This window comes from Nicotiana sylvestris, chromosome 7, assembly GCF_000393655.2.
Source record: "Nicotiana sylvestris chromosome 7, ASM39365v2, whole genome shotgun sequence".
Classification (NCBI taxonomy): Eukaryota; Viridiplantae; Streptophyta; class Magnoliopsida; order Solanales; family Solanaceae; genus Nicotiana; species Nicotiana sylvestris.
This window is the reverse complement of record NC_091063.1, coordinates 140,567,826-140,639,914: the sequence shown is the minus strand read 5'-3', so window position 1 is coordinate 140,639,914 and position 72,089 is coordinate 140,567,826. Positions and strand designations below refer to the sequence as shown.

At 39.7% G+C, this 72,089-nt stretch overlaps 2 protein-coding genes across 2 annotated transcripts; both read left to right on the top strand.

The window, feature by feature from the left end:
• Nucleotides 1-42,324: 42,324 nt before the first annotated feature.
• On the top strand, nucleotides 42,325-43,365 carry LOC138873852 (uncharacterized). The gene is made up of 2 exons (XM_070152336.1): nucleotides 42,325-42,874; nucleotides 43,001-43,365. The coding sequence occupies exons 1-2, from the start codon at nucleotides 42,325-42,327 to the stop codon at nucleotides 43,363-43,365; spliced, it is 915 nt and encodes a 304-aa protein (XP_070008437.1).
• A 128-nt stretch (nucleotides 43,366-43,493) lies between these two features.
• Nucleotides 43,494-47,575, top strand: LOC138873851 (uncharacterized). Its single transcript, XM_070152335.1, has 7 exons — nucleotides 43,494-43,646; nucleotides 43,758-44,523; nucleotides 44,710-44,790; nucleotides 45,266-45,997; nucleotides 46,275-46,828; nucleotides 46,918-47,232; nucleotides 47,312-47,575. The coding sequence occupies exons 1-7, from the start codon at nucleotides 43,494-43,496 to the stop codon at nucleotides 47,573-47,575; spliced, it is 2,865 nt and encodes a 954-aa protein (XP_070008436.1).
• Nucleotides 47,576-72,089: the final 24,514 nt, after the last annotated feature.

Below are 72,089 nucleotides of genomic sequence, written 5' to 3'. Positions count from 1 at the left end.
AGAAGAAAAAAAAGAGAGCTTTCAGACAGAAAGAAAAGAGAGATCAGAAGAGGGAAAAGTGAGATTTTGAGCAGATTTTTTAAGAAGAAATTTGAGAGAGAGAAATCAGTTCTCAGACAGAGATTTTAGAGTTCATTTTTCAGAGAATTTTAAGAGAGGCTGATTTCTAAAGCATAGAAAATACACACAGAAATACATATACATTTGAGAGAAACAGAAATCTGAGAAGAAGAAAGAAAAATAGCAAAAGAAACAGAAAATAGAACACTCACACACGCACACAATCTGACACAGATACAAATGCAGAAACAGAAAATCAGGAAGCTGAATTTGAAATAGGAAAGAAACTGAAATCTGAAAAATGTTGTTCTAGAATCTGTCCGTTGTTTGTTTGTGGATATTGTTCAGTTTGAATCTGAAATTTTTCCTCAAGTTTCTGTCACTGTTCATCTGGGTTAACGGGTCTTGGTCAGACTTGCTGTATACTGCTATTCTGCTGATTTGATTACTGTTGCTACTGCTGAAATCTACTTCTTCTACCTTCATTTCCAGGTACTTATCTTTTAAATTCTATGTTGGAAAGAGATTCAGCATGACAAATCAATGAAGCTTGAATTGCAATTTTATTTTTATTTTGTCTAAGTTCATTATTTTAAAAGTTCAGTCTTGTTTCATGTTTGGTTAATATAGTAGTATGTTTGACATGATAATTAGTAGTTGATCATTCTCTTTTAAAACTCATATAAGTGCTGTAATAGTATTATCTATACCAGAATTTCTCATTAGTATAGTTATATGTGAGTTGTCAAAACAGGGAGTATGACATAAAAATGGGCCATTGATTACATCCCATAATACCTTTAGCTAAATGTAAAGTAGAATGGAAGTATTAAGAAGTTACATTAGTAGTATATCTTGTAAAAAATATGATTTTGTTTAGATTGATATAAGTTATTATATGGCATGATGACAGGTATATTTATAATCATATGAGTAAGGTGAGTTGGTATAGCTCGTCATGATGTTAAGAATATTATGAATGTTTAGGCGCACAACTATGTTGTATGTAATACAATTCGAATTGAATCAATTCGAATAATAACTCCTTTCTCATCAATTTGATTATTTATCGTTATAAATAAACTAAGCAATTATAATTTTGGATTAAAAACAAGCATGTGAGAATGAGATGATATGTATAAGCACAAATTGCAACACTTTATATCAATGGTAATTAGAAATAGAATTTGTTAGTTTCATATACAATTCATTCTTTGGCATACATATATATGTTGTATTTGCTAAAAATCGAATTTTTATTCTTTTCTTTGAATTTGGATAGTTGGGATGAATATAATCTATACCCGAAAATTATAATCGACGGGCAACGTTTAATAATTTGTGAATTCTTTTAAAAGAATTTAAAGGCATCCTTAAAAATGTGAATTTCTCAGGATTTTCATATAAAATGTGTAGATGTAATAAACAATTTGTGGACAATCCATAATACCATTACAAATATTTCGCGTAATTAGGGATGCGTTTGCGTACCCTGATTATATTTTAAAAGCAAATTCGGATTATGCGTACGCGCAATTTCGAACGAATATTTTACTAAAAAGGATTTCTCCGACGATGTCAAAATAATTTCATGTAACCCGAGATGTGCAGTTCATTGTATAAATACAAAGGTGACGATGTTCTTAATTTTATTTTAAATTTTGAACATATGATTTTTAATAAAAAAAACTATAACATGGACAATTTTATTGTGTACACGTATGCGTGACACGATCCCTGTAATTATAAAAGGTATATAATACGAATATACGTACGCGTAATTCGTTTATATAATTGTAAAAAATAAGTAAAAGCGGTAGTAAAATCATGCAATAAAAACATATTTAGTAAAAATCAAGATAATTAAGCCAATAATAAAAACAGTTGAGCGACCGTGCTAGAACCACGGAATTCGGAAATGCCTAACACCTTCTTCCGGATTAACAGAATTCCTTACTCAGGATTTCTGGTTCGCAGAATAATAAACAGAGTCATATTCTCCTCGATTCAGGGATTAAAACCGGTGACTTGGGACGCCTTAAAATTCCCAGGTGGCGACTCTGAAATAATTAAATAAATCCCGTTTCGACTGTCCTTCAATTGGAGAAAACTCCCCACGCGCCCCGCGGGCGCGGTAGAAAGGAGGTGCGACAGCTCTGGCAACTCTGCTGGGGACAATATTGGTACTGTAACCCAGAACCACTGGTTCAGGGTTTAAAGAATTCAAGCTTAAAATAACTGTTATAATTGGCTTTATTTATTGTCTGATTTTTACATGATATATGCTCAATATGCTAAATGAAATTTTTACTGCTTTAATATTATTTGAATTATGCATATACAATTGCTACGAAACCTCCTTCTTTCTGAGTCTTCTGAATTTATGGTGCACACGTGCGCGTGGCCCACCTTTCTGTTAAAGTCATACCAAATAAGACGAAGTTGGGACAAGTAACTAGGCCGGGTAGACTTTCGTGCTCCCGGTACGTTGCCCCCACTTCGGCTCAAACTGTCCGTTTGGGTAAGCCAGGTTTAGAACAATCTGCCTCAGGTTTTACACTTAGAATAACTCAGCCATGTACCGGATCCCTAGTAGGAACGAATATTTGCATCATATGCATTTGGCCTTGGAGACTCAACACAGGGGTTGGGTCTGTCTAGGACAGGTGAACCCAAAATGAAAAGACCATCATGATGCATCCTACTTGCTACTTGTGCATTCATTTGCCTCGAACATGCTTGTTGACCAGCTTAAATGAAATCATGGTAAGAACCAAGGAATAAAATGGGTTGTTTTAAAAATTTCCAAAAAATAGTTTTAAATCTTGAAATAAAGGTTTTAATAAATAAAAAATTTTGAAAACGATTTTTTTAGTGTATATTTTCAAAATGAGTGTTGACTTTATTAAATTAAATTTCAGATACAAAATGAGCACCACGCAAAACCCCCCATCCACGAATACAGAAGAGTTTCTATTTCAGCTTCAAATGTGGTGGTATGATTTAGGCGAAGATGGTCAAAAATGGGTCGTCAAGCATTTGGGAAATCTCACGGATATTATGAAAGTTAAACCCCGTGATGATCTGATTGCGGCGTTAGTAACTTTTTGGGACCCTGTTCACAATGTCTTTCGTTTCTCTGACTTCGAGCTTACTCCTACATTAGAGGAGATAGCTGGATATGCTGGTTTTGACGGAAGTCTAAGAAATCAAAGCCTGATATTCACAAAGGCTCCTTCGGTACATCGATTCTTCGGTCTTCTGAACATCAGCAGTCAAATCAGGAAAAGCAATGTCATCAATGGATGTTGTTCCTTCAACTTTTTGTATTCAAGGTTCGGAAAGTCAGATGGGTTCGAAATTCATGAGAAAGGCCTTACTAACAAGCAAAACAAAGACACTTGGCAGATTCACCGTCGCTTTGCCTTCATGGTGGCTTTTCTAGGAATCATGATCTTCCCAAACAAAGAGCGAACAATTGATATTCGCACCGCGAAAGTTGTGCAAATCCTCACCACCAAAGAAAATCACACCCTTGTCCCCATCATTCTATCAGACATTTATCGGGCTTTGACTTTATGTAAATCAGGAGCAAAGGTCTTCGAAGGATGCAAAATTTTGTTGCAAATGTGGGTGATGGAACATCTCCAACAACAGCCCAAGATCATACAGTATGGGTCAAACAATGATAATTGCATCGAGAGCTATGAGGAAAGAACAAAAAATTATCAGGCTCCAGAAGGAATAGAAGCATGGGTATCTCATCTAAAGGCTTTAACGGCAAATCAGATTGAATGGACTTTGGGATGGCTCCCGATGAGGGAAGTAATACACATGTCAACCTCAAATAGTTATCTACTACTATTGGGATTGAGAAGCATTCAGCCGTATGCGCCACTAAGAGTCCTAAGACAACTAGGGAGATATCAAGTAGTTCCTGATGATGAAGATTTGAGTATGCAAGTAATCGAATTACACCCAGAAGCCACTATCCCCGAGGCTCTACTTCAGCAGATGTGGAATGGATGTCGATACTTGAAAAGTGATACTCAAGTCCCAGACACTACAAAGGGTGAGATAAATCCTGGATATGCAAGGTGGTTTGAAAAACGGTCTCGCGTGGATGATGTACCAGAGCCTGAGCTAAGAAGGCCAACAAAAAGACCCCATGTTCAAAACTTCAATGATAAAATCCAAGAGCGGTTGATCTGGGGAGAAAAGGAAAAAGGGTACAAAGCAACTATCCATGCCCTAAAAGAAAATCTGAGAAGCCTCAGTTTGGAGAAAGATTTGCAAGCACAAGAAGCCGAAGGCGAGAAGAAGAGTCTAGCTTGTGAGAATGAAAATCTTCATGCTCGATTCCAAAAAATGAAAAGAGTTTCTGAGACACCAAAGAGGAGCTGGAAGGATCAAAAAACCATCGCCAATCTTTTTGAAAGAATGCAAGATTATGATTCCATTCTTGCGGAAAACGAAAGGGCGTTGAGCAAAGCAAAAGAAAGGATCCAACAATTAAACGAAGAGGCCAGATCTAATAAGGAACGCCAAGTAAGGCAATCCGAAGAAGACAGGGCACAATTCAAGAAGGAAAAAGACCATTGGATACGATCAGAAGATCAGCTTCGTGCACAACTAGAAGAGGCAAGAAGATGCAACAGAGAACATCAACAAGCAGACATCGACAGGGAAAGAGCGCATGCAAGATTAGAGCAGGCCAGACTCCGAGCTCTATTAGAGTCAGCTCTAGATCGTGAAAACCGTGTCAGAGATATAGCCACCACTCGCCAGCAGCAATTGCAGGACCAAGACCAACGTCTCCAAGATTTCAGGGCACAAATCCACGACCTGGCGGTCTACACATCTCAAAGTTACGTAAACTGCCAAGGAATGGATTATGAAAGGTTTACAGAGCATGCACCCATTTTTGCCCGTCATCTAGAAATGGAGTTGGAAAGGATGTATCGTACGCTGGGAGGTCATCCAGGTCAAGCCCCACATTGAGCAAATAATCTATTAATTTACAACACAAGTGGAAAGTGGGGCACGTTGTGAGATGTTAAGAATTGTATCTTTTATTTTGATTTAAGTGTGTGTGTTTCAAGCCATTTTCTTACAAAGTTTTCAAATGTAATGTCTGTTCATCTTTGTATAATGAATAAAAGTGTTTGCCTCATGTCCGAACTACGCAAGGTCTGATTCATGCGGGGGAATGATACGTGGGCAATCTCTATAAGATTCGACCACCGCAATAAAAGATATATATAATAAATAAAATTAAAAGTGAGTGACAATAAAAATTTCAAGAAAGCTGGGACGACACAAGCAGCCAAGCAAATGCATAATAGAAAGGGATTATTTGTCTAGGAGCATTGCATCTCAACGTGTAATTATATATGTGTTAAACTCTCAAAACTAACAAGTTTGTTCATTTCCAGAATTCAAGCAGTTAGTTTCTCTAAAGAGTATACTGGCATATTATCATTATCACACGAGATCAAAAGGACCACTACCCGAAAGTATGTCTATCCCAGATGTTGACACAGGTATGGAGCTAGAGGAGATGGATGTCGGGAAAATGAAAGAAGAGATGTTTAAACTCAAGCAGCAAATGGCTGAGATGTACCAAGCCTGGTCTACAGGACAGTTACCCCCATCTTACCCAAATAACCCTGCTCCATCAATGACCCAAACTCAGGATAATATTACCACTGAATTATCCCCAAATTTCCCCATTTACCAGCACTACCGAGGCACCACCTCTCAGACACCGCAGTCTCCACCTCCGAAACCAGTTCCATATTTTCCTCCACCTATGACTCCTGTTTTCGTAGCACCTCCCCCTGCTACATTCCACAAATCTCCTAGTGAGCCTACATTCCAGGCCCAGGACAACCAATATTACCCCCCGGAGCCCACCCTCAAAGCCTCCGAAATCCATTCAACTGCTCCTCGTTTTGATCTCCCAACCGAAATTGACAAGCCAGCCAAAAATGCTGAACAAGAAGAGATGTTCAGGAAGGTCAAGAGTCTAGAACAATCGTTCAGAGACATGCGAGGATTAGGTGGGCAAGTCAGTGTAGCATACAAAGATTTGTGCTTATTCCCCAATGTACAATTACCAGTTGGCTTCAAGATGCCCAAATTTGACCTATACAACGGGCACGACGACCCAGTAGCCCACTTAAGGGGTTTCTGTAGCAAGATGCGAGGAGCTGGGGGAAAGGATGAATTATTGATGGCTTACTTCAGTCAAAGTTTAAGCGGATCAGCTTTGGAGTGGTATACACGCCAGGACCATGGGAGATGGTACACCTGGGATGACCTGGCACAGGCATTCGCATACCATTTCCAATACAATCTGGAAATCATCCCAGATCGATTATCTTTGACAAAATTTGAGAAGAAACACAATGAAAGTTTCAGAGAGTATGGCTTCCGGTGGAGAGAACAGGCAGCAAGAGTGGATCCTCCTATGAAAGAGAGTGAAATGGTAGACTACTTCCTCCAAGCCTTGGAACCGACTTACTATGCCCATTTGGTTTCAGCGGTGGGGAAATCATTCAACGAAGTGGTGAAGATGGGAGGTATGGTGGAAGAAGGCCTCAAGACAAATAAAATCATGAGCTATTCAGCGATTAAGGCGACTACTCAAGCTATTCAAGGCGGGGTAGGAGGAATTGGAAGAAAGAAGAGGGAGGAAGCAGCGGTAGTTGATTCAGGAATTTGGTCAGGACCCAGAAGTTCACCGCCTTACTATAATCAACAACGACCTCGCCAATCAGCTTACCACCACGATTCATCCCAACACTACTATCACCCTTCAGAGCCTCATTTTTTCCATTAACCATGCTCAAGCATACAATCAACCACCTGTTCACGCCAATTGGCGTGCTCCTGCCATACCAAGTACTTACCCACGAGCCTATCCCGGACCAGGTTTCAGGCCTAGGCCAGCATTCAGGGGAGAAAGGGAACAGAAAAAGAAAACTTACACTCCATTGGGAGAGTCTTACACTAGTCTGTTCCACAGGCTGAGACAGCTAGACATGCTAAGACCAATACAATCCAAGCTACCCAATCCTCCTCCAAAGAATCTGGATTACACCATTAGCTGTGAGTATTGCTCCGGTGCACCAGGCCATGATACGGAGAAATGCTGGCATTTGAAAAATGCAATACAAGAGCTGATTGATACTAATAAAATCGAGGTTCAAACCCCCGAAGCTCCCAATATCAATAGAAATCCAATGCCAGCCCATCAAGAGGCCAATATGATAGAAATCATACAAGCTGATGGGGAGACAAAGAAGCCGTCACAAACTGTCATGATGATCAAGTCTCATGAAGCCAAGCCAGATAAGCAGTTAACAGAGGAGAAGCCGGTACCTAAGCAGAACAGAAATGGTGATGAACCATCTATGATAATCGAGGAGGGATCATCGAGCAAAGTTGCCGCAAAACAAGAAAGGCCGAAAGTGATAGTACCAGGGGTTGCTAACAAACCCATTGTATTCGTGGAAGGAGCCCGTACAGATCGGGTTATTATCACACCTGTAACCCAGCTGCCAGTCATCAACAACAAAGCCATCCCATGGAACTATGAACGGGTGACTGTAATGTACAAGGGAAAAGAAGTCAAGGAAGAAGTGTGTGAGGTGCAAGGCTTGACTCGTTCGGGAAGATGTTTTACGCCCGAAGAGTTAAGAAAAACTAAAAATAATCCAACACCAATAAAGAGAGTTGTGACGGAAGAAGAGGTAGAAGAGTTTTTAAGAAAAATGAAACTCCATGATTATTCTGTTGTGGATCAATTGAAGAAGACGCCCGCTCAAATTTCATTGTTGTCATTACTGATCCATTCAGAGGAGCACCGTCTGGCTTTGATGAAAATCCTGAATGAGGCTCATGTTCCTGAAAAAATCTCTGTAAATCATTTGGGAAGAATAGCCAACAGAATCTTTGAGACAAACAGAATTACATTTGCTGATGATGAATTGCCTGTGGAAGGTACCGAGCACAACAGAGCTCTTTACCTCACCGTGAAATGTGAAAACTCCGTAGTAACCCGGGTATTGGTTGACAATGGGTCAAGTGCAAATATCTGCCCTCTCTCCACTTTAAGCAAATTAAAAATTAAAGAGGAGAGGATCCAGAAAAATAGTATTTGCGTACGGGGGTTTGACGGTGGAAGCAGAGATTCATGTGGCGACATAGTGTTGGAACTAGCAATAGGGCCAGTTGAATTCACAATGGAATTTCAAGTGTTGGACATAACTGTTTCTTACAACTTGTTGTTGGGTCGACCATGGATCCATGCTGCTAAAGCAGTCCCGTCAACACTACATCAGGCTGTCAAGTTTGAATGGGATCATCAAGAAATAGTTGTGCATGGGGAAGAAAGTTTAAATGCTCGCAGCAGTGCCATTGTACCGGTCGAGGGAATAGAAAATGACCAGGGACCATGGGTATACCAAGTGTCCGATACAGTGTCGGTAGAGAAAATTCTAGAAGGGAAGTACCTTCTGAATCCAAAGATAACCTCTGCTTCAGTCATGGTAGCTTATGAAATGTTAAAGAATGGTTTTATACCCGGCAAAGGTCTGGGCTTATCTTTGCAAGGAATTATACAACCAGTATCTCTCCCCGAGAACTGGGGAACATTTGGTTTGGGATTTATACCCACTATCACCGATGTGAAAAAGGCCAAAAAGCTGAAACATAAGGCATGGGATCTTCCAAAACCAGTCCCACCTCTATCAAAGTCTTTTGTCAAGACCGGTGCTAAAAATCGCCTGATAACAACAATTCCTAAATCCCGGGTCAATCCTGAGGAGGAATTAATTGAAAGATTCGAGAAATTGTTTGATGATGTGAATATGTTAGAAAGCGGAGAAGGGTGTAGCAACGCAGAAGTTCAATTCGTTGGGCCAGAAACAAAGCTTAATAATTGGAAAGCCACTCCTCTCCCAATTCGAAAGGAGTCTTGGTAGTTTATTTTGATTTTCTTTCAGTTTGTTTGGGTTACTTCAAGGTTGTAATCCCAAAGCTTATCTTACAGTTTGTTTGAAGTGTGCAAAACCTTGTTATCTTTCATCATCCAATAAAAAAACATTGTCCTTTTTATTATCATTCCTGATAGTTTTCTTTTCTTTTTCTTCTTTCCTGTACAGTTCTTTTTACGCTGGCTCTAGTGATATGGTATGCATGAGGAATCCTCAGCCCAGTCTTAAAAATCAATCTGGTTCCGAAATATTAATTCAAGAAATATATTGTGATTACGAATCAGAATATGATGAAGATGAAGTTTTTGAAGAGATTAGTAAAGAGTTAATTCACTTTGAGGAAAAAATCAAACCTAACTGGAGTGATACCGAGGACATCAATATAGGGGACACGAGTAATATCCGGGAAACTAAAATAAGTGTCTATCTCGAACCAAAGATCCGAGAAGAGTTAATTAAAGCACTCATAGAATTCAAAGATGTTTTTGCATGGTCGTATGACGACATGCCGGGCCTGAGCACTGATTTAGTGGTTCACAAATTGCCCACCGATCCAACGGTGCCTCCTGTCAAGCAGAGGCTGAGAAAATTCAAGCCTGACATGAGTGTGAGAATTAAGGAAGAAATCACCAAACAATTGGAAGCAAAGGTCATTCGAGTCACTCGATATCCTGTTTGGTTGGCTAATATCGTTCCTGTACCAAAGAAAGACGGCAAAATTAGAGTATGCGTCGACTACCGCAATCTCAACAAAGCAAGTCCAAAGGATAATTTCCCATTACCCAATATCCATATTTTGATCGACAATTGTGCCAAGCATGATATAGGATCTTTCGTGGATTGTTATGCCAGGTATCATCAAATTCTAATGGGTGAAGAAGACGCAGAAAAGATGGCATTCATCACACCATGGGGAACTTATTGCTACCGGGTAATGCCATTCGGTTTGAAGAACGCCGGAGCCACCTACATGAGAGCAATGACCACGGTGTTTCATGATATGATACACAAGGAGATTGAGGTATACGTGGACGATGTGATCATAAAATCAAAGCATCAGGCCGACCACATTGGGGACTTGAGGAAATTCTTCTTAAGGCTTCGCAGGTACAACCTCAAGCTTAACCCTGCCAAATGTGCATTTGGAGTTCCATCTGGAAAATTGCTGGGATTCATAGTCAGTTGACGAGGTATCGAGCTAGACCCATCAAAAATCAAAGCCATCCAAGAATTGCCACCTCCAAGAAACAAAACTGAAGTAATGAGTTTGTTGGGAAGGTTAAATTACATCAGCAGGTTTATTGCTCAGCTCACAACAACCTGTGAGCCAATTTTCAAATTGTTGAAAAAGGATGATGTGGTCAAATGGACCGATGAGTGTCAAGAAGCGTTCGATAAGATAAAAGGGTACTTGTCGAACCCACCCGTGTTGGTCCCGCCAGAGCCGGGAAGACCTTTGATTCTTTACTTGACGGTATTGGAAAACTCGTTTGGTTGTGTATTGGGGCAACATGACCTCACCGACAGAAAAGAACAGGCCATCTACTACCTTAGCAAAAAGTTCACAGCTTATGAGGTTAAGTATACTCATCTGGAAAAGACATGTTGCGCCCTAACATGGGTGGCTCAGAAGTTGAAACACTATTTGTCGTCCTACACTACTTACCTCATTTCGCGTTTGGATCCATTGAAATATATTTTTCAAAAGCCTATGCCAACGGGAAGACTTGCAAAGTGGCAAATTTTGCTCACAGAGTTTGACATCATCTATGTGACTCGGACTGCAATGAAAGCCCAAGCACTGGCCGATCATTTAGCTGAAAACCCGATCGATGAGGAATACGAGCCGTTGAAAACCTATTTTCCTGATGAAGAAATAATGCATATCGACGAGGTGGAGCGAATTGAAAAACCTGGCTGGAAACTTTTCTTTGATGGAGCCGCTAACATGAAAGGAGTCGGGATAGGAGCTGTAATCATTTCTGAAACAGGGCATCACTATCCTGTTACGGCTCAATTGCGATTTTATTGCACCAATAATATGGCTGAATATGAAGCTTGCATTTTGGGGTTAAGGCTAGCCGCAGACATGGGTATCCGAGAAATCTTAGTCATGGGAGATTCAGATCTTTTGGTACATCAAATTCAAGGAGAATGGGAAACCCGAGACTTGAAGCTCATACCATACCGACAATGTCTACATGATCTTTGTCAGCGGTTTCAATCAGTGGAGTTCCAACATATTCCAAGAATCCATAATGAGGTTGCCGATGCATTGGCTACCTTGGCATCAATGTTGCACCATCCGGACAAAGTTTATGTAGATCCAATACATATTCAAGTCCACGATCAGCACGCTTATTGCAATATGGTTAAAGAGGAATTGGACGGTGAACCGTGGTTCCACGACATCAAGGAGTATATCAGAATGGGGATATATCCCGCGCAAGCCACAAGAGATCAAAAGAGAACCATCAGGCGATTGTCAAATGGATTCTTCTTAAGCGGAGGAGTTTTGTATAAAAGAGCACCAGACCTTGGATTATTAAGATGCATAGATGCCAGACAAGCTACAGCTGTCATGTCGGAAGTACATTCGGGAGTTTGCGGACCCCACATGAGTGGATATGTATTGGCAAAGAAAATCCTCCGAGCTGGTTACTATTGGCTTACCATGGAGCGAGATTGTATCAGTTTTGTGCGCAAGTGTCATCAATGCCAAATACACGGAGATTTGATTCATTCTCCACCATCCGAGTTGCACACAATGTCGGCACCATGGCCCTTCGTTGCCTGGGGCATGGATGTGATTGGACCAATTGAGCCGGCAGCATCCAATGGGCACAGGTTCATTCTGGTAGCCATTGATTATTTTACCAAATGGGTTGAGGCCAAGACATTCAAATCGGTGACCAAGAAAGCTGTGGTCGATTTTGTCCACTCAAATATCATATGTCGATTCGGAATCCCAAAGGTGATCATCACAGATAACGGTGCTAATCTTAACAGCAACTTAATGAAGGAAGTATGTCAACAGTTTAAGATTACACATCGCAACTCTACCCCATATCGGCCCAAGGCGAATGGAGCAGTCGAGGCAACCAACAAAAACATAAAGAAGATACTTCGGAAAATGGTAGAAGGTTCAAGACAATGGCATGAAAAATTACCATTTGCATTATTGGGATATCGCACTACTGTTCGCACTTCAGTAGGAGCAACTCCTTATTTGTTGGTATATGGCACTGAAGCAGTAATTCCTGCAGAAGTTGAGATTCCTTCCCTTCGGATCATCGCCGAAGCAAAGATTGATGATGATGAATGGGTCAAAACCCGTCTGGAACAGTTAAACTTGATTGATGAAAAATGATTGGCCGTAGTATGTCATGGTCAATTATATCAAAGAAGAATAGCAAGAGCATACAACAAAAAAGTGCGTCCACGGAAGTTCGAAGTGGGTCAACATGTGCTGAAACGTATTCTTCCACATCAGGTTGAGGCAAAAGGCAAATTTGCCCCGAATTGGCAAGGACCATTCATTGTGACCAGAGTATTATCGAATGGTGCACTATGCTTAACAGATATTGAAGGCAAATGCATAGACATGGCGATCAATTCTGACGCGGTAAAGAGATATTATGCATAACTTTTTGAATGTTTGTATTTAGCATTATTTCGAAGATTGGAATGACAAAGGCAATTTATTCTGCTATCCAAACACTATACCCTTTGCTTCCCCTTTGAGCCATATTTGTTTCTTTCTTACCCTCTCTTGGAATCAATGAAAATCAAATATGAAAAAAAAAATCACTACTATTGGGTGAACTACGTTTGACCTGATTCCTCAAAGAAGGATACGTAGGCGCCTCACGGCTCGGTCATAGGGTGCACAATATACATAATGTGCACAAAAAGAAACATCAAGAGACCCCAAATCAAGAAACTGGGGCAAAGAATTGTATTGGAAATAAGAAAAGATTCCAAGAGTTGTAATTTTAAACCCATACCAAAACTGTTTAGCTTTTGATACCTTTCCATTTCCAACCACATACCAAAAAGACCTTTCGATCAATCTTAGAAAAATGCTGAGTCAAACAAATGAAGATGGTTCATAACACTCTGGTACAAACAAGAAAAGAGAAAGTAAAAATGAGAGAGTCTTATAGGTGAAAACCCACACGGGCACCATAAGGCGATGTAAGTTTAGAGAAAGTAAAATGAGAGAGTCTTATTGGTGAAAACCTTCGTAGGCACCATAAGGCGAAAAAGAAGTAAGAAATGAACAAATGAGGAAGGTTTATCGGTGAAAACTCTTTGAGATATTACAAGTCCAACAGGTCTGTAAGATGAAAAATGAAGTTGGATTACGGAAATTTTGGGGGAAAACAAAAATGAGACAATTAAAAGGAGATTGATTAAAAGACTGGGTTGATTAATCTAAAATGCATACCCTGATCATTGGTGCCAGTAACTCCAATCAGATAAGTTTTTATTCTTTCTCCAACAGTCATCCAAACTTGGATTTTTCTTTTCATTCTATAATTGTCGAAATCAGCGTGTTTCGTCACTAATAATCTTACTTTTCTAAAGCTTTGAGATAAGTTTTATTCCAAACAAATAAGAAGGAATGTCAAGGTATACTACCAAGATTCAAGGTTACATGATGCAAAATACGGCCATGAAAGGCGGGAGATAAAATAATAAGCTTTGGGTGTAAGAAAAGTGAAATCAAAAGTGGATCAGCAATGTCAGGAGGGACATATGATTACAGTTAAAAGGGTTTGAAGGAAAACATACGGAGGGGAATCCTATAGTCAAGGATCAATTACAAAGACAAAACAGTATTTTTTAACCATTCCAAGGCAATAAAACAGGACAAAGAATTAAAGAAGTCAGGCGTCCACCTGGAGAATGAGGACAAAGAATTAAAGAAGTCAGGCGTCCACCTGGAGAATGAGGATGAGAATTAAAGAAATCAGGCGTCCACTTGGAGAATGAGGATGAGAATTAAAGAAATCAGGCGTCCACCTGGAGATTGAGGATGAGAAAAGAAGAAGTCAGGCGTCCACTTGGAGAATGAGGATGAGAAAATAAGAAGTCAGGCGTCCACCTGGAGAATGAGGATGAGAATTGAAGAAGTGAGGCGTCCACCTGAAGAATGAGGATAAGAATTGAAGAAATCAGGCGTCCACCTGGAGAATGAGGATAATAATTGAAGAAATCAGGCGTCCACCTGGAGAATGAGGATGAGAATTGAAGAAATCAGGCGTCCACCTGGAGAATGAGGATGAGAATTGAAGAAATCAGGCGTCCACCTGGAGAATGAGGATGAGAATTAAAGAAGTCAGGCGTCCACCTGGAGAATGAGGACAAATAATTGCAGAAGTCAGGCGTCCACCTGGAGAATGAGGATGAGAATTAAAGAAGTCAGGCGTCCACCTGAAGAATGAGGATAAGAATTGAAGAAATCAGGCGTCCACCTGGAGAATGAGGATAATAATTGAAGAAATCAGGCGTCCACCTGGAGAATGGGGATGAGAATTGAAGAAATCAGGCGTCCACCTGGAGAATGAGGATGAGAATTGAAGAAATCAGGCGTCCACCTGGAGAATGAGGATGAGAATTAAAGAAGTCAGGCGTCCACCTGGAGAATGAGGAAAAATAATTGCAGAAGTCAGGCGTCCACCTGGAGAATGAGGATGAGAATTAAAGAAGTCAGGCGTCCACCTGAAGAATGAGGATAAGAATTGAAGAAATCAGGCGTCCACCTGGAGAATGAGGATAATAATTGAAGAAATCAGGCGTCCACCTGGAGAATGGGGATGAGAATTAAAGAAGTCAGGCGTCCACCTGAAGAATGAGGATAAGAATTGAAGAAATCAGGCGTCTACCTGGAGAATGAGGATAATAATTGAAGAAATCAGGTGTCCACCTGGAGAATGAGGATGAGAATTGAAGAAATCAGGCGTCCACCTGGAGAATGAGGATGAGAATTGAAGAAATCAGGCGTCCACCTGGAGAAATGAGGATGAGAATTAAAGAAGTCAGGCGTCCACCTGGAGAATGAGGACAAATAATTGCAGAAGTCAGGCGTCCACCAGGAGAATGAGGATGAGAATTAAAGAAGTCAGACGTCCACCTAGAGAATGAGGATGAGAAAAGAAGAAGTCAGGCGTCCACCTGGAGAATGAGGATGAGAATTGAAGAAGTCAGGCGTCCACCTGTAGAATGAGGATAAGAATTGAAGAAATCAGGCGTCCACCTGGAGAATGAGGATAATAATTGAAGAAATCAGACGTCCACCTGGAGAATGAGGATGAGAATTGAAGAAATCAGGCGTTCACCTGGAGAATGAGGATAATAATTGAAGAAATCAGGCGTCCACCTGGAGAATGAGGATGAGAATTGAAGAAATCAGGCGTCCACCTGGAGAATGAGGATGAGAATTGAAGAAGTCAGGCGTCCACCTGGAGAATGAGGACAAATAATTGCAGAAGTCAGGCGTCCACCTGGAGAATGAGGATGAGAATTAAAGAAGTCAGGCGTCCACCTGGAGAATGAGGATGAGAAAAGAAGAAGTCAGGCGTCCACCTGGAGAATGAGGATGAGAATTGAAGAAGTCAGGCGTCCACTTGAAGAATGAGGATAAGAATTGAAGAAATCAGGCGTCCACCTGGAGAATGAGGATAATAATTGAAGAAATCAGGCGTCCACCTAGAGAATGAGGATGAGAATTGAAGAAATCAGGCGTCCACCTGGAGAATGAGGATGAGAATTGAAGAAATCAGGCGTCCACCTGGAGAATGAGGATGAAGAATTTAAGAAGAAATCAGGCGTCCACCTGGAGAATAAGGATGAAAGAATTGAAGAAGTCAGGCGTCCACCTGGAGAACGAGGACAAAGAATTGAAGAAGTCAGGCGTCCACCTGGAGAATGAGGATGAATCCGCAGCCAGGCACCCACCTGGAGAACAAGGGAATACAATTGAAGTATTGAAGTCAAGAGCCCGCTCATATGAGAAAGGAGCACACTTAGAATCAATAAAGCAGAGTGAATCAACAAAGTCCCCAGCAGGAAACGACAAGAGTCCCAAACAGATGAAGAAAATACGGGACATAATGAAAAGGAATACGGAATAAGCCAAATGCCCAAGAGTCACCAAGATATCAAGACAACAAGAAACGCAAGGGCATGATCTAGATAAGATTTTTATAATTCATGTACCATAGTCTAGTTTAGCTTTTTGTATTACCTTTGAAGTAAGGTGTAATAAGGAGGTCAGCAAGCAGTAAAAACAGCACGAAGCAGCAGTAACATCACAGTCCCACGGTAGTCCCAGCTACCCAAAACTTCCCGAACTACATTGACCTGATTCCTTTATAGCCAAGGATATGTAGGAAACCTTTGAAGCAGAGGTTCGGTCAAATCTTTCAAAAAATGCTTCCCACGGAGTATTCGAACGGGCAAAAATCGCTCGTATCCGCTCACTTTATCTTTGCACGAAAACTCCTCGAGTTTCCGCACAAAGAGGGGCAGTTGTGAGAACGTGATTTTTGCCTTACGAAAACTACTCCAAAATAAATCAAAAAATAAAATAAATTTCTTTTACTGTGCAAATTTTGAATTTGCGTGATGTTTGTTAAATATTTGTCTTATATCCATAAATATTTACGTTGCCATAATAAAATGAAAAATAAAATAAAATACATGTTGCATGCATATCTAGGATTTAATTATGCATTGATTCAAAATAAAATCACAAAAATATGCATTTTTGTTCTATTTTAAATATTCCACTGTGTGATTAATGTTTTGTCCGTATGTTGAATAGTTGTTATAAAGTGATTAATATTGTTTAGAAGTTAAAATTGTTTTATAATTAAAATTAGAAATTTAATTTAGAAAAATGAAAAATAAATTGAAAAATAAAAAAAATATATATCGGACCTAGATTAAAATCCAGGCCCAAATCAAGTTACCCCCCACAGCCCAATCCAGGCAGCCCAGGTCCGGTCCAAGCCAGACGAGTCAAAACGACAGCGTTTGGTCGTAGTTTATCAGGGACCGTTGGATCAAACCCAACCAACGGATGAGATCTCATCACCCTAACCCATAATCCTTACCCGATCCAACACCCGGTTCAACCCGTCCCCCCAAACTTAAGCCAAACGACGTCGTTTGGTTAAGTGAGTATATCCTGGCCTTTCATTTTGATTGATCGGACGGTCAATACCAATCCACCATTCCCCTATATAAACCCATAATCCTTACCCCGGCCCCCTAACTAAACACCCCCCTCCTCTCCTGTTCATCGTCTTCCCAAACACACCCCTAACCCTAGCCGCCCTAGAATCCCACCGCCTGAAACCCAGCGGCAACAACGCCGCCGGTCACCAAAATAACACCCTAGACTCCTCACCACTTCCTCTACACAGATCTGACTTTAGTTTCCTTCGAATCAGACCCCAACTCTTCGAATATTAAATCGAAGGTTGGTCTGAAAACTCAAACCTTTCCAATGGCTCTCAAATTAACACCACAGCTTCCCCTAAATTCCCTCACCACGGATCTGTTAGTTGCATGGTTCGAATCATACTGGAACTACTCGAATCTTCATTTGAAGATTCGAGTAAAACCTGACCCTATCCCAACCTACCTCAAACTCACACCAGTTACCCCCTGACCTCCCTCGTGCCTAGAATACCGTTGGTTTGATTCGAATCTACCCAGAAGTGTTCGGATTTAAAATCCAAGATTTGAAACCCTAAATTTCCAATCCTGGCATCTGTTTCAAATTAAATAGAAGATTGAGGTTTAATCGACCTTAGTCGAAGTATTTTCAGTGGAAAATACTTCGATTAAGGTCTGTTTGATTTCAAACAAAGTCCAAATCCAAGTTGAGTTCGAGTCCGGTTGAATTTAAAGATTTAGAGGTACTTTCCTTATTTCTTTTGTGTTTCTTACATGAATAATTGTTTGTTTAATAACCTGTTAATTTTTCATGTTTTTATTTGATTAATTCTGTCATCTTTGTCTCATGCCCGTATGATTAATCAAATAAATGAATTGTTTCTGTTGGTTGTGATTAATTACAATGTGTGTGATCGACTCGATTAAGTTCGTCGATCAGTTGTGTTATAAATCTTGTTTCTGAAAATGCTGAATCTGAAAATGCTGATTGAAACAGTCTGTTTCTTTTGTTTTAGACTGATTATGGACAAATGTTGTAAATAGTCAACTGATTAATACTCGTCAATTAAATCATGTTTGTTTGCAAATCAGTAAATTCAAATGAATGTTGTGTATATATTGTTTTCTGAACAGGGCATTGTCAGTATATTGACAATGCTCCTGTGTGTGTTTGATCTTGGTTCAATGTTGAAGTCCAGTCTGAATTGTTATAATAATTTCAGTGATATGTTGTTATGATGTTAGTTCTGAATTCAAGTTTACAAAGGTTGGGTAAATACAATTGTATTAGGAGGTTAATCATTAGGAATTGGTTGTTAGCTGCTAGACAAGTTTAGATTCAGATAACTTGTTAAAATTTGAGACAGTAATTACAATAGGAAATTTGGGACATTTCCGGGAATGAAACAGTTAAAACAATGAGGATAATATGTTAATAGCATAATGGGCTGAAAGTGGAAAGTTATTGGCTATTGTTTAAAGTGATAATGGGAAACAAAGGGTAATGGGGCTGCTTAAAATCAGGATAAGATCACTTAAAATATTAAAAAACAGTTTGTAATGGAACTTTCTGATTTTAAAAGAAGAAAGGGGTCCAAGAAGCACAAAAAAGAGATAGGACAGACCTGTATAAGTACAGGGACTGGAAATTTGAAAGAGAGGGGATTTTTAAGAGAACAAGAAGAAAAAAAAGAGAGCTTTCAGACAGAAAGAAAAGAGAGATCAGAAGAGGGAAAAGTGAGATTTTGAGCAGATTTTTTAAGAAGAAATTTGAGAGAGAGAAATCAGTTCTCAGACAGAGATTTTAGAGTTCATTTTTCAGAGAATTTTAAGAGAGGCTGATTTCTAAAGCATAGAAAATACACACAGAAATACATATACATTTGAGAGAAACAGAAATCTGAGAAGAAGAAAGAAAAATAGCAAAAGAAACAGAAAATAGAACACTCACACACGCACACAATCTGACACAGATACAAATGCAGAAACAGAAAATCAGGAAGCTGAATTTGAAATAGGAAAGAAACTGAAATCTGAAAAATGTTGTTCTAGAATCTGTCCGTTGTTTGTTTGTGGATATTGTTCAGTTTGAATCTGAAATTTTTCCTCAAGTTTCTGTCACTGTTCATCTGGGTTAACGGGTCTTGGTCAGACTTGCTGTATACTGCTATTCTGCTGATTTGATTACTGTTGCTACTGCTGAAATCTACTTCTTCTACCTTCATTTCCAGGTACTTATCTTTTAAATTATATGTTGGAAAGAGATTCAGCATGACAAATCAATGAAGCTTGAATTGCAATTTTATTTTTATTTTGTCTAAGTTCATTATTTTAAAAGTTCAGTCTTGTTTTGTGTTTTGGTTAATATAGTAGTATGTTTGACATGATAATTAGTAGTTGATCATTCTCTTTTAAAACTCATATAAGTGCTGTAATAGTATTATCTATACCAGAATTTCTCATTAGTATAGTTATATGTGAGTTGTCAAAACAGGGAGTATGACATAAAAATGGGCCATTGATTACATCCCATAATACCTTTAGCTAAATGTAAAGTAGAATGGAAGTATTAAGAAGTTACATTAGTAGTATATCTTGTAAAAAATATGATTTTGTTTAGATTGATATAAGTTATTATATGGCATGATGACAGGTATATTTATAATCATATGAGTAAGGTGAGTTGGTATAGCTCGTCATGATGTTAAGAATATTATGAATGTTTAGGCGCACAACTATGTTGTATGTAATACAATTCGAATTGAATCAATTCGAATAATAACTCCTTTCTCATCAATTTGATTATTTATCGTTATAAATAAACTAAGCAATTATAATTTTGGATTAAAAACAAGCATGTGAGAATGAGATGATATGTATAAGCACAAATTGCAACACTTTATATCAATGGTAATTAGAAATAGAATTTGTTAGTTTCATATACAATTCATTCTTTGGCATACATATATATGTTGTATTTGCTAAAAATCGAATTTTTATTCTTTTCTTTGAATTTGGATAGTTGGGATGAATATAATCTATACCCGGAAATTATAATCGACGGGCAACGTTTAATAATTTGTGAATTCTTTTAAAAGAATTTAAAGGCATCCTTAAAAATGTGAATTTCTCAGGATTTTCATATAAAATGTGTAGATATAATAAACAATTTGTGGACAATCCATAATACCATTACAAATATTTCGCGTAATTAGGGATGCGTTTGCGTACCCTGATTATATTTTAAAAGCAAATTCGGATTATGCGTACGCGCAATTTCGAACGAATATTTTAATAAAAAGGATTTCTCCGACGATGTCAAAATAATTTCATGTAACCCGAGATGTGCAGTTCATTGTATAAATACAAAGGTGACGATGTTCTTAATTTTATTTTAAATTTTGAACATATGAATTTGTAATAAAGGATATAATATGATCAATTATATTGTGTACACGTATGCGTGACATGATCCCCGTAATTATGAAAGGTATATAATACGAATATACGTACGCGTAATTCGTTTATATAATTGTAAACAATAAGTAAAAGCGGTAGTAAAATCATGCAATAAAAACGTATTTAGTAAAAATCAAGATAATTAAGCCAATAATAAAAACAGTTGAGCGACCGTGCTAGAACCACGGAATTCGGAAATGCCTAACACCTTCTTCCGGATTAACAGAATTCCTTACTCAGGATTTCTGGTTCGCAGAATAATAAACAGAGTCATATTCTCCTCGATTCAGGGATTAAAACCGGTGACTTGGGACGCCTTAAAATTCCCAGGTGGCGACTCTGAAATAATTAAATAAATCCCGTTTCGACTGTCCTTCAATTGGAGAAAACTCCCCACGCGCCCCGCGGGCGCGGTAGAAAGGAGGTGCGACAATACCTATTCTGCGGTCGCATAATGCACCGCAGAACTGCCACTCGCAAAATTCCAAGGAGATTATGCGATGACTATGCGGCTCGTATATTGATTATGCGATCGCATAATTAGCCGCATAGTTGACCTCAAAATTAACCATCAAACTGCCTCACTCTACGGTGACTATACGGTCCGTATAGCTATTATGCAACCGCATAATGGACCGCAGAGACGCGCTTTTCTGAAAAATATTATTCCTTAACTTTTTAATGCACAGATCAATCTAAAGGGTCCGAACCGCGGCGAAACCACGGCGAGCAAATTTCTAACATATATTCCTAACTTTGCACTATGAGATCTCGGGTAAATATGTACTCCTATGTGTCATCTTATTTTGCACCGTATCTAGTCATGCCTAGTGATTCTTTGAATGCTCCTGTTTATGTGTCTACACCGATGGGTGATTCTATTGTGGTAGATCGAGTCCATCATTCATGTGTAGTTCTGATTGGGGGTCTTGAGACTCGTGTAGATTTGCTTCTTCTGGACATGGTTAATTTTGATGTCATATTAGGGATGGACTGGTTATCATGTTATCATGCTATCTTGGACTGTTATGCAAAGACTGTGGCCGTAGCCTTGCCGGGTTTACCTCGTTTAGAGTGGAGAGGGACTCTTGGTCATTCTACCCGTAGTGTTGTCTCATATATGAAGGTTCGACATATGGTCGAGAAGGGGTGTTTGGCCTATTTGGCCAATGTTCATGATTCTAGTGCTGAGGTTCCTTCTATTGATTCTGTGCCCGTTGTTCGTGAGTTTCCTGAGGTATTCCCTTTAGACCTGCCGAGTATGCCACCCGACAGGGATATTGACTTTTGCATTAATTTGGCTTTGGGCACTCAGCCCATTTCTATCCCACCGTATTGTATGGCCCTGCCTGAGTTGAAAGAGTTGAAGGAGCAGTTGCAAGACTTGCTTGAGAAAGGTTTCATTAGACCGAGTGTTTTGCCTTGGGGTGCGCTGATGTTGTTTATTAAGAAGAAGGACGGATTGATGAGAATGTGTATTGATTACCGGCAGTTGAACAAGGTTACAATCAAGAATAAATATCCATTGCCGAGGATTGATGATTTGTTTGATCAGTTTCAGGGTGCCAAGGTATTCTCAAAAATTGACTTGAGATATGGCTACCATCATTTGAGGATTAGGGCATTTGATGTCCCTAAGATAGCTTTCCGCACTCGGTACGGGCATTATGAGTTCTTCGTGATGTCATTCGGGTTGACAAATGCCCCAACAGCTTTTATGGATTTGATGAACCGAGTGTTCAGGACTTACTTAGATTCATTCGTGATAGTCTTCATTAATGATATTTTGATCTACTCCTGCAGCTGGGAGGAGCACGAGCAACATCTTAGAGTGGTTCTTCAGACTCTGAGGGATAGTCAGTTGTATGCCAAGTTTTTGAAGTGTGAGTTCTGGTTGAGTTCGGTTGCATTCCTGGGTCATGTTGTATCTGCAAAGGGTATTCAGGTTGATCCGAAGAAGATTGAGGCAGTCAAGAACTGGCCTAGACCAGCATCAACAACATATATTCAGAGTTTTTTTTGGGATTGGCAGGCTACTACCGTCGGTTTATGGAGGGGTTCTTGTCTATTGCATCCCCTATGACCAGGTTGACCCCGAAGGGTGCCCAGTTTAGATGGTCTGATGAGTGTGAGGCGAGCTTTCAGAAGCTCAAGACAGCTCTAACCATGACAGCTGTGTTGGTTTGGCCCACATGTTCAGGGCCTTATACAATTTATTGTGATGCATCTCATATTGGACTTGGTGCGGTGTTGATATAGGATGGCAAGGTCATTGCCTATGCTTCACGACAGTTGAAGATTCATGAGAAGAACTATTCAGTTCATGATTTGGAGTTGGTAGCCATTGTTCATGCATTGAAGATTTGGAGGCATTATCTGTATGGCGTGGAATGTGAGGTGTTCACGGATCACAAGAGTCTGCAATACTTGTCCAAGTAGAAGGAGTTGAATTTGAGGCAGAGAAGGTGGTTGGAACTATTAAAAGACTATGATATTACCATCTTATATTATCCCGGAAAGGCTAATGTAGTGGCCGATGCTTTGAGTAGGAAGTCAACCAGTATGGGCAGTCTTGCTTATATTCTAGTTGGTGAGAGACCGCTCGCTTTGGATGTTTAGGCTTTGGCCAATCAGTTCGTGAGGTTGGATATTTCTGAGCCCATCCGTATGTTAGCTTGCACAATTGCTCGTTCTTCTTTATTGGAGCGTATCCGAGATTGGTAGTATGATGATCCTCATTTGTGTGTCCTTAGATACACGGTGCAGTATGGAGGTGCCAAGCAAGTTACCTTAGGAGGTGTTGGAGTTTTGAGATTGCAGGGTCGAGTTTGTGTGCGTAATGTGGATGGGCTTCGAGAGTTGATTTTAGAGGAGGCCCATAGTTCCCGGTACTCTATTCATCCGGGCTCCGCGAAGATGTATTAAGATTTGCGGCAGCATTATTGGTGGAAGAGGATGAAGAAGGACATTGTTGCATATATGGCTCGGTGTTTGAACTGTCAGCAGGTTAAGTACGAGCATCAGAGGCCTGGTGGTTTGTTTCAGAGGATTGACCTTCCTGAGTGGAAGTGGGAGGGGATCACTATGGACTTCATTGTCGGGCTCTCATGGACTCAGAGGAAGTTCGACGCAGTGTGGGTTATTATTGATATGCTGACCAAGTTAGCACATTTCATTCCTGTGACAGTCTCCTATTCTTCCGAGAGGTTAGCTGAGATTTATATCCAGGAGATTGTTCGTTTTCATGGTGTGCCCAAGTCTATCATTTCAGATCGAGGTACGTAGTTTACCTCCCATTTTTGGAGAGCAGTTCAGCGAGAATTAGACACACAGGTTGAGTTGAGCACAACGTTTTCCTCAGACGGACGGACAATCCGAGCGGACCATTCACATTTTGGAGGATATGCTCCGAGGTTGTGTCATTGGCTTTGGAGACTTGTGGGATCAGTTTTAAGCCTTTAGCAGAGTTTGCCTACAACAACAGCTACCAGTCGAGTATCCATATGGCTCCTTACGAGGCTTTGTATGGTAGGCGGTGTCGGTTACCGGTTGGATGCTTTGATCTGAGGGAGGCTCGATTGTTGGGTACGGATCTAGTACAGAATGCCTTGGATAAGGTCAGGATTATTCAGGATAGGCTTCATACAACTCAGTCTAGGCAAAAGAGTTATGCCGACCATAAGGTTCGAGATTTGGCATTCATGGTCGGTGAGCGGGTATTGCTTCGAGTGTCACCTATGAAGGGTGTGGTGAGACTTGGGAAGAAGGGCAAGCTTAGCCCTAGGTTCATTGGCCTGTTTGAGATTCTTGATCGAGTGGGAGAGGTGGCTTACAGACTTCCATTGCCGTCGAGCTTATCAGCCATGCATCCAGTGTTTCATGTGTCCATGCTTCGGAAATATTACGGCAATCCATCCCACGTGTTAGATTTCAGCACTGTCCAGTTGGACAAGGATTTGTCCTATGAGAAGGAGCAGGCAGCTATTCTAGACTGGCAGGTTCGTCAGTTGAGATCGAAGAGTTTTCCTTCTGTTCGTGTTCAATGGAGAGGTCAGCCATTTGAGGCATCGACCTGGGAGTACGAGTCCGATATGCGGAGCCGTTATCCCCATCTTTTCCCCGACTCAAGTACTTCCTTCTTCTGTCCGTTTGAGGACGAATAGTTGTTTTAGAGGTGGAGGATGGGTCATCACTTGTTTTAAAAGTAAATTCTACGTTCCAAGGTCTCAAAAACCTTTTTCGGCATCACCTCGATTTGCGTGCATAGTCCGGGTGCATAGCCGGAAAGCCATTATGTGAAAATTTGTTAAAATGATGAATTTTGATTTTAAAATAGATTTAAGTTGACTTCGGTCAATATTTTGGGTAAACGGACCCGGACTAGTGATTGGACGGTCCCGGAGGGTCCGTATGAAAATATGGGACTTGGGTTATGCCCGGAATCGAATTCCGAGGTCCCAAGCCCGAGAAATGAATTTTTAAAGAAAATTATTTTCTGGAATTTTGTATGAGTTGTGGAAATAAAATGTGTTTAAAGTTTGATGGAATCGGGCTCGTATTTTGGTTCCAGTTCCCGGTACAGGTCTTATATGTGATTTAAGATAAGACTGTGAAATTTGGTAAGAAAACAGACTTGAAATGATATGAATCAGACCTTATTTGAGGAAATTGGGAAAATTTGAAGTTCTTAAGAAATTTCATGATTTTGATGCTAAATTCATAATTGTTGATGTTATTTTAGTGATTTGAATGAACGAGCGAGTTCGTATGATATTTTTAGGTTGGTGTGCATGGTTGGTTTGAAACCCCGAGGGCTCGAGTGAGTTTTGGATAGGCCACGGGGTGGATTTTGGACTTGTGGAATTGCAGATTTCAGCTGTTGCATTGCAGGAAGCCTGGCGCAAATGCGAGTTCGCAAATGTGAAGGCTATATTGCAAATGCGAACAATAACCCAGGCCAGTTTACCTCGCAAATGCGAGGAATTGTTTTTAGCCAGACGTCGAAAATGCGACACATTGTTCGCAATTCCCACTTCGTAAATGCGAAAACTGCTTCGCAAATGCTAACTTAGCAGAAGTTTGGGTTCGCAATTGTGAACCCTGGTCGCAATTGCGATATCTGCAACCTGCAATTTTATAACTTAGTCGAAAATCTTTTATTTTTCACACTCTTTCAAAACCAAAACACTCTTGGACGATTTTTCAAAGATAACTCTTTTTCCAAATCAATTGTAAGTCAATTTTAACTCATTTCCTTCAATCATTAACATCTTTTCACATGATTTCAACTCAAAATCAATGATTTTCATGGGGGAAATTGGGTGTTTTGAGTAGAACCTAGGTTTTTTAAAAATTGGGGATTCAGATCTCGATTTGAGGTCCGATTTCAAAACAAATTATATATTTTGGTTCGTGGAGGAATGGGTGATCAGGTTTTGGTTCGAACCTCGGGTTTTAACCATGTGGGCCCGGGGGTGATTTTTGACTTTTTGGGAAAATCTTTAAAAAATACATTTTCATGCATTAGAATTGATTCCTTTAGCATTTATTGATGTAATTAAGTAACTTGTGACTAGATACGAGCGAATTGATGGTGGAATAAAGAGGTAAAGCGATAGTAGAGACTTGGATTGTGTTCGTGGCATTGAGGTAAGTGTTTGGTCTAACCTTAGCTTGAGGAATTAGGAGCCGAGTCCTATTTGCTATGTGGTATTTGTCGAGTACGACGTATAGGCATGGTGACGAGTATCTATACGTTGGTGTCAAGCATGCCATGAGTCTTATATTGCGATTATTATGACTTCATTGTATAATTCATGCTTTGATGATGATTTCTATTGTTGGGCAAAGTTTGTGGAAGTAATTGAGACATTTGAACATTGAGGAGTGTTGACTCAAGTTGTACAATGAAATGTGAAAGTATAAGTGGTAATTAAACCTTTTGGAGCATTGGCTCAAGTTGTGAAGTAAGGGTGAGAAAAAGAAGAGAATTATTATGTGGCCTCCCTTGTCTGGATATTGTTCCTTTTGATGTTGTTCCCTTACCGGGACTTGATTGTTGAACTATTGTTCCCTTGCCGGGATTCTTATTGTAATTTCATTTATTCCCCTGCCCTATTATTCGTGATTGTTCTTTGGGTGAGGAAGAGTGTTAAAGCACGAAAGGTAATGCTGTGTATAGTTTTGGTGAGAGAGTGTTAAAGCACGAATGGTGATGCCATGTATGATTTGTGAGGAAAGATGTAAAACACGAAGGGTGATGCTGTGCCGCACAATGTACCATTCCATGCCGATTATATTGATTATATGGTTAGGATGAGAGTAAAAGCACAAAGGGTTATGTCGTGCACATTTTCATTACTTGATTGCTTTGGTGAGGACGAGAGTAAAAACACGAAGGGTGATGCCGTGCACTTATTGATTCCTGATTCTTTATTTATATTTGAGATATGTTATTTCTTTTAATTACCCGTTGTCTTTCTATTCCAAATTGATAGATACCCGCAGCATGATACCCTTCCCATACTTGACTGTATGTTACTGTTATTCTTTTCCGCTGTATTTAGTTAAATTGCATAGGTTTATTTGGTATTCTGGTCCTAGCTTCGTCACTACTTCGCCAAGGTTAGGCTAGGCACTTACCAACACATGGGGTCGGTTATGCTGATACTACACTCTGCACTGTGTGCAGATCCCGGAGCAACATCTTTTGGACCGTAGATTGGGTGGCTCCTTCAGTCCACACGGAGATCCAAGGTAGTCCTGCAAGCGCCCGCAGGCCCTAGCGTCTCCCTCTATCACTTTACTCCTATTTCATTTACTTAGTTCAGAAACAATGTATCTTTTATCTTTCAAACTTTGTATGTAGTATTCTTAGATCGTCTGTAAAACTGTGACATCAGTTCTGGGTGGTCGAGGCTCAAACAGTTGTGCTAGATGCATATTTCAGATAGTTTACTGCATTTCTTTTGCTTATTGTAATTTCCACTGTCTACACGTTATTGCTTTATTATTGTTAAAGAATATAAAAATTTGTAAAAGGTAATTTGTTCAAACAGTCGGCTTGCCTAGCTCGCATTAGTAGGCGCCATCACGACTCCCGAGGGTAGAAAATCCGGGTCGTGACAGTAGGCCGCGTCACCGGGATAATCCTCTCATAATAAAACTCCTCCTTTACGTGCTACGTCCGCAGCATGCGAGTGATCATACTTGGGTAATATAGGTGGCAGCCCCAAATGGTCGCACCCGAGCCACATGGTCAAGTATGATTTTGCCAAGATCAAACTTCATCATGGTCAGAAAGGCGTAAATCAGACACACATTTGCCCTGGAGACATCTGTATTGCTCTGTATAGGCATAATCTTGATATTGATCAGCCGTGGTAGAACCCTGGTTGACTGTCGGAACGTAATCTTACGCATATCTTTGTGGCAATCATTGGCAAGAGAGTCGGCTTCACACAGCTGTATCCAGATATCAAGATAGCTCAGGCGACGAAGAAGCCTCAGAAAAAGCTTATGAGTGTGCTCCGGGAATCCCATATCCGTTTAATCACTTGAGAAGAAAATGAGATCACCTTGACTTGAACCTGCACCTCGTACACGACATCCAAACTAGCCTCAGGCAGCCAGTTGTCATAAAACTCCTTCACTAAGTTCACATTTACCGCATCACCCAGATGGAACAAACTTTCAAAACCCAGGGCTCGAATGTTGTTATATATCCTCGAGTACTTCCGAGATAACTTCCCATCATCCATACCAACCTCAGGGTCTGGGTTCAACACAAGAACAAAGGTCCTGTACAAATTTCTAGCATGAGTTGGGACAATCCGAATGCTATACTTGCATCTTGGGACCACATCAACATCCGGATCAATGTTCTCCATCTCCTCCTCTATTGGGGAGGGGGATGGTACCCGCCTACCCCCTCTCATACTACTGGAGGCAACCTCAGAAGAACCAGTGTTAGTATATTTACTAGTATGACGAGACATTGTACCTACACAAGATAAACACAATTAGCTACAACATATAGAACAACATGTAAGCCAAATGGGGTATCACCCCATACTTATATCATCGGCATGTTCACAAGTACAATGTATAATGGGACTCAAACTACCCATGAAAATAACGTCATAAGTAATCAACAACCCGCCCACGATTTAATTAGAGGAAGGAGAAGGAAATTGTTTATTCACAAAATCAAGAACGAGGAAGGTGAATGGATACAGGGAGATGAAAAAATTAGAGAGGCTGTTTGTGACTATTTCCAAAACCTTTTCTCTGATCCTGGTACTGTTATTAGAGAAGATCTTCTGTCTATCATCCCTACCATGATCACAAATGAAGACAAGGCTACACTCATTAGGGATCCTTCTATAGCTAAACTTAAGGAGATTGTTTCTCTATGAATCCTACAAGTGCAACAGGTCTAGATGGTATGAATGGGAAAATTTATCAAGCATGCTGGGAAGTGATCAAAGAAGACCTGTTCAATGTTGTTCTGGCTTTCTTTAGAGGCTGCCCAATGCCCAGATTCATGACTAGTGCATGCCTCGTCCTTTTTCCAAAGGTTGAATTCCCAAATAGTATCAGAGAGTTCAGACCAATTAGCCTTAGTAATTTTATCAACAAGATCATCTCTAAGGTTATCTGCTTGAGGCTTGGTCCCATTCTCCCCAGGATAATCTCAGCAAACCAATCAGGTTTTGTCAAAGACAAGAACATCTCAAAAAATATCATGATTGCTCAGGAACTGTTTCATGGCATTAAGAAGCCAACAGAGGGTTCAAATGTAGTCATCAAGCTTGGCATGGCAAAGGCCTATGACAGAGTCTCCTAGAGCTTCACATGCCTAAAGCTTAGAAGGATGGAATTTAATGAAATGATCATTGACATGATATGGAGAACAATGTCCAACATTTGGTATTCAGTAGTTGTGAATGGCACAAGATGGGCTTCTTTCAATCTTTAAGGGGCCTCAAACAGGGTGACCCACTGGCCCCCTCACTATTCATCATAGGTGCAGAACTCTTTTCCAGAATGCTTAACAGTTTAAATCATGACCAGTAGTTTAATGGATTCTACATGGAAAAGAAGGGGGCCACAAATCAATCATTTGAGTTTTGCAGATGATATAATCATCTTCACCTCTGGTAAAAGAACCTCTCTGTTTACCATGAAAATGGTAACAATAATTAAATTTGTAAATGAGATTCTAAAAATACATGATCTATTCTCGAGCTAGTTGTTTAGAGCAGTTGATGCTAAGAATACGAAGTTTAACGATGAAATGCAAGCTAAAAACGGGGCGATAACCAAACCTAAAGGCTTACTGCCTGAGTTTTTTTTTATCAAGGGGATAAAGGCTAAAACGAGGGGTTGAACGAGCCGAGGAACCTGCTGCCCGGGTGTAGGATCGGTGGATGAGGGGCCTCGGGGTCGACGCCTGGGTCGAGCTCGGGCTATCGGGGACAGTCGGAAATGGGACAACAGTTAAGGATATGATTAAACAAGGCTCTTCATGGCCAATACCAAGCAATATAATGAAGAGAAAGTAAGAAAGCGATAAATGCTAAAGTGGCCTCGGGCCAGTGAGAACGAGCAAGTTAGAAAGACAAGAGAGAGAGATATTATTGCACTTGTGGAAAAATGGAGTAACATCAGCCCTTTACAAGGTAGCGCGTGTTCCCTTTATATAGGAGGGGAACTCGGCTATAGTACAACATGCATTAATTGTTTAAGTATGAAGATGACATGGCTAGACACGACGCTTCGGCGTAGGCCATGGATAGGCTGGCTTTTGTCAGACTTAACCGCATGCCTTGGGAGCTTCCCCCTCTGTTCTGGCTTCGACTTCCGTCTTCTCTGGGTCGGGCCTTGACGGGCCCCGAGGGAGGGGAATCGGCCTTGGCTCCCCGTTTTCGGGGTCTCGAGGCATTCTTCCAAACTGACTTGATAGAGAGAAATTAAGTTCTCTAATTTTGCCGCGTACATATAGTCTCTGCGTTTCCCAAAACAAAGTGATGGGAAATAATTTGGACACTTGACCCCTCGAGCTTCTTACAGCGATGTCACACCAGTGATGTAACCTGTGGCGCAAGCTTTTGTGGCAACCGGGGCGTCCCACGGACGTGTGTATTTCGACATCATTCAATACACTGCAGATTCCCGTTCTCTAGGGTGAATATACCGCCGTCGATTCAATTTTACAGTAATTGCATCCGTCGGTCAATCTTCCAAAGCCTCGATGACCGTATCATTATACCCTATAAATGGGGGTGACTTGGCACTGTTTTTCCTATCCCAGCACCCTCGTTAGCTCATTTTCCCATTCTTTCTTATCATCCTCTTCTATCCTTGAACGTCATGCTTGGGGCTTATGGCCTCAAAGTCGTTTGGTGGAGCTCCCATAGATTGCATTGCGGACACTTTTCGGGGCTTCCCTTTGTCGAGCATGGTCATGCTGCCCTGTCGCTGCGGTGGTTGCTGATATGTTTGCCGTTACTGTTGGTTCGAGACGGTGACGGATAGGGAGTTGGCTTTCCCCTTATGTAGACAGCCGTTCGGACTATGCACCGCTGCTCACTCTCTTACCCAGGCCTGGTGTGACACTTCATCCCTTGGGTTTTTTTCTTTCCCAAGGGATAAAGTGGCACTACCGGCCACTGAGGCTGGGGCCCGCCGAATCTTCAACCTTTGGCTTTAGCGGGCCATGTCTCTTTTCTCTGCCTATGATCACGTGATATTTGCCTCACATGAATTTTACTCCTACAGAATTCCAAAAATTAGATTTTTTTCTTTTAATTATTTGTTATTTTAGGAATTATTGTAGAATTTTTTTGATTGTTTGCATTTTGTATGCATGTTTAATTTTTAGTTAATTCATGAAAAATACAAAAATACATTGCATTTGCATTTAGGATTTAATTTTACATTTTGTGGATCAATTAGTAATTTAGTTTGTTTTACAAAATATGAAAAAAAAAAATCACAAAAAAAACTTATTTTTTGCATTTTTATTGTTTAATTTCGAATTTTGGTAGTTTTCTTTTAATTTTGTATTTAATTAATTGTGGTAATTATTATTTAGAGCTAATTAGTTTAATTTAGTAGGATAATTTGATTTAGGGATTAATTTAGGTTTTATTTTTAATTTAAGAAAAGAAAAAGAATTAAGAAATTGAAAAGGAATTGAAGAGAACCAGATTTTGGGCCAAATCATTGAAATCCCTCAAGCCCAAACGATTATGCCCCATTACCCATTCCAAAATAAGCCCAAACCCATGTCTAACCCTGTCAGCTCCTTTTTGACACCCAAACGACGTAGTTTAGAGTTCTTTAGTTTCAATCCAATCTCCAACGGCTCAAACTACTCCTCCCATTTTAATTAATATGTCCGAATTCCATCAGTTAAACCTAGGCCAAACAACTTCCCATCTACCTCTCTCATCTCCCTCATCAGAGAGTTCCTTAACCTAACGCCGCCCTTGAGTGATCCGCCATTTTTACCGGCGAGACAGCTTCCAATCACCACCAAAATTCAACCCCATAATCCCCATAATCCCTTAAACACTAAACCACAACCGATTTCCCCTAAATCCTTTCCACTTCTCTTTAATTTCAAATTTTAAAACGGAACCCTAGACTTGTGCCTGCCTTCGATTATCCATTTAAAAGGTTTGGCTCCGTTATTCTCTAAACTTTCGAAGATGATTTTGGGCCAAAATGAGTGCTAGACGTTTGTTCTCACAAGAACAAACAGACTAACACTCCTTTTTCGCCTCAAATCGGAGAGCATTGGAAGTCTGTTCAAGCCCTTTTCCCGTTTGACTATTTTAGGTATTTCTCTGCCTCTCATCATTTTTGTGCTGCCTTTCTCATGTTCATCTTCTTTTGTCTTCTTCCTCTTTTTATCTCCTATCTTTTCTGTCCGTTTTTGTATGCATTTCAAGTTGCATATTGTCTGTTTCTTCTTATTTATTTCTTCTTCTTTTGTTAGTTCGAATCGATCCATGTTGCATGTTTAAGATTTGAGTCATATTAGTAGTTATCAGCATATTATTGTAATTAACATTTTATTCTTTAGTATTTTTTTTCGATTTTAGTTTTTGCTTGTTGTTATTTGCATTTCTTCTTTTGTTCTTCTCTGTTCTTCTTCTTTTGATGCCAAAAATGGTAGAGCCTCCAGGATTACCTATTCACGGCCTATGGTTTTTTGGGTCACAATTTAGGCTTCAAGGGTTTAGGAGCCCAAAGGCCATAGAACCAGCTAGTACAATAGCCCAAGACCTTTGGGTCATTTGTCTGTTTGGTAGGTTGAAGTAATTTTTAGAGGTTTAAGGGTTAGTTTAGGAATTTTAGGTGGGGGAATTTCTTGTAACTAAATAGGGAAGCTTCCTAGAAGCTGGGATTGAGACTTAGATGAAAAACTGATTTTTAAGCTAGAGATTAAACAACAAAAAGGAAAATTTCAAAAGGATAAAAGGGCAAAAACTGAATTCCTTTAGGCTGCCCTAAGACTTACCTATAAAGGCACTATTTCTTCATTCACAAGGCATTATATTTTTTTTTGGGGGGGGGGGAGATTAAAAATTCTGAAAATTGCAGACGACCGAGCTAAAAAGAACTTCAAAATTCTTGCATTTTGTCCAAAATTGGTCTAATTTTACATTTAGTTTCTCCATTCTGAAACCTTAAAAGGATATTCTTGTTCATTCTGGGGATTAAAGGATGGTTAAGGGCCGCTTGATTACTGTTCCATTGCTGAATTTTTGAGCTGATACTGCTGCTTGTTTCTTCCTTGCTGAATTACTCCTACTGCTGCTTCGTAACATCAGGTTCTTGTGTTGTTTGTTTGCTATATTCAGGTAGATATTCCTGATTCTAAACATGTAAGAATGACTCATGTGGTTTGAAGAAGTGAAGATCTCCATTATTCATTAGATGTTTTATTTCCTTTGTTTTCTTTCTCACTCGACTTGTTAATTCATTTCTCCTGTTCTAGCCTGTTTAAAAGTGATGTTATGCCATGAACATTTGAGACTTATGTTGAGAATTGTAATTGGACTCTTATTTGTCCTTTTCAGTTTGTCTTGAATTATTTCTCATGAATTTGGATAGTTGTATTGCCATGAAATCAATATGATATAGTTACTACTATTTTAAGGTCTTCTCTTGAGTAAATACTATGCTTTTAGTGGTACTAGAATTAAGGATTTTCTTCATAAATGATCTAGGCTATTTTGTCCTTTGAAGATGAATGAGTTGAAAGGCTATGCTTGTCTGATTTTTCCTGAATTTAAACACACATTGTTTTCCTCTGAAGGGATTCGATTTTGAGTCCCAAACCTTCATCAATTGGCCTGGCATCAGATTTGGGATCTGTTTGAGCCCAATGTTTATTTTTGAATGATGCAGCCAGTTGGGTCAAAGGCGGACCTGGCCCAAAGTGCATGAATGTTAAAATACAGAAGTCAAGCTAGCTGGTTCAAGTTTAATTAGCTGAAATTCAGAAATAAAATGTTAGTTCAACTTCATGTTTCATGTAGTCTTAGTCGATTTGCATTTAAATGATTTTGCACCAGTGTTTGGTTCTAAAAAAAACTAGGTCCAATATTGGCCCAGCTGATGAAAGTTCAATTTTAGATTCAGCCGCTTGTTCTAAGGTTTGGATCCTCATCCTTCCATTAAAAATTGGGCTCATTTTGGGCCCAAGCCTAAAGGCATCTATAAATGGGATTGCTTACCCTTTTGTTATCTGGGCCTGTTTTGTTTCAGCAAACTCAGTTCCTTCGTTTAGTTGCTTTATTGTGGAGGCAATTTCTTTTTAGACATTTGGTTACTTAATACAAGGCCTGTTAGTCGCTACATAGGTTCGAACATTTAGCATAAAGTAATTAGAATCCCTTTTAAGTTTCTGTAGTTAATTAGATCCTTAAAATGGATTTGAGGCGAGCCGTATTAGAAGAGTTATAATTTATGGCCCTCAAAAGCTAATTTAGAAACACTTTTGATTAGAATTACTTGAGGCGTGCCGTGCCAAATAAAATCTCAAAACGCATGTCCCTCATTTAATTAATTTTAATCCTTAGAAATCGGGGCGTGCCATTTAGTTGAATTTTCCATGGCCCTCGCAAAGTTGAAAGTGCGTAGTTGCTTTAGGCGCGTTATTTTAAAAATTATTTTTTTAAACTCAGGTGTGCATTTCATGAGATCCAAATCCAAATCTCAACAATGTTAAATAAAATATGTTGTGGATCGTGGGTGCATTTCATGTGGCGTGGTTTAAAGACGTATTTTAGATAACGTTGAATCTTCTTAAAATTAATTAAAAGCGGTTATTAATTTAAAATTACACCATAGGCTAAAACATGTATTAAAATCAGATAATAGGCCTATTATGATAGTTTAAGCGACCGTGCTCGAACCACGAAATTCGGAGGTGCCTAACACCTTCCCTCGGGTTAACAAAATTCATTACTCAGAATTTCTGGTTCGCAGACTTCAAAAGGAAAGTCAAATTTTTCTCGATTTGGGATTTTAAAATAAACCGGTGACTTGGGACACCAGAAAACAAACCATCCCAAGTGATGACTCTGAATAAAAATAAATAAATAATCCCATTTTGAATAATGTAACTTAAAGTGGAAAACTCCCCTATATACCTTCGGGTGTGTAAAAAAGGAGGCGTGACAGCTCTGACGACTCTGCTGGGGATCATAACCCAGAACTTTTGGTTTAGGGTTCAAGAATTCGAGCTTAAAATAACTGTTACTCTTGGCTTGTTTTATCTAATTTTATATGTTGAGCCTAATGTGCTAAATGCCGCTTTTACCGTTTTGACATTGTTTGAACTGTATATAAATTGTTACGAAACCCTCTTCTCTCTGAGTCTTCTAAATGATCTGGGAAGTGTGCACTTTGTGTGACTTCTCTTCTGTTTAGAGTCTTATCCAATTTTAGAACGAGGTTCGGACAAGTTGCAAAGCCAGTGAAGCTTCTGTATTCCCGATACGCTGCCCCCCTCGGCTCGAGCTGTCCGCTCTGGTAAGCCAGGTCTAGAACAATACACCTAGGTTTTAAACCTAGTATAACAAAACTTCACGCCAGATCCCTAGTAGGAACATTTGTTTGCATCACGTGCATTTGACTTTGGAGACTCAACACAGGGGTTGGGTCTGTCTAGGACAGGTGTACCCGAAATGAAAAGACCATCCTGATGCATCCTACTTGCTACTTGTGCATTTATTTTCTTCGGATTTGCATGTTGACCGGCTTATGAATAATAAGAGAAAAGTTGGGAAAAAGAAAATCAATGTGAGGACTAAGAGAGATAATTGCTTGTTTTTGAAAAAACCAATGTCCAAAAATATACCGAAACTCTGCCGCAATTTTGAAAAAAGGGAAAAGAAAAAGAAAATCTTGTTTTTTTAAAAAAATAGTTGGTTTTGTTTTTGTCAAATCTGTCCGAACTACGCCAGTTTGATTCTCACCGAATATGGGATACGTAGGCAACCCCCATCGGGTCCAACTTTCCTTTTTGCAAAATTAGCCCAAAAAGAACAAAATTATTTTTATTTTAAATAAGTAAGGTGATGTCATTCTTGTTTAAAATAACCAAATGTCCCCAAAAGGGCGTCGGAAGGCCGTTTTTGCTAGAACAACCACCTTTGGTTGCTTTTTCAAGGTTTTTGGCCGGTTAGCAGACACAACCTTAAAATCTTCTTCTCTGAAGTGCTGAAAGGCCGTATTTGCAAAGCCGGATTGTTTTATGAAATTGTTTTAACAAAAAATAGTGATAACTTTTTCTTGAGTCAAAATGAGTCATAATCTTTTTTTAATTATTTTTTTATTAAATCACCCTAATAAATGTGCAGGATGAGCACAAATAAAAATGAACCCTTTGCAGCTCTTAAGGAGATCCCCTTACAGCTCCACATGTGGTGGAACGACTTAGGAAAAGTCAGCCGAGGAACCGTGGTAAATATTTTGGGTGGTCTTGTCGTACTTTTAAACATCAAGCCAAGATTGGACGTGATTGAAGCCTTGATACCTTTTTGGGATCCGACTCGCAATGTGTTCCGCTTTTCTGATTTTGAGCTCACACCCACGCTAGAGGAAATTGCGGGTTATGCCAGCCTTAGCGGAAACCTTAGAAGTCGGTAACCGGTGTCACCGAGAACAGTATCTCCTCACATGTTTCTGGATATGTTGAGTATTAGCCGGGATATTCAGGATGGGAATTTATCTGAAGGGTTTTGTACTTTCCAGATCTTATACCAATGCTATAGCAACCACCAAGGTTTTGAAGCACCAAATACTGGTCTGACCCATGTCGGAAATAAAGATAAATGGGAGGCACGTCGGGGTTTGGTTTTTATAGTAGCATTCTTGGGTGTTATAATTTTTCCACGAAAAGACGGCAACATAGAATTGGGCCTAGTGGGAATGGTTGATGTTGCGATCAAGAAAGCTAATGGCACCCTAGTTCCCCTGATCTTATCTGAGATTTACCGAGCTTTGACCATCTGCCGAGAAGGGAGAAAATTCTTTCAAGGCTACAACTTACTACTACAATTGTGGATACACGAATATCTCTTCCACCGTGTCGGGTATTTGAACTACGGCATGACCGGTTTGGATTGCATCGAAGAATTGGAAAGCCGAGTGGAGGGTGTTGAATTTCCAGAGGGTACCAAGGCTTGGTTTGCACACTTAAGTTCTTTAACTTTGGATAAAATTGAGTGGACGTTCGGATGGCTCCCTGCCATCGAAGTCGTACACATGTCAGCCGAAGTGTGCTATCTTCTCCTAATAGGCATCCAGAGCATCCAACCATATGCTCCTCACAGGGTTTTGCGCCAACTGGGTGTGAGCACGTGATTTTTGGCCTATATGAATTATTCCCATAGATTCAAGAAAAATAAATTTTTTCCATTATTTGCAATTTCGTAGATTTTCGTAACATTTTTTGTTATTGTTTGCATTTGTCTGTGCATGTTTATTTTATTTAATTCATGAAAATACAAAATACACTACATTTTCATTTAGGATCTAATTTTGCATTCTTGAGTTAATTAGTAATTTAGCATTTTATAAAAATGGAAAAATAAAAAAAAACTTATTTTTGCATTTTTTATTTTTAGTTTCGAATTTTGGTAGTTTTTCTTTAATTTGGTATTTAATTAGTTGTGGTAATTGTTATTTAGAGTTAGGTAATTTAATTTGACTAGGGATTAATCTAGGTTTGTTTTTATTTTAATTTAGTTTAAAAAGAATTAAAAGAAATTAGAAAAAGAAGACAAGAGGAGGAATTCTGATTTGGGTTGCATTTAATTTCCAAACCCAGGCCCAAACGTTTCTCCACCAATTCCCTCAAACCCGGCCGAGACCCAGCCCAAAACCCACTCCAAACGACCCGTCTACCCTTAAAACCAAAACGACCCCGTTTCAGCAGCAGGTGGTCAAGACCATTGATCTTCTTTGATCGAACGATCCGGAAGTGGGGTGGGTTTTGTATAATAGTGTCTGATTCCTACTACCCCCCAAACCCGTCTCCCTCATCCACTTCACCCTCAGAGAATCCCACGCCAACCCTAGCGCTGCCCCATGATTCCACCGTCCTCCGGTGGCGGCGCCACCACCAAGTGGGCCAAAATTCACACCATAGAACCATTTTCGTCTCCCCATCCCAAATCTCTGACCCTTTACCCTCGAATCATAGCCTAGCTCGTTGAATCTTGAATCTGAGTTCAGGCCCTAAAAGCCTAAATCGAACCCGTGCATGTAAGGCTATTTTCTCCGAAATCCCTAAGTGTTCAAGGCCGTTTTATCACAAAATAATGATGTTCTCTTGTTCTTGACCAAGAACACGCGATTCACATTGTCTTGGGGTAACTCAGAATATCAGTATCGATTTCAAGCATAGTCGGTGAGTTCCCTTCATTTTTTCTGTTCATTTTGGTGTTATTACACCTCTTTTTCCTCTTCTTTTCCTCTCCTTTTCTTTAGGTAGATTTTTTCTTGCTCGGGCTGAAAATTCGGCCAATTTTCCGAGTTTAAATTGTTTGTTGTTCGTTTGGTCCCTTTGTTTCTTTTTCAAATTGTAAAAGCTTGTCCTTTGATTTTCTTGGTCTGTTTGGTTTGTGTTAATGGCATGCTCAAAGTCTGATTTTCACCTTTTTGTCTTAGCCACCTAGTTTAATTCAATTAGGTCATTTTGATTTAATAACTTAGTTAATTCCTTTCATATTTGTGTTAATTAATCAGTAACTTAGTTTAGATTTTGATTGTGGAAATCATCTCAGTTTTTGTATTGTTCTGTTTTTACAGATGCTTATAGAATTTAGTTGGGTTAGTTTATTGTTTGGGCTTTGGGTTGTTTCCGACCCATTTGCAAAGTGCAACCTGTTTAATTTGGTTTAAGTCATTGGGTCAAATTAACCCATTTGGGAATTCTGAAGCAATTTTCATGGGTTTGAGGGTTAGTTTGGGAAAATTGGCTTAGGGAATCTTTGAAAACTGATTGAGGAATCTTCTAGGAAGTTGGGTTGGGGACTAATTTGAACTTCTGAATTTTACACTAATGGTACCTAAGCTAAAAGGAAAATATCAAAAGGTTCTAAGTGCAAATTGAATCCTAAGGTCTGCCCTAGTCCCTTGCTTATAAAGGCATCCTATACTTGCCTTTCAAGGCAGACTGAAGAGATTGAAGAGAAAATCAGAAAAAATCAAAACGGCTGAGGAATTTTAGGAAAATAACATTGTTACATTGAGTTCTCTTAGTATTCTTCTGAAGTTTTCCTATTGTTGAAGCAATTTCTGGTTAGCTTATACTAAAATGGGTTAAGGCCAAGTCTGATTTGAGGTCTTCTGGTTCGTCGAGTGACTGAAATTAGTGCCTGGATTATTGTGTCTCATATGTTGGGTTTAAAACTAGTCCGCAAACTCATTTTTTGGGTACAGAGTGTTACTGCTGTTGCTGTTACTGCATTCACCTCTTTTCCCTTTTGTAATCTCCAGGTACTCCTTTGAACCGTGACTAGAAATGAGGCCTGATTGAGTCTCATTGTGAAGATCTGTAAACCAAGCTGAAGTTAAATGGCCAACATTAGTCCCTCTTGCTGATTACTACTTGATTCTGCCATTTTATTTATCTCATGTTTGCCTAGCCTAGCCTATTTTGCATATTTCATTCCCTGGTATTACCTCTGTTTTAAGTGATGGATTTGGATCTTGCCTGAATATAGTTGATTCAAGAGTATTCATTTAGACCCAGTGTAATATGTGTTAGTCAAGTGATGTCAAAGTCTCACTTAGTTCTGCTTCTGCTTGTGTATAAGCTTCTTGCATTTTTAAAAGGTCATTCGACTGGGTACAGAGTGAAATTTCTTGTTAAAGCCATCTTATCAAACATATATATGTGTTTCGAGGTCCTTTCAAGTATTTCGATGAAATTGTAATAAGAATTGGTTGTGTTTAATAGCTAGGCTGGTTGTATGAACGATAATGATGCTCAGGGAAGAATCATTAAGTGTTTCAATTTCATGTAATGATTGGTAATGATCAGTTGTTATTGAAGCATGGAATGTTCTATTTTGGCGATGTAGGAAGGTCGTTTTGTTGAGTTTTGTTGAAATAAATCTCACTAGGAATTGCATATTCACTTCAGAATATATGTTAGTATCTAAATAAGCTTTGCATCTGAGTCCAAGATTATCAGTATTAACCCAGATTTCTTTGAATGATGCAATTGGCCTCAAACGTTTAGCGTTGAATCGTGAAACTGGGCTGCCTTCTTTGGCCCAGTTATGCCGAATTTCTTTCCAGCGATGGGATTTTCCACCTGGGCTCACGTCGAGCCCAGCTGTTTCTTTCGTTGATCATATAGTAATTGATAGTTGGCCGTTGGACTTCTGACCAGCCCGGGCCTTTCCGTGATCAAACATGGGTTGTCTGTTACTAGTTCATCAAGTATTAAATTTTGGCTCAAACATTAGCATAAAATAAATGGGAATCTTCTTACGTTTTTTTAACCAACTAGTTATGCTCATTAATTAATGGAGGTGTGCCATATTAGACAATAAAAATAGTTTATGGCCCTCTAAAATATTGTTTGAATTCCTTTTTAGAATTGGAATTGAGGTGCCGTGCCAAATGAAATCTTAAATGCATGGCCCTCGCTTAGTTAATATTTTAATCCTTAGAATTCGAGGAGTGTTGTTTAGCAAATTCCATGGCCCTCGCACAGTGCAAATGCATAGTTGCTTTAGGCGCGTCATTTAATAATATTACCTTCCTAAACTCGGGTGCGCATTTATGTGACCCAAATCCAAATCACAACGATGTTAAAATATGTAAAAACCCACGTGTGCATTTATGTGACGTGGTTCAAAACATATTTTAATAACGTTGCAATTTTCTTTAAGAATGAATAAAAGCGGTTAAAACTAAAATTTGCACATAGGTTCATAATTATTTAAATCATATAATTAAGCCGAATATAACAGTTGAGCGACCGTGCTAGAACCACGGAACTCGGGAATACCTAACACCTTCTTCCGGGTTAACAAAATTCCTTACTCGGACTTCTGGTTCGCGGACTGTTAAACAAAGTCAATCTTTTCCTCGATTCGGTATTTGAACGAGGGACACCATAAATTTCCCAAGTGGCGACTCTGAATTTTAAATAAATAATCCATTTCGATTGTCACTTAAATTGGAAAAAACTCTCTTATATGCCCCTTCCGGAGGTGTAGGAAAAAGGAGGTGTGACAGCTCTGGCGACTCTGCTGGGGATCGAACTTAGAATCTCTGGTTCAGGGTTTAAGAAATTGAGCTTAGACGAATTGCTATATTTGGTTTTATCTGTTATCTGATTTTATTACATGTTTGAGCCTAATGTGCTAAATGTTGCTTTTTACCGCTTTGATAGTATTTGAACTGTATATATAAACTGCTACGAAACCCCTCTCTTCTCTCTCCCGAGGAGTGCACGCTGGTCGTGACTTCTTTCTGTTAGTGTCATATCCCAAACAGAACGAGGTTCAGACAAGTTGTAAAGCTGAATGATCTTTTGGTTACCGGTACGCAGCCGCCGCCTCGGCTCGAGTTGTCCGCTCGGGTAAGCCAGGTCTAGAAAAAATAAACCCAGGTTTTTAAACCTAGTATAACAATACCTCATGCCAGATCCCTAGTAGGAACGTTTGTTTGCATCATGTGCATTTTGACTTTTGAGACTCAACACAGGGGTTGGGTCTGTCTAGGACAGGTGTACCTGAAATGAAAAGACCATCCTCATGCATCTTACTTGCTACTTGTGCATTTATTTGCTTCAGAGTCGCATGCTGACCGGCTTTTGAATAATAGGAGAAAGTTGACAAAAAGAGAACAACAGTGTGAGGGCTAAGTAAGATAATCACCTGTTTTGAAAAAACCAATGTACTGAAACTCTGCCGAAATTTTGAAAAGAAAAAAAATGTTTTATTTTGACAAAAGAGAAGAGAGAAAAAAAAGTTAATGAAGAAGATGATCATGTTCAAGTAGTTAACAAGTTTGCAATATTACAAGGGATGGATGAAGAGGAAGAACCTATTAATCAATTGGAATGGTGGCAGCTAATGCAACAACAAGCAGTCCAGCAGTTCATAACCAAGAATCTACAAAGCAAAAACCAAAACATATGGTCAATAATGAGGGAAAGCTAAATCCAGCAGCACAAGCTTTTCATCTTAACTCATCGGGGATTGGTTCGACTAATGGTCTAGTCAATGGAAAGGAGGCATCAAAAGCAAAAAAAGATACTGCACAATGGGTAGAAAGAAGTTTCAAGGATAAAACAGGAGATGGAATAGTGAAGATCAATACATCATGCCAGGAAATCCCATCACAAGATACATTAGTGAACAAGGAACTTAATAAAACTCCAAATTCTCAAGCAGAGGGGTCAAAATCGTCTACATTTAAAGAAAGAGTGCAAGGTTGTGGAGGCAGGCTATGGGATGCACAAAGGGAATACGATTCAGAGGAGAATGAAGTACCACTAGGAGCACAAGCTGATGAGGAACCAAATGAAAAGGACAAAGAAGAAGATGAGCAAAGTGTAAATGAGCAAAGTGTAAATGGAGAGCCCCATGCCAATGACAACAATACAACTGGTAATTTTTTAATAATGGGAGAATCAGAAATTGTTGAGCACAACAATAATTATCAGATAGCAGAAGTCACAGAAATTAGAAACTATAAAGGAAGAGGCCTATAGGTAAATGATCCTGGAGGAACAGAAGACAATAAACTTCAGAAATCACAAGAAGACCCACAAGGACACAACACAACAGAGAAGGAGAAACAGCCAATAAAAACAGAAATAGTAAATGTTACTATTATATTGGAGAAAAACAAGTTGCAGCTGTTAAAACGAGGAGAAGAGAAGACCTTGGTCCCTGAAAAGAATGCATTTGGAGCTACATCAGGAGGGAAGGAAGACAATGAAGAAGGAGAAGAACCTGGTAGATCAGGATACGACATGGATCAAGAATCAACTACCCAACACCTTATGAATGCTGCAAGGCAAGGTGACTTATCACCTACGCAAGTGGAAAAGGTAAAAATCAGCAGCAAAAGGAAAGAAGAAGCAACAAAAAGATAATTTTGCACCCCCAAAAGCTGGGGTGCACACAAGGAGAACGCTAACTAAATCAAACAATCAGTGATGAATGCTCTCATTTGGAATATAAGGTCAGTCAACACACAACAGGCCTTTGAAAGTTGACAAAAATGCACAGGAAAAATCACTATGAATTTGTAGGACTAATGGAGCCAAAGCAACAAGCAAAAAAACTGGAAAGGTACAGAAAAAAGATAGGACTTGCACAAGCAATTTCAAATGTTTCCAACAAGATCTGGGCTTTCATAGATGAGGTATTTGAGGTAACTGTTATGTACAATATGGTGCAACAATTAACACCATGATTGTTTCATACTGAATCGCATGTGGAGTTTGTCCTAACATTGATAAATGCTAAATGTGATGCAATTGAGAGGATAGAATTATGGGATCCATTATATGCAATGGCAAGGGATATGGATGCACCATGGCTTGTAGGAGGAGATTTCAATGTAATATGGGATGAAGAAGAGAAGTTTGGTGGGTTACCTATGTCATTGAATGAAATTAATGATTTTCGACATTGCGTCAACACTTGCAATCTCTTCGACCTTGGATTTAAAGGCAGCATATTTACATGGTGGAATGGGAGAGCAGAGGAAGACTGTATATTCAAAAGGCTAGACAGATGTTTGGCCAATTTTCAGTTCCAACAAACATTTCCAGGAATAGAGGTGCAACATTTGTCAAAGACTGGTTCCGATCATAGTCCAATGTATCTAAAGTGTGATATTGAGACTCCACCAATAAAAAAGCCTTTTAAGTTCTTGAATTTGTGGGTGGAACATGCAACTTTTAAAGATGTGGTGAAAGAGAATTGGACAGCTGATTTCAGTGCAAATCCTTATATTATTTTTAATCACAAGTTAAAAAAATTAAAGAAGGCCCTTTCATTGTGGAGTAAGGCTACATTTGGAGATATTTTCCAAAATATAGCAAGAATGGAGGATGTAGTGATGGTTCATGAAGCAGAATTTGAAGCAAATCCTACAGGGATGAACAGGGAAAGGCTACAAAAGGTTCAGGCAGAATTGATCAAATGTCTTGCACTAGAGGAAAAATATTGGCAACAAAAAGCAGGCATGACTTGGTTCAAGGAAGGGGATAGGAACACTAAGTTCTTCCACGCACAAGTGAGAGGTAGGAGGAAGAGACTTCAGCTTAACAGAATTCAAAATAGTGGAGGAACATGGATTGAAGAAGAACAAGAAATTGCAGAAGAGGCTATCAAATTCAATGAGGAACAATTCACATAAGCAGCTACTCCTTCACTATTTGATATCGTAGAGCATGTTCCTAATCTGATTAACACTGAGCAAAATGCAGAATTGATTAAGCATCCAACAAAACAGGAGGTTAAAGTGGCAGTATTTGGACTTAATGGTGATAGTGCTGGGGGCCCAGATGGTATGACAGGCAAATTCTATCATTCTTGTTGGGACATAATAGGGGATGCCTGTACGACATGGTGAGGGCTTTTTTCAATGGTCATGAGCTACCAAAGTGTGTAACACACACCAACCTAGTTCTGCTACTAAAGAAAAAAGAAGTTACCACTTTTTCTGATCTAAGACCAATAAACCTCAGTAATTTTTCAAATAAGGTTATATCGAGGGTCGTACATGAAAGGCTAGTGAATTTCTCCCAAGTCTGATATCGGAGGAATAGTCAGGTTTTGTTAAGGGCAGGAATATAGTAGAAAACATCCTTCTAACTCAGGAGATAGTGACTGACATTGGGCTTAGAACTAAGGTTGGACCTAATGTCATCCTGAAGCTAGATATGACCAAAGCTTATGATAGATTATCTTGGCTATTCCTAACCAAGGTACTGAGAAAGATGTGATTCACAGAAAGGTTGATAGGTATTGTCTTTGGATTAGTTTCAAACAATTGGTATTCTATTCTAATCAATGGTCAAGCTCATGGGTTCTTTAAGTCCTCAAGGGGAGTAAAACAAGGTGATCCTGTATCTCCAACTTTGTTTATCTTGGCAGCAGAAGCATTATCTAGGGGTCTCAATGCACTACATACTAACCTGTATTTTTGTGGATTTGGGATGCCAAAGTGGAGTCCAAAGATCAATTATTTGGCGCATGCAAATGACATGATTATTTTCTCATCCTCAGATGAAACATCTCTGATGTTGATTATGCAAGTGCTGAATGCATATGAAGCTGCATCTGGGCAGCTTGTTAACAAGACCAAATCAGTTGTGCACCTGCATCATTTAACAGACATGGAAGTGGTCAGCAAGGTGGAAAGGATCATAGGCATTCAAAGGAATGATTTTCCTATCATATATCTAGGTTGTCCTATATTTTATGCAAAAAGAAAGCTGGAATACTATCAACCCCTAATTACTAAGGTAATGGACAAACTGCAATCATGGCAGGGAAAGTTATTATCAGTAGGGGGCAGGGCAGTTCTCATATCCCATGTACTGCAAAACATGTCTATGCATCTACTATCAGCTGTAAACCCTCCAAATTATGTGATAAATAGGTTGCCCAAATTGTTTGCTCAGTTTTTCTGGAGCAGCTCTGTAGGAGGAACTAGTAGGCATTGGGCTTTATGGAATTCCTTATGCATGCCAGTTGAGGAAGGAGGAATAGGTTTCAGGTCACTACATAATATAGAAAAGGCATTATTCAGCAAGTTGTGGTGGAATTTCATAACAAAACCAAGCCTATAGAGCTCTTTCGTATGTCAGAAATATTGTAAGAAAATGAATTCTGTAATTGTTCCATGGAAAAGGGGGTCTCACATTTGGATAAAAATGTTGGAATGCAGAGATCTGATTGAACATCAAATCTTTTGGCAAACAAAAAGGGGATCCTCACTTTTTTGGTTTGAAAACTGGATAGGTCTTGGGGCACTATATTTTTTTAGTTCCTCAGGACTTTGGCATTGATGAAACAGTACAATATGTACATGAGGTTACCTTAGATGGTGAGTGGGACGTGGACAGGCTATTTGAAATGCTTCCTGAAGACTTAGCAGTACACATTCTGGAGAAAATCAAACCACCTTCACCTCAGCAGGTTCTTGACATGCCTTGTTGGATGCTGGAAACAAGAGGATATTTTAGCGTTAAGTCAGTATGGGATTATACGAGAAGAAGAGACGAACCAAGAACAGCTTATAGGATGATTTGGGTAAAGGGATTGCCTTTTAAAATAGCATTTTTCATGTGGAAAGTGTGGAAAGCAAAGCTACCTTTAGATGCTTTCTTGAAAAGGGTAGGCTACTGCATGCCATCAAAATGTTGGTGTTGTGTACAGCCTGACGAGGAATCTCTTCAGCACTTGTTTTTTAGATCAGAAACTGCAGGGACAACTTGGAAGTATTTTCTATCGAGGGCAGGAATAGTTGTGGAGGGACTAACATTGCACCAAGCAATCACAAAATGTTGGACTGCAAATGTGTGCTTAAGGCTCAAACCAGTAATGCAAGCAGTCCCCTCATGTGTAGTATGGGAACTCTAGAAAAGAAGAAATAGTATGAAGTATGGTGATGCTGTGACAACTAGCAGGGTGATTTATCAAGTTTCATCAAATCTCCAGGCATTGGTGAAAGTGAGAAAGCCTGGATGGACATGGTAGCTCACAAATGGCAAGATCTATTACCTATGATGGAAAATTTCACTCATAAACTTAAGGTTACCAAAGTCATGTGGGAATTTCCAAGTGCAGGATGGGTAAAAGTTAATACGGATGGTGCATCGAGGGGAAATCCAGGCAGGAGCTCAATAAGTTTTTGTATAAGAAATGAAAATGGTGACATAGTCAAGTCAGTAGGGAGGGAGATTGAAGAGACAACAAACACAGTAGCTGAAGCGAAGGCCATGGTAGAAGCACTAAGGTTCTGCAGATTTCAACAATACTCTCATGTATGGCTTCAAACTGACTCAATGTTATTAAAAAAAGATAATGAATGGGATCTGGAAACCACCATGGATCATATCTGAGCAGGTAGAGGAAATGATGCAACTAATGAATGAGGACAATTACACAGTTACTCATATTCATAGGGAGGGCAACAAGCTGACAGATCACTTAGCTAATTATGCTTTAGATCATGGAGAAATAGAATGCCAACATTTCTGGCATCTAGATGCACAGGGAAGGAGGTTGGTTAATGAAGATAAGCTGCAATGTCCAAGTCTAAGGGTGAAGGTGGACAGGAGATAAGAAGCAAAGAGAAAAGGAAGAGCAGGAGGTGCCACTACGTTATCACAATGCTTATGGCACTCAATGTTGCAACCTTTCGAGATAACCTATGCTAAAGAACAAAAACACATCAATAATCGAGCACAACAACAAAGACTAATGGCATTGGAAACCAAACTAGCATGGATTGCTCGCGTGAATTCAGTTCCTTGGATATTCAACCAGCATGGTGCAGAAGTGTTTAATTTCGAGCAGAATAGGCCATTTAAACAAAAGCAAGCGAAGCTTTTAATAGCTTGGAGTAATGTCGAGATTCACTACTTTACATACAATTGTTCAGAAGAAGGAAATGCAATATTAAAGGGACAAATCTGGAAAAATGTGGGTGAAGGCATGCTGATTTCGAGAAAAGCTGGAAGGCATCACATTTTTAACACACGCATGGTTCAGTTAGAGACAAGATATGGGAATATAAAAATGATGGCTCTTCATTTCGGGCACAACAAGTACCAAAAGGCATTGGAAACACAACTAGCATGTGCAGAAAAAATGTCTTCGAGAAAAGCTGGCAACAAAGGCCAATGCAGTTTGTTTTAATTTTATACTCACGCATGCTTCGTCCAACAGTTGAATTGCTCATTTGAAGAAGCATGCTCATTTAGAGGAAATACGGATGCTGGCAACAAAGGCCAATGCAGGTTGACACAAGCGTTCTCATATCGAGATGTTTGTCTCCATGGAAGTACAATGGGAGATTTCAAGAGGTATGGGAATTAAAATAGTGCACAAAGTGCACGCATCCAACAAATGCAGCAGCTCTTTTTTCAAAGGAAAGCACATGTTTATGGTGGAAAACAATGGATAATGTGCACATTTATTTGTTCAAAAAACAATGGTGCAAAATCATTCTAATTGAAAGCACATGGTGCAAAATGGTTGCACATGGGAGGAACCAGCATTGATAATTGTTTAATCAGTTGGGGAAGTTAATGAGGACCTCAAAAGATTAATGCTGCACATGCACACTTGGTAACGTGCAAAGCAGCAAATGCACATGGACTAGTTATTATACAATTTTAAGTACTGTTGTTGTGATATCAACTTTGAGTACACTACTCAACTTTGATAATAGGGTACATGAAATCTTCAAGGTTTATTCTTTACATTTCGTAGAACATTAACGCACTTTATTGTTTTTCTTTGCATATTTTTTATAAATAAAAACTAGCCTTAGGCACTTGCCTAGCGGATTGCCAAAAAAAAATGGCCCGAACTACGCCAGTTTAATTCTCACATGATGTGGGATACGTAGGCAACCCTCACCGGGTCCAAATTGTCAAAAATAGCCGAATATCCCTAAAAGGGCACCGGAAGGCTGCTTTTGCAAGAACAACCGCATGTGGTCATTTTTCAAGGTTTTTGCCGGTTAGCCAACACAGCCTTAAAATCTCCGTCTTCGAGGTGCTGAAAGGCCGTATTTGCAAAACCGGATATTATTTTTAATTTGAAAAAAAAAGAGAAAAAAAGTGTCAACTTTGTCTTTGAGTCAAATGAGTCTTGATCTTTGCTTAATCATCCTAATAAATGTGCAGAATGAGCATGAGTCCAAGTTTGCCGATAACAGTCAGGAACAAGATCCCTTTGGAGTTGCATATGTGGTAGGAGGATCTGGGAAAATCGGAGCAAGATAAGGTCAATCTACATTTAGGAGGTCTCACTGGATTGTTAAAGATCAGACCTAGAGGAGACATCATAAAGGCTTTGGTTACGTTTTAGGACCCAGCCCATAACGTATTTCACTTCTCGGATTTTGAACTCACCCCAACCTTGGAAGATATAGCAGGTTATATGGAAAGTACTGAAGGGCTGAGGCATAAGTATATGATCGCTCCAAGAGCCGTTAACTCTCACAAATTCATGGATTTGCTAAAAGTAAGCAAGGGAGTCCCGTACTCCGAGTTGGAGGGTGGTTTTTCCACCCTACGTTTTATATACCAGAGGTACGGGCATGTAGAAGGGTTCAACGATCTGGAAAGCGGGGTTTGTAGCAAAGGGAACCGAACAAAATGGGATGAGCATAGGCGTTTCGCCTTTATGGTAGCTTTCCTAGGCCTTGTGGTGTTTCCCCGAAAAGACGGGAATATCAATTTGCGGGTGGTTGGAGCCGTCAAGGTCCTGATTACCAACGCCAAGAGCACTCTTGCCCCTATGATAGTGTCTGAGATATACCGAGCTCTCACAGCTTGTAAAGCTGGGGCGGATTTCTTTGAGGGATGCAATTTGCTATTATAGATGTGGATGATTGAGCACCTGTGTCATCGCCCTCAGTATATGAGTTACAAATCCACAGAGAAAAGTTGTATTGAAGAGTTCGACACAAGGATTTCAGGGTTCAAGCTGCCGGAGGGGTTTGGAGATTGGGTATCCCGCCTTCGTTCCATCACCAAAGGTTCATTCTCATAGCCATTGACTATTTCACCAAATGGGTTGAAGCTAAAACATTCAAGTCTGTAACCAAGAAGGCGGTGGTTGATTTTGTGCACTCAAATATCATTTGCCAGTTTGGGGTACCAAAGGTGATCATTACAAACAATGGGGCTAATCTCAATAGTCATCTGATGAAAGAGGTGTGTCAACAATTTAAGATTACACATAGCAATTCCACCCCATATCGCCCCAAGGCGAATGGAGCAGTCGGGGCAGCCAACAGGAATATAAAGAGGATACTTCGAAAAATGGTGGAGGGTTCTAGGCAGTGGCATGAAAAGCTACTGTTTGCATTGCTGAGTTATCGCACTACTGTCCGTACTTCAGTAGGGGCGACTCCTTATTTGTTGGTGTATGGCACCGAAGCAATGATACCCGCAGAAGTGGAAATTTCATCCCTTCGAATTGTCGTGGAGGTTGAGATCGATGATGATGAGTGGGTCAAAACCCGCTTGGAACAATTGAGTTTGATCAACGAGAAAAGGTTGGCCGCAGTGTGTCATGGCCAATTGTATCAACAAAGAATGGCAAGAGAATATAACAAGAAGGTGCGTCCACGGAAGTTTGAAGTAGGTAAGCAAGTGTTAAGATGTATCCTTCCACATCAGGCTGAGGCTAAAGGCAAGTTCGCTCCAAACTGGCAGGGACCATTCATCGTAACTAGAGTGTTGTCAAATGGCACTTTGTATTTAACGGATATAGAAGGCAAGTGTGTAGAAACGACCATCAATTCCGATGCGGTCAAGAGATACTATGTATGATATTCTTTGGTTAATTTATATTTGTTTGTACTTGGCATATTTTGAAGATTTGGAATGACGAAGGCATTTTGTTCTGATATCTAAACGCTTTATCCTTTGTTACTCCCTTTGAGCCTAATTTATTTTCTTTCATACCCTGTTTCGAAATCGGTAGCAAATATCAGAAACACAAGCGTGAAAGATAAGTAAAGGAAGAAAAGAAAAAGAAAAAAAGGGGGGAAAGAAAAAGAAAAATAATGAAAAAAGAAAGAAAAGAATGGAAAGAAAAAAGAAGAAAAACAACAAAAAAAAAAGAAGAAAAGAAAGAGAAAGGAGAAAATCACAACAACAAAGTAATTTTTATGACATGAACTACGTTCGACCTGATTCCTTTTAAGGATACGTAGGCAGCCTCACGGTTCGGTCTCATCAAAATAAAAATCCAAAGTCCTCAAGCAAGAAACTGGGGCAGAAGTTGTAGGCAGAAATCTGATTCCGAAAGTTATAATCTTGAACCCATTCGAATTGTTTTGAGCCTTTGATATCCTTTCTTTCTCACCCTATCCAAAAGCCCACATTACGGTCCAAAGAAAGACCTTTCGATCATTCGAGAGATGATAAGTCAAGCAAGTGGAGGTAATTCATATCAAGGGCAACACTCTGGTCCAAGCAGAAAATATTGAAAATGAGAGAGTCTTATTGGTGAAAACCCTCACGGGCACCATAAGGCGATGGGAGCTGAGAGAAATCAAAATGAGAGAGTCTTATTGGAGAAAACTCTCACAGGCATCGTAAGGGGAAAGTGAGTTGAGAGATGAACAAATGAGAGGTTTGTTGGTGAAAACCCTTCAGCGCATCGCAGGCCGAACAAGGTCAAAGTTTTGGTGAAGAAATCAGGTTATGGAAACTCCGAGGCAGCAAAGTATGGCAACTGAAAGTTGACCGGTTGGACAGATTGGGCCGATTAATCCAAAATGCGTGTCATGATCATTGGTGTCAGCTTCTCCACTCAGATAAGTCTTTTTTCTTTTTCCCTTTCAGATAGTCTTCCAGTTTTGGATTTTCTTATCTTTAACTCTGAAAGTCATGGCATTTCATTTCTTTTGGGTTTATTTATCTAAGATGTTCCCAATGTCAGTTCTGTTTAAACAAATAAGAAGGAATATCAAAGCCCACTACCAACTTTAAAAATTGTGAAGCACAGTACGTCCAGAGTATACCGAAGATAGAATTATGTAAAGTTGGATAAAGTGCCGGCAAAAGTTCCATCGGCAGAATGATTTAATTTCATGGGAGATGCAGAGGTTTAGTTAAATGGGTCAGAGGTGTGAAGCAACGGTTCGGGTATAGAATACTCGGGTCACCTAAAGTCATGGGGTTTGAAAGTCAGCCGGAAAGGCAAACAGTTCTTAGCCAGTTTAGAGGAGGCCAATCAAAACAAAGCACGGCAACTGAGAGACTTTCAACAAAAAATGCCATCAACTAACCACCACATTTTAAACTGATAAGATTTTTCTTTGATTGAAACAAGGGCAAAAAATTTCGGTTGTTCCGAAGAAATCCTCCGTAGGGGAAAGGCAAGCACCAGACAGGTTTGATGTTTGATTTTCAGGACCTGCCTGGATAATTGGATTTAAGTTGAAATGTTTATAATATGATTCAATTAAAGAGTTATCAGGACCCTCCTCAATATAAGTTCTGGTGTATGGTAATATAATTTAGCCGTAAAATTGTCACTTTTAAGATAATACTTGATTTTTGATTCTCATGACCCTTCTGGAAAATGGGATTTAATTTTGAATTCTCAGGACCCTCCTGGATAATGAGATTTAATTTTAAATGTTCAGGACCCGCCTGGATAATGGGATTTAGTTTTAGGTTTTCAGGACCCTCCTGGATAATGGAATTTAATTTTAAAATTTCAGGACCCTCATGGATAATGGGATTTAATTTTAAAATCTCAGGACTCTCCAGGATAATGGGATTTAGTTTTTAAATTTTCAGGACCCTCCTGGATAATGGGATTTACTTTTAAAATTTCAGGGCCCTCCTGGATAGTGGGATTTAATCTTAAAAATTCTCAGGACCCTCCTGGACAATGGGACTTAGTTAAAATTCAAAACATTCATGAGTAACAAGATCTAACTAGGCTCTACCTTGAGGAAATATAAGTTTGGCTTTGAAGTTTTCATGCTTAGGATAGGATGCAATTTGAAATTTTAAGGACCCTCCTGAATAATGGGACTTAGTTTAATACCTCCCTTAGATGCTAAGATTTAGCATAAGTTTCACCGTTAGAAAGTTGAACTTAGCTCTGAAATTTTCACCCTTAAGATGAGATTTGATTTTAAATTTCAGGACCCGCCTGGATAATGGGATTCAGTTTTAGATGTTCAGGACCGCCTGGATAATGGGATCTAGTTTTAAGGTTTCAGGACCCTCCTAGATAACGAGATTTTTTTTGTTGTCAGGACCCTCCTGGATAATGGGATGTAGTTTAAGACTTTCTTAGATAACAAGATATAGCAGGAGTAACACCTTTAGAAGATATGATCTAGATTTTTAAAGCCGTCATTTAGCTAGGAGTTTTTAGGACCCTCCTGGATAATGGGATTTAGCTTTCAAATTTATAGAGATATTTGGTAACACGATTCAATCAACACTCACAGATGCGCCCAACACCAAATTAGGGAAGAAGTTTTCTTTGTTTGTCTTTGTCTATTTTGTGGAAATCAGGCGCCCACCTGGAAAACAAGGGAATACATTTTAAGTTTTGATAATCAGGCACCCAATTGGAGAACAAGGTAATACATTTCAAGTTTCGGTATTCAGGCGCCCACCTGGAGAACAAAGGAATGCATTTCAAGTTTCGACAATTAGGCGCCCACCTGGAGAACAAGGGAATACATTTTTCAAGTTCAGCAATCAGGCGCCCACCTGGAGAACAAGGGAGTATAGTTCAAGTTTCAGTTTTCAAAAGTTCTTACTGATATTTGGTAACACGCCAAACCGGGGCAGACGTTTTCTTTGTTTTGTTTATTTTGTGGAAATCAGGCGCCCACCTGGAGAACAAGGGAATACATTTTTCAAGTTCAGCAATCAGGCGCCCACCTGGAGAACAAGGGAATACATTTCAAGTTCAGCAAACAGGCGCCCGCCTGAAGAACAAGGGAATACATTCAAGTTTCAGCAATCAAGCGTCCACCTGGAGAATAAGGGAATGCATTTCAGGTTCAGCAATCAGGTGCCCGCCTGGAGAACAAGGGAATACATTCAAGTTTCAGCAATCAGGCGTCCACCTGGAGAAAGGGAAACATCTCATATAACAATTCAAGGCGGCAACAAGGGGATTCCACCGAGAGAATACCAGTCAACAAGGCAACAAGAACCATAAGAGCAAGTTTGAAGATGTAGATAGGATTTTGTAAATGCATAGATTATTGTCTCGTCTAGCTTCTTTTTATTTTTGGTGTAATAAGGGGTTCAGTAAGTAGTAGCAACAGCAGCAACAACAATGAAAACACAACTTCATGGTAGTCCCAGCTACCAAAACTTCCCGAACTACACTGACCTGATTCCTTTATATCTAAGGATATGTAGGCAACCTCGGAAGCAGGGTGCGGTCAAATCTTTCAAAAATGCTTCTCGTGGAGTATTCAAATGGGCAAAAATCGCTCGTATTCGCTCACTTTATCTTTGCACGAAAACTCTTCGTGTTTTCGGACAAAGAGGGGCAACTGTGAGCACGTGATTTTTGCCCTATATGAATTATTCCCATAGATTCAAGGAAAATAAATTTGTTCCATTATTTGCAATTTCGTAGATTTTCGTAACATTTTTTGTTATTGTTTGCATTTGTTTTTGCATGTTTATTTTATTTAATTCATGAAAATACAAAAATACACTGCATTTGCATTTAAGATCTAATTTTTCATTCTTGAGTTAATTAGTAATTTAGCATTTTATAAAAATGGAAAAATCACAAAAAAATAACTAGGTTTGGCATTTAATTAGTTGTGGTAATTGTTATTTAGAGTTAGGTAATTTAATTTGACTAGGGATTAATCTAGGTTTGTTTTTATTTTAATTTAGTTTAAAAAGAATTAAAAGAAATTATAAAAAGAATTAGAAAAAGAAGACAAGAGGAGGAATTCTGATTTGGGCTGCATTTAATTTCCAAACCCAGGCCCAAACGTTTCTCCCCCAATTCCCTCAAACACGGCCGAGACCCAGCCCAAAACCCACACCAAATGACCCGTCTCCCCTTAAAACCAAAACGACCCTGTTTCAGTAGCAGGTGTTCAAGACCGTTGATCTTCTTTGATCAAATGGTCCGGAAGTGGGGTGGGTTTTGTATAATAGTGTCTTAATCCCACTACCCCCCCAAACCCGTCTCCCTCATCCACTTCATCCTCAGAGAATCCCATGCCAACCCTAGCGTCGCCCCATGATTCCACCATCGTCTGGTGGCGGCGCCACCACCAAGTGGGCCAAAATTCACACCATAGAACCCTCTCCGTCTCCCCATCCCAAATCTCTAACCCTTTACCCTCGAATCGTAGCCTAGCTCGTCGAATCTTGAATCTGAGTTCAGGCACTAAAAGCCTAAATCGAACCCATGCATGCAAGGCTATTTTCTCCGAATTCCCTGAGTGTTCAAGGCCGTTTTATCATAAAATAATGACGTTCGCTTGTTCTTGACCAAGAACAAGCGATTAACATTGTCTTGGGGTAACTCAGAATATCAGTATCGATTTCAAGCTTAGTCGGTGAGTTCCCTTCATTTTTTCTGTTCATTTTGGTGTTATTACACCTCTTATTCCTCTTCTTTTCCTCTCCTTTTCTTTAGGTAGATTTTTTCTTGCTCGGGCTGAAAATTCGACCAATTTTCCGAGTTTAAATTGTTTGCTGTTTGTTTGGTCCCTTTGTTTCTTTTTCAAATTGTAAAAGCTTGTCCTTTGATTTTCTTGGTCTGTTTGGTTTGTGTTAATGGCCTGCTCAAATTCTGATTTTACCCTTTTGTCTTAGCCACCTAGTTTAATTAAATTAGGTCATTTTGATTTAATAACTTAGTAAATTCCTTGCATATTTGTGTTAATTAATCAGTAACTTAGTTTAGATTTTAATTGTGAAAATCGTCTCAGTGTTTGTGTTGTTCTGTTTTTCCAGATGCTTATAGAATTTAGTTGGGTTAGTTTATTGTTTGGGCTTTGGGTTGTTTCCGACCCATTTGCAAAGTGCAACCCGTTCAATTTGGTTTAAGTCATTGGGTCAAATTAACCCATTTGGGAATTCTGAAGCAATTTTCATGGGTTTGAGGGTTAGTTTGGGAAAATTGGCTTAGGGAATCTTTGAAAACTGATTGAGGAATCTTCTAGGAGCTGGGTTGGGGACTAATTTGAACTTCTGAATTTTACACTAATGGTACCTAAGCTAAAAGGAAATTATCAAAAGATTCTAAATGCAAATTAAATCCTAAGGTCTGCCCTAGTCCCTTGCCTATAAAGGCATCCTAAACTTGCCTTTCAATGTAGACTGAAGAAACTGAAGAGAAATCAGAAAAAATCAAAACGGCTGAGGAATTTTAGGAAAATAACACTGTTACATTGAGTTCTCTTAGTGTTCTTCTGAAGTTTTCCTATTGTTGAAGCAATTTCTGGTTAGCTGATACTAAAATGGGTTAAGGCCAAGTTTGATTTGAGGTCTTCTGGTTCATCGAGTGACTGAAATTAGTGCCTGGATTATTGTGTCTCATCAGTTGGGTTTAAAACTAGTCCACAGACTCATTTTCTGGGTGCAGAGTGTTACTGTTGTTGTTGTTTACTTCATTCACCTCTTTTCCCTTTTGCAATCTCCAGGTACTCCTTTGAACTAAGACTGGAAATGAGGCCTGATTGAGTCTCTGTGTGAAGATCTGTAAACCAAGCTGAAGTTAAATGGCCAACATTAGTCCCTATTGCTGATTACTACTTGATTCTGCCATTTTATTTATCTCATGTTTGCCTAGCCTTAGCTTATTTTGCATACTTCATTCCCTGGTATTACCTCTGTTTTAAGTGATGGATTTGGATCTTGCCTGAATGTAGTTGATTCAAGAGTATTCATCTAGACCTAGTGTAATATGTGTTAGTCAAGTGATGTCAAAGTCTCACTTAGTTCTGCTTCTGCTTGTGTATAAGCTTCTTGCATTTTTAAAAGGTCAATCGACTAGGTACAGAGTGAAATTTCTTGTTAAAGCCATCTTATCAAACATATACATGTGTTTCGAGGTCCTTTCAGGTATTTCGATGAAACTGTAATAAGAATTGGTTGTGTTTAATAGCTAGGCTGGTTGTATGAACGATAATGATGCTCAGGGAAGAATCATTAAGTGTTTCAATTTCATGTAATGATTGGTAATGATCAGTTGTTATTGAAGCATGGAATGTTCTATTTTGGCGATGTAGGAAGGTCGTTTTGTTGAGTTTTGTTGAAATAAATCTCACTAGGAATTGCATATTCACTTCAGAATATATGTTAGCATCTAAATAAGCTTTGCATCTGAGTCCAGGATTATCAGTATTAACCCAGATTTCTTTGAATGATGCAATTGGCCTCAAACGTTTAGCGTTGAATCGTGAAACTGGGCTGCCTTCTTTGGGCCAGTTGTGCCGAATTTCTTTCCAGCGATGGGATTTTCTTCTTGGGCTCACGTCGAGCCCAACTATTTCTTTCATTGATCATATAGTAATTGATAGTTGGTCGTTGGGCTTCTGACCAGCCCGGGCCTTTCCGTGATCAAACATGGGTTATCTGTTACTAGTTCATCGAGTATTAAATTTTTGCTCAAACATTAGCATAAAATAAATGGGAATCTTCTTACGTTTTTTTAACCAACTAGTTATGCTCATTAATTAATGGAGGTGTGCCATATTAGACAATAAAAATAGTTTTTGGCCCTCTAAAACTTTGTTTGAATTCCCTTTTAGAATTGGAATTGAGGTGCCGTGCCAAATGAAATCTTAAAATGCATGGCCCTCGCTTAGTTAATATTTTAATCCTTAGAATTCGAGGCGTGCCATTTAGCAAATTCCATGGCCCTCGCACAGGTCAAACTCGTAGTTGCTTTAGGCGCGTCATTTAATAATTTTACCTTCCTAAACTCGGGTGCGCATTTATGTGACCCAAATCCAAATCTCAACAATGTTAAAATATGTCAAAAACCACGGGTGCATTTATGTGACGTGGTTCAAAACGTGTTTTAATAACGTTGCAATTTTCTTTAAGAATGAATAAAAGCGGTTAAAACTAAAATTTGCACATAGGTTCATAATTGTTTAAATCAGATAATTAAGCCAAATATAACAGTTGAGCGACCGTGCTAGAACTACGGAACTCGGGAATGCCTAACACCTTCTCCCGGGTTAACAGAATTCCTTACTCGGACTTCTGGTTCGCAGACTGTTAAATAGAGTCAATCTTTTCCTCGATTCAGGATTTGAACAGGTGACTTGGGACACCATAAATTTCTCAAGTGGCGACTCTGAATTTTAAATAAATAATCATGTTTCGATTTTCACTTAAATTGGAAAAACTCCCTTATATGCCCCTTTCGGGGGTGTAGGAAAAAGGAGGTGTGGCACTGGGCAGGTTTCAAACCGTCCCCCATGATGAAGATTTGAGTGGACATGTCGTCGAATTAGGCCCAAAGGCTGTATTTCCAGAAGGAAGAGTTCACCAAGTTTGGAATGAGTGCAGATTTCTCGAACCTAAGACTATGGTGCGGGATCTAGCTAGAGGTGAGGTAGACCCCAATTACATGATTTGGTTCGGTAAAAGGTTTCAAATTCCCGACAGACCTTTTAAGAGACCATATGTCCAACAATTCACTAGCGACTCGCAGGAGCAGTGGGGCTAGTTGGCAAAAGAAGAAAGCTATAGGGTCAAGATAAGTAAATTAGAGGGACAAATCAGAGACCTCAAATTTGGTAATAGTATTCAAGCTGCCGCAGATGAAGGGGAGAAGAAGAAGCTAACTCGGGAAAATGAAGCCCTCAAAGCTCAAATCCAGAAAATGAGAATAGCTACTAGAAACTCAGAAAGAAGCCGAGCAGATGAAAGGCTTATAAGCGGTCTGAGAAAGAAAGTACTTGAGTATCAAGACGACCTAGAAAAATCTGAGGCCAGTCAAGCAAAAGTCCGAGCACAATTGGTAAAGAATGCAGAAGGGCGGGCAGAGTTTGTGCGACAAATGAAAAGAAAATATGAGGGGACAATCACTAATCTGAAGAGAAAGCTAACCACCCTTGAAAATGAGGCGGACAAACAGGCTAGGAACTTTAAAGCCAATAGGGAACATTGTTATGCTTTGATGGCCCAGATGGAGGAAGATATGCAACAGTTGCAGAATCAAAGCCATCATGATTCTCAGGTGCTAGAAACTCGGAATTAGCAAATCGAGCACCTGCTTCAGGAAAAGGGTATTATCCGAGAGAGGGGTAGAGACATTGCCGACTATATAATCATGAAATGCCATGCATGTGAGGGCATGACTCATACCACTTTCTTCGTTGTAGTAATGACATTTGTCCGCCAGATAATGAGTGATTTGGAGAGGCTTCAAGGGGATCTCGCACGTAGGTCCATGGCAAGACCGAATGATGTCCTACGGGCCCCAGGAGCCGAAGCACTTATGTACTCATGATTTTTCATTTATCGAGTCTGTATTTCAGTTTTTAGTTTAAAGTGTACTTTGAGTCTGTTTGTAGTTTTAAAATCCCAAAAAATGAGTAGTTTGAAGTCTTTTGTAAGAAAAAAGTTTAGGAGTTTTATTAATGAAAATTAGAAAATTCTCCAAAAATTGTTTCTTTATTTTTTGCATTTATTTTTCTTGAACTACGTAATGATCTGATTCACGCGGCGTCATGATACGTAGGCAATCCTCATTGGATCTGGTCATGCTTTTGTAAATAACTCAAATAATAGAGGGATGTTGAAAAGAAAGAACCCAAAGAAAAACAACAAAAAACCAAGGAAAGAGAGGGAAGAAAAGAGCGGAAAATGGGAATAGAAGCACAAAAAGCCAAAGTGGAAGAAAAGAAAATTGGGGAAAAAGTAAGCAAAGTCGGGATGATACATGCAACCGTGGCGAAACATGTAGAAACACATTTAACTGTATAAGTGCATCACACCCCCAACGTGCGATTACCTATGTGATTAACTGCTCCAAACTAACCGGTTTGTTGTCTACTGTTAAGCCCAGGTTCTATAATAAGGTGGTTGGTTTTGTGGTATTCTGGCTTCACATCCATACTTCACGAGGTCAAAAGGAAGTGTTGAAATATCTTCAGAAATTCCTCTGCCAACAGTTCCTATTCTGGAGGATAGTCCGATCTCGGCCATTTCAACTTCTGAGTCAGCAACTGATGAGGAAAAAAGGATTCTGCATCTCTGCATGATGGAAATGTGGGACGCCTGGGCAAACAGAAAAGAACCACCAAGTGCAATACCCGGATTCCCCGAGCTGTTTCCCAGGGCAAGTGGGACCTCCAACATCCCCATAAGTTATCCAAATATCTCACTAGGATATCTTACCATTTCAGCCCACTTTGCTGGAACACCTTGTGAGGTCTGCCCCCAGGTGTTTGCTTCAGGTGCGGCTTCAAACATATTCACCGCGCCACCTTGTTCAGCTACGGCACAACCTACTTTACCCTGGCCTAGCTTCGATCCATCTTCCTTCACATTTCAAGCACCATATTTCCCAATGGAACCAACCTAGTTTACTACCAATGCTTACCCTCAGCCGCCTCGGTACAGGTTTACTGCAGGGCAAGAGAAAACTGCAAAAACCCCTGAACAAGAGGAGATTACCAGAAAGATGAGAAGCATAGAGCAAAGTCTTAAAAATATACATGGTCTGAGTGGGAAAAAGAGTGTGTCTTACGCTGACCTGTGCATGTTCCCACACGTACATTTACCCTTGGGTTTCAAAACCCTGAAGTTTGAAAAATATGATGGGCATAGGGATCCCATAGCCCACCTCAAAAGGTACTACAACCAACTGTGGGGAGCAAGCGGAAAAGAAGAGCTACTCATGGCTTACTTTGGAGAGAGTTTGGTCGGTATTGCTTCTGAATGGTATATGGATCAGGATATATCTCTTTGGCATATCTGGGACGATCTGGCTCGGGACTTTGTCAGGTAGTTTCAATATAACATCGACATCGTCCCTGACAGGAATTCATTGTAAAATCTAAAGAAGAAGTCCTCAGAGAGCTTCCGAGAGTATGCTGTCATATGGCGCGAGCAAGCGGCCAGAGTCAAACCTCCAATGGATGAAACAGAGATGGTAAGTGTCTTTCTTCAAGCCCAAAAGGCTAATTATTATCAAAACACGATGTCTGCAATGGGTAAGCCATTTGCCAAAGCCATCAAAATTGGTGAAATGGTTGAAAATGGGTTGAAAACAGGGCAAATCTTGAGTCAGTCTACTATAAGGGCTACCTCCCAAGCAATCCAAGGCAGGTCTGAAGGAGTAGCAAACCGGAAGAAGAAGGAAAAAGCAGCAATGTCAAATTCAAGTGCAAGAAAACCCCGTCCACCCAGACCTCTTTTCTCTGAAAGAACCCCACAAATCCCCACCAAGATATGGCTTATGCTATGGTTCCACAGCCATACACAGTGATGAATGCCCATACCTACATTAGTCCACAACAAAACTTTAATCAGAACTAAGCTCCATTTACCAGAAATCAACCTCCTCACTAAGCTCACTATAATCCCCGACGTCCACAGAACAACTTTCGTACCCGGGAACTACCCAAGATAACAAACTTCACACCTGTTGGTGAGTCTTATTCTAGCCTATTCCCCAAACTTGTTCAGATAGGTTTGTTGCAGCCTATACCCCAAACCAGGCAGAACCCAGCGACGCCCGCTTACAGAGCTGGTACTTGATGTGCCTACCATTCAGGGGCAGAAGGGCATGATACAGATGACTGTTGGACCCTGAAGAGGGCTGTGGAAAATTTGATAGAACAAAAGAGAATAGTGCTAAAGGACGAAGATGTTCCTAATGTAACCAACAATCCATTATCATCCCACAACAACGGGTTAGTTATTGGAATGATCTGTGAAGATAGAGAGTTTGATCCAGCTCAAAAAGCCATCATTGCCATAGCCGATGTGGAAAAGAAGCCAAAAGCTATCGCGAAACAAGACAAAGGGGAGAAGAAGAGCAAACCTACACCCCAGAATACAAAAAAGAAAGTGGAAGTTGAAACTGGGGCAGCGCCCTCCAAAGATATCATTCTCTATGTTCCTCGAGGCCACAAGAAAGAACAGATGTCATTGAGTCCTTCTAGAAGGTTTGAGCTAAACAAGAGAGCTAAAATGTATGTGCCCAAGGGGACCTACGTGGTGCGGGGGACAATAATTATCAAGGCTGAATGAGTCCGTGGTTATTGGCCGCGCACCGCAAAGGCCCATGACAGATCCCACTACCGTTCCATGGAACTATAACAAAGCGGTAGTAACTTACAAAGGCAGAGAGATCTCGGGAGAAATTAAGGACAATAACCCGGCTGAGAAGTACCTCAATCTGGAGGAATTGAATAGCCCACAAAGAAGCGTTTCCAACCTAAGAAGCCAGTGAGTGCTGAAGAAGCAGAAGTGTTCTTCCAAAAAATGAAAATGGCAGACTACGAGATAATCGACCAGCTCCAAAAGTCTCCTTGTTGTCTTTGCTAATGAATTCAACTGAACATCAAAAAGTGTTGATCAAAACTCTTAATGAAGCATACGTACCCATTGAAAACACTGTAGAACAGTTGGAGAGGATGGGAGAAAGGTTTTTTTGTAGTCAATCAAATCTCTTTTAGCAAGAACGATTTGCCCCCGGAAGGGGATGCACACAACAAATCCCTTCACCTGACAGTTAAATGTGAAGGGTATTATATGAAATGGGTCATGCTAGATGGTGGTTCTGGGGTAGATATTTTCCCTCTCTCAACTCTGCAACGGATGGAAATTGGTACTGAGAGAATCAGACCCAACAACATCTGTGTGCGTGCTTTTGATGGCATATAGAGAGATACAATAGGTGAGATTGATTTGATTCTGACTATTGGTCTGGTGGACTTCGAGGTGACCTTTCAGGTCTTGGACATGGATACTTCCTATAATTTCCTCTTGGGAAGGCCGTGGATTCATGCAGTAGGGGTTGTGCCTTCTACTCTCCATCAGATGGTGAAATTCGAACATGAAGATCAGGAGATTGTAGTTCACGGGGAAGATGAGCAATTGATTTATTAGGACCCGTCAGTCCCTTATCTTGAAGCTAGAGAAGGATGTGAACATATAGTCTATCAGGCTTTTGAGATTGTGGTCGCGGACCAATGTGAATAAGGAGACCCTTGCCCTCAACCCTTTCTTTCAAATGCATCAATTATGGTGGCCAAAGAAATGATCAGACATGGTTACAAAACCGGGAAGGGGCTCGGGAAGTCATTGCAAGGAATTGTCTAACCTATCACTCTGGCTGCTAGTGAGAAGTTCTTTGGGGTGAGTTTCCAACCCACATCAGCTAATGGAAAATGGGCGAATGAAAGAAAGAATAATGGTTGGGTTTTGCCTCAGCCGATAGAGGACATTTGTCAAGCCTAAGTACAATGAAGAAGAGGAAGATACGACCTTTACTACCGAGGAAATTGAATAAATCTATGGGGCTATGAGGCAGACGTTGTATGAAACCCACATGGTCCAACAAGGGGAAGGCTCAAGCACCACTAAGGTGCTATACATGGGACTCAATGCCAAACTGCAAAATTGGAAGGCTACTCCGTCCCCAATTAGGAGGGAATCCCGGTAGTCCAGTCCTCCCTCTTTTTCAACATCATGAGTTATTTTAGGGTGTAACTCGGATATTTTATTTAGTTTCTATCTTTAATTCCCAATGTAAACCATGTTATCATCAAATTCAAAGAAATGAAATCAATATTTCATCGTTCATCTTTCTTTATTCTTTCTGATCTTTGTTATTTTTCTCTTTTATTTCTTCTTTCAGTTCTAATAATGCGGCTTTAAATAAAATGACATGCTTGTGGACTTCATGCCTAGATTCAAACACGTTGTCTAACTATGAAATAATGAACCAAGAACCGAAATATGATGAAGAAGAGGTTTTTAGGGAAATAAATCGAGAATTTGAACAATTTGAGAATAGACCTAAGACGAAATTAAATGATACTAAGCCGGTTAATTTGGGTAGTTCTGAAGAAATCAGGGAAACCAAGATTAGCATTTACACAGATGAAAAAACCCGGGACGCATTGATCCAACTTTTGTTTGAGTTCAAAGATGTATTTTCTTGGTCATACGATGACATGCCAGGACTAAGTGTTGATTTGGTGGTTCATAAGTTGCCAACTTACCCCGATTGTCCCCCTGCCTAGCAAAAGCAAAGAAAGTTTAAAACCGATATCAGTGACAAGATTAAAGAAGAGGTCACAAAATAGTTGAAAGCGGGGGTGATCCGAGTGGTTCAATACACCACATGGTTAGCCAATATAGTTCCAGTGCCAAAGAAAGATGGGAAAACCTGAGTGTGTGTGGATTACAGAGATCTGAATAAAGAAAGTCCGAAGGATAATTTCCCTTTGCTGAACATCCACATCCTTGTTGATAACTGTGCCAAACATGAGATATAGTCCTTAGTGAATTGTTACACATGATATCACCAGGTGTTGATGGATGAAGAGGATGCAGAAAAGATAGTTTTTACCATACCCTGGGGCACATACTGTTATAAAGTCATGCCTTTTGGTCTGAAGAATGCCGGGGCAACTTACATGAGAGCCATGACTGCCATTTTTCATGACATAATGCACCAAGATATAGAGGTGTATGTGGATGAAGTGATAATCAAGTCCAATACCCAGGATGACCATGTTAGGGATTTGAGAAAATTCTTTGGGCGGCTGCGTAAATATGATCTGAAACTAAACCCAGCCAAATGTGCATTTGGGGTTCCATCTGGCAAACTTTTGGGATTCATAGTCAGTCGTAGGGGCATCGAGCTGGACCCAAGAAAGATGCAGCAATCAAATGGATAGATGAGTGCTAAGAAGCTTTTGACAAAGTCAAAGAATATCTGTCAAACCCGCCAGTTTTGGTCCTGAACCGGGAAGACCTCTGTTCCTATATTTGACAGTCTTAGAAAACTCCTTTGGTTGTATCCTCGGACAACATGATGTGACAGAGAGGAAAGAGCAGGCAATCTGCTATTTGAGTAAAAAGTTCACAAGCTACAAGGCTAAATATACTCTGTTGGAAAGGACTTGTTGCGATCTGACCTGGGTAGCTCAAAATCTGAGGCATTACTTCTTGGCCTACACCACTTATCTCATCACCAGGTTGGACCCTTTAAAGTACATATTCCAGAAACCAATTCCCATGGGAAGGTTAGCAAAGTCGCGGATCCTACTCGCTGAATTTGACATAGTCTACATCACTCGCACGGCAATGAAAGACCAAGCGTTAGCAGATCACCTGTTAGAAAACCCAGTTGATGATGAATACCAACCTTTGAGCACCTACTTCCCGGATGAAGAGGTAAATTCAGTTGAGGCAATATCCGAAGATACTAATGCTTAGAAAATGCTCTTTGATGGAGCGGTAAATGCAAAAAGTGTTAGAATCGGGGAAATCTTGTTCTCACCCATTGGTTAGCATTATCCAGCCACCGCCCGACTTCGGTTTTTCTGCACAAACAACACTACCGAGTATGAAGCCTGCATTATGGGTATGAACATGGCAATTGATCAAGATATCGAAGAATTGTTAATCATGGGAGATTCGGATCTGATTATATGACAAGCCCAAGGAGAATGGGAGACTCAAGATGTAAAACTTATTCCCTACATGCAACATGTGGAAGATCTTAGCAAGCGGTTCAAGTCAATAGAGTTAAGGTACATTCCTCGTTGTCACAATGAACTAGCCGATGCACTTGCTACTTTAGCCTCGATGATGCCATACCCATGCAATGCCCATATTGATCTATTGGAAATGCAAATCCAGGAAAGGCACAGTTACTGTAATACGGTTGAGGCAAAACCGAATATTCAGCCATGGTATCACGATATCAAAAGATTTCTGAAAACTAAAGAATACCCCGAGCAAGCCAGTGGAGACCAAAAGAGAACCATTAGACAACACACGAGTGATTTTTTCTTGAGTGGTGATGTCTTGTACAAAAGGACTCCGGATATCAACTTGTTAAGATGTGTTGACGCCGAAGAGACCAGAAGAATCATGTATGAAGTGCATGTAGGAGTTTGTGGACCCCACATGAACGGGTATGTTTTGGCAAAGAAAATCCTTCGAGCGGGCTATTACTGGATGACTATAAAAAAAGACTGCTTCAGTTTCGTCCGGAAATGTCACCAATGTCAGGTGCACGGTGATTTGATTCATGCACCGCCTACGGAACTGCATCCCATATCAGCACCTTGGCCATTTGTTGCCTGCGGTATGGACATCATTAGGCAGATTGAGCCGAAAGCTTCAAATGGACATAGATTCATATTGGTCGCTATCGACTACTTCACAAAGTGGGTTGAAGCAATTACCCTCAAATCTGTCACCAAGAAAGCTGTAGTAGACTTCGTGCATTCCAACCTCATCTCCCGTTTTGGTATTCCTGCAACTATCATTACGGATAATGCTGCAAATTTGAATAGTCATTTGATGATGGAGATATGTGAACAATTCAAGATAACACATCGATACTCTACTCCTTATCGTCCCAAAGCCAATAATGCTGTTGAAGTAGCAAAACAAGAACATCAACAAGATTTTGAGAAAGATGATTCAAAGTTTCAGGTAATGGCAGGAAAAGTTGCCTTTTGCATTATTGGGGTGTCACACCACGGTGCGCACATCGGTCGGAGCAACCCCGTACCTTTTGTTTTATGGCACTAAAGCCGTAATACCTGCGGAAATTGAAATCCCTTCTCACCGGATTATTGTTGAAGCTGAAATTGAAGACAGTGAGTGGGTCAAAACACGTTTGGAATAGTTAACCCTGGTCGATGAAAAGCAGATCGCCACAGTCTACCACGGGCAGTTGTATCAATAAAGAATGGCCCATGCCTACAACAAGAAAGTGCGGTCTAGAAACTTTGAAGTGGGGCAACTCGTTTTAAGGCGTATTATTCTCCATCATCAGGAAGTAAAAAGAAAATTTGCTCCCAACTGGAAAGGTCCATACATTATCAGAAAATTGTTATCAAAAAGGGGTGTTGTATCCGGGAGACATTAAAGAGAATGACCCTGAAGCAGCTGTGAATGCAGATGCAGTCAAAAGGTATTATGTTTAATCCTTCTGCAGCAGTAGCATTATCCGATTGGGATGAAGAAGGCTTTCATTCTCGCTACCCCAAACACTCCAATCTTTTGCTAACCCTTTGAACCAGTTACCTTTCTTTCATTACCCTCTTTGGAACTCGAAAACGCTTGTAACAAAAAAAACAAAAACAAACAAAAGAAAACAACAAAACAAAATGTTTGCTTGAACTATATTTGACTTGATTCCGAAAGGATACGTAGGTAGCCTCTCTCCTGGGGTTCAGTCACACCAAAATAAAAATCCAAATTTCCCAAAAGAAAACTGGGGCAGATGTTATAATGGTTCGGCGATGATCCTGCCTGAACGGTTCCAAAGTTGTAATTCTATCTGATACAATCAAGACGAGAGAAATAAAATGAGAGAGTCTTATTAGTGAAACCCCACGGGCACCATAAGTCGATGGTGAGCAGAGAAATTAAAAATGAGAAAGTCTTGTCAGTGAAAACTTGTAAAGAGCACTATAAGGCGACGATGAGAAGAGAAATGACAGAGGTCAATTGGCGAAAACCCGCAAAGGGCATCGTTGATCGAAAAGAAGAAACCCTTCACCTCCATGGGTATTGAAAGATTCCTGGCAAGGTTTCTCGGTTTTAAAACACGGGTCGCAATGGGTTTATGAGATGTTGGATATTTGTGCAAATCGGGTATCCAGTCCAAGAAGCATGTCATGTCTATTGAAGTCTGCATGCACTCTGGATAAGTCTTTCTTTCCTCCCCAAAAGGGACACTTCTCTTTAAATTCATTTTCTTGTCCTTTGTTTATTTTTTCTTAAATCCCTTTCAGTCTAACTCTGTTCTGAAACTAATACAAAAAAGGTGGAAAGATTGGTTTTACAGGGTTCTGCCTAGTAAAAGCCAAGTCCAAAGAAAAGTACCCTGCCTCAGCGGGTGCATCAAGTCGATCCCGACTGGCCATGATGACTGATGCCCTGAAATCAGAGTTATTAAAAATGAAAAGAAGCACAAGGTCAAAATCCCCTAGAGGAAAAATAAGGTGAAAGGACCAAAATCCCCACACAGTTGAACCATCATCTGGAAAGTTTGGAAAGTTGAGTTCCTCAGTTTTAGGATAGATATTAATCTTCAGAAAAGCCAGCAAGCAGCATAGGTTCTCACCAAAAGAGTTGGGTCGAGATCAAGTGATCAAAAATAATAAAGGACACAAAACCAACCACCATTTCAAACTAACAATTGTTCTTTGTTTGAAAAATTGAAACAGGTACAATCCATAGCAACCGTGCAAGAAGCAGGTGCAACCAAAAAAAAAGGAAAAAAAGAGATGCGCAAGAGCTAGCAAACAGCTTTGTAGCAATAATCAACCCAAAAGGGAAGTTTCTTCCAAATTCTTTCCTGCATTTTACTAAAAAAATGAAACGAAAAAGAGAAATAAGAAGAAAAAAAATGATAGCTTAGGATTCCCAACCTCAATCTTTTACGTTTTTGCCAATATAGGGCTTCAATCCCCGAGTTGAGATTTTTTAGACATAGGACCTCCATTCCCTAGTCGCCTTTTGGCCAACATTAGGGCTCCAATCCCTTAGTTGAGATTTTTAGACATAGGGCCTCCATTCCTTAGTCGCCTTTTGCCAACATTAGGGCTCCAGTCCCTAAGTTGTGAATTTTAGACGTAGGGCCTCCATTCCCTAGTCACCTTTTGCCAATATTAGGGCTCCAATCCCTGAGTTGAGATTTTTAGACATTGGGCCTCCATTCCCTAGTCGCCTTTTGCCAACATTAGGGCTCTGATCCCTAAGTTAAGGTTTTTAGACATAGGGCCTCCATTCTCTAGTCGTCTTTTGCCAACATTAGGGTTCCAATCCCTAAGTTGAGATTTTAGACATAGGGCCTCCATTCCCTGGTCGCCTTTTTGCCATACATTAGTGCTACAATCCTTAGGTTGAGATTTTTAGACATAGGGCCTCCATTCCCTAGTCGCATTTTTGCCAACATTAGGGCTCCAATCCCTAAGTTGAGATTTTAGACACAGGGCCTCCATTCCCTAGTCGCCTTTTTGCCAAACATTAGGGCTCCAATCCCTAAGTTGAGATTTTAAACATAGGGCCTTCATTCCCTAGTCGCCTTTTGCCAACATATGGCTTCATTCCCTAGTTGAGATTTTTCGATATAGGGCTCCATTCCCTAATCTCTTCTGCCTAAAGACACATAATTCTTATTTTATCGCTTTCAAAAAAAATGTTTAGATTTTAGTTACAAATAACTCACGAAATTTTCCTAGTGAAAACTAGGGTAGAAAAATTTTGTTCGTTTGTTTTGGTGTTTGAGCAGGTCTGACCTCAAGGCACAGGATTCGAGATGACTAGAAGAATGAGTGTCAATCCAAAATAAAGAAAAGAAGAAAAAAATAGAACTCAGAATGCTGAAACGGAGAAAGACGCGGACTGCCCAAGATATGATTGAAATCACAAACTTCGCATGTCTCGCCTTGATCCAAATTTGAAGAAAGAACCAGCACCTACAGCTGATGAGCATCAAGATTCAAATCGGAGTCTGCAGTGAAAACCAGCCAAGACTCAAGATCAAGCTTCAAAAAATATATAGATAGGAATCTTGTAACTCGTAGTTGATAGGATTAGTAGCTTAGCTTTTTATTCATTTTGGTGTAATAAGGAGTTCAGCAACAGTGAAATCACAGCTTTCCGGTAGTCCCAGCTACCAAAACATACAGAACTACACTAACATGATTCCTTTATAGCCAAGGATATGTAGGCAACCTCGGAAGCAAGGTTCGGTCAGGCTCTTTTCAAAAATGCTTCTCATTGAGTGTCAAACGGGAAAACATCCCTCATAATTGCTCATTTTATTTTTGCCTGAAAACCCTTCGTGTCTCCGAGCAAAGAGGAGCAGTTGTGGGCACGTGATTTTTGCCTCACGGGAATTACTCCTACAAAATTCCAAAAAGTAGATTTTTTTCTTTTAATTATTTGTTATTTTAGGAATTATTGTACAATTTTTCTGATTGTTTGCATTTTGTGTGCATGTTTAATTTTTAGTTAATTCATGAAAAATACAAAAATACGTTGCATTTGCATCTAGGATTTAATTTTACATTTTGTATATCAATTAGTAAATTAGTTTGTTTTAAAAAAATGAAAAAAAAAATCACAAAAAATAACTTATTTTTTGCATTTTTACTGTTTAATTTCGAATTTTGGTAGTTTTCTTTTAATTTGGTATTTAATTAATTGTGGTAATTATTATTTAGAGCTAATTAGTTTAATTTGGTAGGATAATTTGATTTAGGGATTAATTTAGGTTTTATTTTTAATTTAAGAAAAGAAAAAGAATTAAGAAATTGAAAAGGAAAAGGAAAGGAATTGAAGAGAACCAGATTTTGGGCCAAATCATTGAAATTCCTCAGTCCCAAACGATTATGCCCCATTACCCATTCAAAAATAAGCCCAAACCCGTATCTAACCCGGTCATCTCCTTTTTGACACCCAAACGGCGTAGTTTAGAGTTCTTTAGGTTCAATCCAATCTCATCCATTCATTCATCAGATCCAACGGCTCAAACTACTCCTCCCATTTTAATTAATATGTCTGAATTCCATCAGTTAAACCTAGTCCAAACAACTCCCATCTACCTCTCTCATTTCCCTCATCAGAGATTCCATAACCTAACGCTGCCCTTGAGCGATCTGCCATTTTTACTGACGAGACAACTTCCAATAACCACCAAACTTCAACCCCATAATCCACATAGTCCCTTAAGCACTAAACCACAACCGATTTCCCCTAAATCCTTTCCACTTCTCCTTAATTTCAGATTTTAAAACGGAACCCTAGACTTGTGCTTGCCTTCGATTCTTCATTTTAAAGGTCTGGCTCCGTTATTCTCTAAACTTTCGAAGATGATTTTGGGCCAAAATGAGTGCTAGACGTTTGTTCTTACAAGAACAAACCGACTAACACTCCTTTTTCGCCTCAAATCGGAGAGCATTGGAAGTCCGTCTAAGCCCTTTACCCATTTGACTATTTTAGGTATTTCTCTGCCTCTCATCATTTTTGTGCTTCATTTCTCATGTTCATCTTCTTCTGTCTTCTTCCCCTTTTTATCTTCTATCTTTTCTATCCGTTTTTGTATGCATTTCAAGTTGCATATTGTCTGTTTCTTCTTATTTCTTTCTTCTTCTTTTGTTAGTTCGAATCGATCCATGTTGCATGTTTAAGATTTAAGTCATATTAGTAGTTATCAACATATTAGTGTAATTAACATTTTATTCTTTAGTATTTTTTTTCGATTTCAGTTTTTGCCTGTTGTTATTTGCATTTCTCCTTTTGTTCTGCTCTATTCGTTCTTCTTTTGATGCCGAAAATGGTAGAGCCTCTGGGCTTACCTATTCGCGTCCTATTGTTTTTTGGGTCACAATTTGGGCTTCAAGGGTTCAGGAGCCCAAAGGCCATAGAACCAGCTAGTACAGTAGCCCAAGACCTTTGGGTCATTTGTCTGTTTGGTAGGTTGAAGTAATTTTCAGAGGTTTAAGGGTTAGTTTAGGAATTGTAGGTGGGAGAATTTCTTGTAACTGAATAGGGAAGCTTCCTAGAAGCTGGGATTGGGACTTAGATGAAAAATTGATTTTTAAGCTAGGGATTAAACGGCAAAAAGGAAAATTTCAAAAGGATAAAAGGGCAAAAACTGAATTCCTTTAGGCTGCCCTAAGGCTTGCCTATAAAGGCACTCTTTCTTCATTCACAAGGTATTATTTTTTTTTAGGGGGGAGAGATTAAAAATTCTGAAAATTGCAGACGGCTGAGCTAAAAAGAACTTCAAAATTCTTGCATTTTGGTCGAAAATTGGTCTAGTTCTGCATTTAGTTTCTCCATTCTGAAACCTTAAAAGGATATTCTTGTTCATTCTGGGGATTCAAAGATGGTTAAGGGCTGCTTGATTACTGTTC

Coding starts and splice junctions, on each gene's coding strand:
- LOC138873852 (XM_070152336.1), top strand. CDS start 42,325: ATGGTGGCAGCTAATGCAACAACAAGCAGTCCAGCAGTTCATAACCAA. Junction 42,875..43,000: donor CAATGACAACAATACAACTG/GTAATTTTTTAA, acceptor CTGGAGGAACAG/AAGACAATAAACTTCAGAAA.
- LOC138873851 (XM_070152335.1), top strand. CDS start 43,494: ATGCACAGGAAAAATCACTATGAATTTGTAGGACTAATGGAGCCAAAG. Junction 43,647..43,757: donor TCATAGATGAGGTATTTGAG/GTAACTGTTATG, acceptor GATGCAATTGAG/AGGATAGAATTATGGGATCC. Junction 44,791..45,265: donor TAGTGCTGGGGGCCCAGATG/GTATGACAGGCA, acceptor TCTTTGGATTAG/TTTCAAACAATTGGTATTCT.